Source organism: Pseudochaenichthys georgianus, chromosome 14 (genome assembly GCF_902827115.2).
Source record: "Pseudochaenichthys georgianus chromosome 14, fPseGeo1.2, whole genome shotgun sequence".
Classification (NCBI taxonomy): Eukaryota; Metazoa; Chordata; class Actinopteri; order Perciformes; family Channichthyidae; genus Pseudochaenichthys; species Pseudochaenichthys georgianus.
In genome coordinates this window covers 22,413,630-22,485,718 of record NC_047516.1, presented here as the reverse complement: position 1 = coordinate 22,485,718, position 72,089 = coordinate 22,413,630, and the positions used below count along the sequence as shown (strand labels likewise).

At 41.8% G+C, this 72,089-nt stretch overlaps 1 protein-coding gene across 1 annotated transcript; it reads right to left on the bottom strand.

Moving 5' to 3' along the window:
• Nucleotides 1–37,619: 37,619 nt before the first annotated feature.
• On the bottom strand, nucleotides 37,620–56,284 carry LOC117458955 (carotenoid-cleaving dioxygenase, mitochondrial-like). The gene is made up of 12 exons (XM_034099722.2): nucleotides 56,200–56,284; nucleotides 49,990–50,194; nucleotides 49,703–49,914; nucleotides 48,659–48,774; nucleotides 48,411–48,513; nucleotides 44,198–44,326; nucleotides 43,950–44,110; nucleotides 42,223–42,390; nucleotides 41,290–41,427; nucleotides 40,701–40,883; nucleotides 40,015–40,125; nucleotides 37,620–38,942 (listed from the first exon to the last, which is right to left on the bottom strand). Exons 1-12 carry the CDS (start codon nucleotides 56,225–56,227, stop codon nucleotides 38,826–38,828), a joined length of 1,671 nt encoding a protein of 556 aa, XP_033955613.1. The 5' UTR covers nucleotides 56,228–56,284; the 3' UTR covers nucleotides 37,620–38,825.
• Nucleotides 56,285–72,089: the final 15,805 nt, after the last annotated feature.

Genomic DNA, 72,089 nt, shown 5'->3' with positions numbered 1-72,089 from the left:
AAACGCTGTCTGTCTGGGTGTGTGTGGCCATTCAGTGGTGCCTACAGTACAAGCAAGAACGGCATGTGTGTGTTTTGATTTGTGGTCAGTTTTATATTACAGTCTTTACGCGTTTTGTTTGTGATTCACGGCGTGTATCGGTATTCGACGTGTGCAGAGAATACAATGATATGTTTTATATAGTATAACAGTCTTATTGATTAACTAAAACATAAGCGTCGGGTGCATGCGGATCCGACTTACCAAACCAGACTGGACTTAGTGTCAAAATTGAGACTTAGGGTACAGCACAAAGCCAACGAGAGACGAAGCTGCCATTGTCTGCTCCAGTCTCAGCGAGCCGATGATGTCCCGTACGTCGCACAGGAAACGCCAGACAATCTGTGCCTCTCTCATTCCCTGAGACCCTAACTTGTGACGTTTTCGTCATGTGCACGGGTTGGGTTCTCGGGAGCTGCGAGGGGCGCTCACACATCTCTGTAACCTACATAAAAAAAAATGGCGGAAAGACACGAAGCGCAGAGAGGAAGGGATGGCTTTTCTTTTCTTATCAGGCTAGGCATGGTGACAGGGAATGTTCATATGATCCACCCACACGGAGAAAATAGAGATAGGACGGAGAGGAAGAACATTGGGTTTCTTTCAGGAAATGGAGGGGTTTATAGACCCAGAGGCAGCGTGTGAGGCAGTGGACCGGAACAGAGGGGGAGATTGATAGAGGAATGTAGGTGCGATGGGACATGTGACTGGGATCGAGGGATGTCCAGACAAGGTGGGGTGATATGGCGAAACGCTGTCACATTTACACTATCCTCGTTTTTTTTTTTTTTGGGGCTCGCACAATGATTGGATGAGGAATTTGTGACTCAGGTTACACCCAGAGTGACTAATGTTACACAAAGACCTCACTCAGTCTGCTAAGTTGTAGACACACACTCATGCACACTATATCTGTAAACATGCATTCATTCACATGCAGCAGGAAATGCTGTAGCGCATATAATATCACTCTGCCAAGTGCACATCCCATTATAATGCGGTTTAGCACTTCACTTTATTATATTACATAACAGACACAAGACACAAATTCATCATGACCCTCACTGTGTCCCACGGGGTTCTATTGCCTTATCTTGAGAGCAGCACAAAGTACTGGAGAGAGCGTGACACTGAAAGCTCGGTACACTTGTGTTTGACCTCATGAACATGATCATCTTTTTCTCTTTCTACCTGCGTCTATGTTACACGGATAGAGGACACTTCAAATGGAAACGCAAAGCATGGTTGAGTGAGATTTGTAGGGTGCTTGTGCAGCAGGGTGCAACCCCCATGGGTGCCAAGTCCTATGGATAAAAGCAGGATTAGCATGATGCAGAATTACAGTAACAAGCTGTACTGTTTAAATGGATGCTGTTAAAGGGGTATACGCGAGGCAGCAGTGCTGTATGTGGAGCTACTTCAGGTCGCCTCAGTGCTCCCACTTCTCCTAACTCTACAGTCCAGTGTGTTGAAATGCGTCTGGAGGCAAATGACAGTTTCTATAATTGTTCAGTAATCCGTGATCTCAGTAACAGCTTCATTTCCAGCTCTGCCCTCCCTCCATCCACCGCCTACTGCATGCAATCATTTACATGTCTCCTTCTTCCTCTTCCTCTCCTTCCTCTTCTTCTGCTCAGTCTATCCGGGAGCTTCAGCAGCATTTGAGCAGCGCTACCGCTTGATGTTTTGTCCTCATTCTTTCATTAGCTTGGAAGTGATTTGAAGCAGTGATCATGTGGTTGGAAGGACAGGTAGCTTTGAGGTCTGATTCTATTTTAGGCTTTGATTTGAAGGCATTTTTAGATGAACGCTTAAAGAAACAGCTGCCATGTTTGGTACAATGCTAAAGGATGGTGAGAATTATTAAACAGGCATTTTTACTACGTGGTCAAACGTTCATCTAGTGAGCATTGACTTCCAGGTTCCAGTTAACCACGTGAGAAGGTAGCTGAAAGCCAGGTTAGCCTTTTTATGAGTAAACAAGCGTATCATATCCTGTCTGCAATGACAGTGCATTCAAATCTGACTGATCTCTGTAGGATGTTCTTAATTCTGCCATTTCCATATTTCCATCCAGCTCCATGTGAACATATGCAGATATAAATGTGGCTCTTAGGGTTTTAGTGATTTTGTTTATGTTATTATGGCAGGAGTTCATTATGTCATCATACTGTGTCTACATACACACATGTTTTACCTCCAATCATTACGTGGTAACATGTAAATAGTGTGTTGTGATGGCTTCCCAGGTCGCGGGGGGTTTCCTGCTTGGAGGTCAACTTCAGTAGGTCACGGTGTTAGTCTTTGCATTTAAAAACATTTAGGGAATGAGCAAATCCAGACGGATAGTAAGAAAGAGGAACGGAGGAAGAACAACGTGAATATGTGTAGACATGACATCTGTTTGGGTTTGAAATGTCATCCTGTGTCTCCGGGGAAATGTGTGCAGTTCAAGCATTTACACTGTACGTGTGTGTGTGTGTGTGTGTGTGTGTGTGTGTGTGTGTGTGTGTGTGTGTGTGTGTGTGTGTGTGTGTGTGTGTGTGTGTGTGTGTGTGTGTGTGTGTGTGTGTGTGTGTGTGTGTGTGTGTGTGTGTGTGTGTGTGTGTGTGTGTGTTGTGTGTGTGTGTGTGTGTGTGTGTGTGTGTGTGTGTGTGTGTGTGTGTGTGTGTGTGTGTGTGTGTGTGTGTGTGTGTGTGTGTGTGTGTGTGTGTGTGTGTGTGGTAGCCACATTATTAAGACCTCCCACCACAGCCTTGCCCCCCGGCCTCTGCTTGATTTTTTTTTCCAACTTGTAAAATGGCCGACCGTTTAGAGAACTGTGGATCGTTCATTGTCTCTCACTGACAACATGCTGGGTGTGAATGTGTTTTATTCATGTCGTGTTCGTATATACTGTATTGCTCTGTAGCTGCAAGTACTGTATCGTGTTCACAACTGGACCTGCAGTGGTGGAAATTGACAAATCAAAGCAAGCATTACATCAAAAGGATTTTGACTGACAGATGCTATACTTTTCATGTTTTTAGAGATGAAGCAAAAACAGTTCAGTATATTTTATTTTGATTTACAATACTCAGTGCATGTGCAGTTCTTTATAGATGCCTATCAGTTGGCATTTCACCAAGTAAATGTGAGTTTAACTAGGTCAATATTGTCATTTAATTAAAAACAGGTTAGGTTAGATGCTAGCTCTTGCAAACCTTCAAGCATTTACATAATATGTCTCGGAGTGCAAACACTTTTGAATGCATTTAAAGGGAGGAAACCTCAACCGTAAGCATGCAGCTTTTTTCTGTATATTTCACGTCTAAATGCATGAATACACACATCTGTTCTGTGAGAGTACAGCATATGTCAAGAGAAGGGTTTTGTCCATGTGCATCTGTCGTTCCCAGCTCTTCCCTGCTCTGTCCCCCCCCCCCCCCCCCCACGCTCTCAGAGTCCTGAGATGCCCTCTGATCGCTGCTGAGAGGCTGCACTCGTGTTTAAACCCAGCTCTCGATGTTTACTCTGTATGTTTCTCCAGCAGCAGGTGTGTCTACCTCCTGTGCCCCCCCCCCTCCTCCCTCCTTCCTGTTCCCTTATCACTGCAGTACGGCAGCTCTGTTTGGGAGGCAGCCATTCCATTGTTCTCGCGCCCCCTTCACCCAAAGGTGCTCTTATGGGTGTTGGCGCCGCTCAGCCCGCCTCAGTCTATGAGCGGGACTGGTTCCAAATCGCTGTGATATTTGGCACCTAGACGCCCTGAGCACGTTACGGCTTTCCTGTCTCCCTTTCCTCTCCCTGGACAGAGCTCGCTGCTCTCTCTCTGCTGCAGATCGCCGCCATCTTGTTTCTGCTTGTGCTGCACTCTTCCCAAACCGTCGAACCCAGCCTCGAGTGTTTGCCAGCGTCTCTCTACTGCCACGTTTTGTGCTCTGTGCTAATCCTACCTTTTCATTTTAACAATAGTCCCATGCTTAAATGTTATCGCTGCAGAGACAACAGACGACAGACCGGGAACTTTTAGGTGTGCTTTGTCGCAGTGAGGAGGCTGCAGATGTGTGCCGTGTGCAAAAGCCTTACCTGCACTGTCTCTTATCCTAACTAGAATAACTTACCAAAAGTAGCACAATAACACTGACCAGCCACAACTTCGCCAAATACATTAATTATTATAAAATATGCATCAAAATCTATTCTCCCTGATTCTGCAGGCTGTCCATGCAGCTCAATGGGAACATGAGTGCATACTGTATGCTATCTTTGTGTGTGTCTCAGTACGGGGGGGAGGGGGGGAGGGAGGGCGAAATTGAGCCGGGGTAAGAAATCCTCATTTTAATTCTGTTTGGCACAAACTGTGCTGTTTTGCCAGATTTGCACAGAGCAGATCAGAGAAAAAAGGCTGCTTCACACATGCTCACATTCCTTGCAAACACTATTTACACAGAGCATGTCTGAACATAATTAGATTTAATAGATAAATCATTTTCCAACAGTGCCATAAATGATGTACAAATGTCTGCGTTCTTTGTCAGAGATCTACAAAGTCGATGAACCATGCATACAGTACTTTCCAGAGTATATATGGGTGAAGCACAAACAAAGCATACACATTTCAGCGTACAGTATGGAAATGGTATTCCTACATGGAGAAAAGCGAGTGGATGTGAGTAGGCGAAGGCCAGAGTGGAACGGCAGAGAGTTCAGGAGCTCTTCGATCCTCTCAGACACTCTGCCAAGGAGAGACTATATTAATGAAATCATAAAGCGTTTGAAGACAACAAACCGTCCCTTGAGAATACATCCATACATCTGATGTTGCCAATTGTTTCGAACTTGTGTCTCTGGATATCTGTAGCTTTACAGTGGAAGCGTGTATAAAAGTTAAAACGCTGTCTTGCTTCCGAGTTCAAATGTTCAAAGAGTTTATCTGACGTTTACTTTTTCAGGTCAGTGAAGGCAGCACTCTGTCCCTCGAGCTGTGAGTTAATAACATGTGGAATGAATGTATGTGGTTCGAGAAAAAGACGGAAAAACTGCCACAACTTCATTTATTCTTGTATAAACTACATGCCTTGTGTAAATGTTTTATCTGAGATTCTGTAGAAGCAGTCCTTTAAAGGTGGGGTAGGTACGTTTCAGAAACCGGCTCGAGATACACTTTTTGTTATATTCCATGGAATGCTCTTAACATCCCGATAGCAATGAATATCTGAAGTGCTTTGACACAAAATCCATAAAAAAACGTCATCTGTGGAACCCGTAGTACTGTAAGAAGTACAACCAATCAGCAGCCTTCCATCCGTCAGCCTTCCATCTCGTGCACGCACAAATGTATCTCGTGCCCTCATTGGGCGTGCCCTCATTGGGCGTGCCGTCATTGGGCGTGCATTGCAGCAGTACGTCAATGACTCGCCAGCAACAGGCGGCCACTTTCACCATGGCAGAGTTAGGTTCAACATCGTCTACTGGTCGCAAAAGAAAAAATGTAACGGAGCAAATTAAGAACAAAAAGAAAGTGGAAACTAGGAGAAGTCAAACCAGAGTCAATATCGGAGTTGCTTTTCAACGATGGCGACTACTGTTGGAACACACCGAGTTGAAATCTGACGCCGTGGTCGCTCTTTTTCTCTTGGACAGGTTTGGACAGGTTCTGTTTTGTATGGTTTACAATTCCCCTGAACTATATTGCCAACCTAAGTCATGTGCGCGTTCATGTGTGTTGGAGGAGGTGCTCTGTAAGGAAGTCTGAAGGAAGGGGCGGATTCTTTTCGGCTGTGTACTTTCAAATTCTAGTGCACTCGAGCCGGGTTCCTGAAACTTACCTACCCCACCTTTAATGACTCTCAAGCTGCCAACAAATGAAATGTGGACAGAAATATCATTGTTCTGCTTCCTGATGATATACAATTATATTTTACAGACAACTGTGATTTTGTACGACATTTGTGTCAACATACTATTAAGTCAGTACTCATAACAATAAATCAAAGAATGGTAAGACTGATGCTGTTTGACAAATTGAAGAGTAAACCAACAGGAGTGCCTTTCAGAGTACAAAGCAGTCAAACACACAACACGACAAATGCTGTAATTTAGGGCTTAAAAAACAGGCTTTTGATTACGTTAAACTGTGTAATAAAGTGTATCTGTTTTTGTCACATCTATGTTGTTTAGGATCATGGACGAAGATAATGGGAACATTCATGTCCTTTGGTGATTCTTTAAGTCTTCATATACACCAAATTCAAGTCAAATGTCCTTTGGTTCATGACTACGGCCCAATGATAACGTCCACACTCATCGACTCTGAGGCTGAATCCCACAAAGTCTATGAGTTCTTAGGGTTGCCCTACTGTCAGATCATCAATGGGTTCAGTGCCATGTTGAGACCTTAATGCAGTCCATATTTTTAAAAACCTCTCCTGGGGGAATTACCTATAATGCATTGCTTAGTTTGGCCATCATGAATCCAAGTGTTCAGGCTTTCCTTCAATATAGAAGTAAAAAAGTATTCCATGGTGTTTTCTGAATGAAAAGTAATGTTTGTTGTCCACAGCTGACGTTCAACCGTCCAGACTTCTTTCTACGTATTGATATGACTGCACACAGTCCCTTAATCCTCCTTACCAACGGTCTGTTATCCTTACACCTTTTTTGTCTTATGTCCTATATATAATATGTTACATTGTTAGAGGAGCTCGGGACCTAAGATTTTAATTACAATAACTACACTGTAGATACTGTGCATATGATACAAACAAAACTTGTATCTTGAACACCTGTTAGTGAAAAATTATCAGAATCGAGTATTCAACTAAACGGTGTAATACATATACTGAAGGTGTCAGTAGACATCAGGTATTCAGGAAGATGGTTTTACAGGTAGGAAGTACAGAAACTAAAACCTGCTTCATCTTTGTTGGTTTCTACCCTGAGAACACTGTGTTCACCTAGATTACCTGTGTGAATAAATCACAGACACAGCAAGCTATCGATTTTCAAATTGATTGGTAGCTATCTTACTGTAACCGTTGAGGAGCTTCACTGCTCCCACATTATATTCACGAATATGAGTGTAGTGAATTATCTTCACAGTGGACAAAGGTTGCATGACACGGTGCAGTTTGCATGTGGAACGTAGAAAGATTTCATGCACTCTGTGATGAAGGCCAGATGTTTGAGTTGTGTATAGAGAACCACAGTGACGAGTCCTAAAACCCGGAAGTAAACTCCTTCCGGTTCCTTCCACAAAAACGCAATGCAATTTCTCCATAGGATTTGGGAAAATAGCTCGAAATAAGGTCTGTGGTTGACACACATTTAAGAGACGGATCACGTTTTATTCAGCCGGATAGACCTTTTTTCGAGCTATTTTCCAAAATCCTATGGGGAGAAATTGCATTGCGTTTTTGTCGAAGGAACCAGTTTACTTCCGGGTTTTAGGACGCGTCACTGCGGTTCTCTATAGGAAGTCCACTGTCTACACTTGATTCTGCGTATGACAATGATGCGGGGAAGCAAACACAGACATCACAACACGTACCTTTACGGAGCTTCTGGGGAGATCGTCTCACCGTAGCTGTCAATCTGATCAAAAGACGTGTTCAATGCATGATTCAATGGCATTAAAACGAGAAAAAACGCGGCTGAATCGGTTAATCCATAGGTTTTTAACGTCTCTGTATAAAAAAAGTATTTAATTTATAATCCATAATTCCATTTTTATGTAAAAATCGCAAAGCAAAAGTTAGCTGCTAATGGTAGCCACCAGAGTGGCTGCTGCACATTACCAAATAAGGAGTGAGAGTGACACGTAGCCAAAACCGGAAGCTGCATACACTCTGGTGGCTACCATTAGCAGCTAACTTTTGTGCTCCGATTTTTACATACAAATTGAATTATGGATTATAAACAATTGCTTCAAAGCCACAGATACATTATTAACCTATGGATCAACCGATTTAGCCGCGTTTTTTCTCGTTTTAATGCCATTGAACACGTCTTTTGATCAGATTGACAGCTACGGTGAGACGATCTCCCGTAAAAGCTCCATAAAGGTACGCGTTGTGATGTCTGTTTTTTCTTCTCCTGTCGCGAGATCGGATCGCTTAGATACTATACTTAAATAATATCTGGAGTCTCAGCTTTAATCGGATATATTGTATGTGCAGTTTCGATAAGTAATAAGGGTATCTTTATTTTGAATTCTGTGCTAAAGTGCGTTAAAGGGGAAAGGAAACACCAATTACAGTTATAATATTCCGGTAGTTTATTCATTTTACAATGGATATTGATCGTAATATTTATTGTATATGATATTACTCGCCAAAAGAAAATTAATTATCCGCCGGCCGGGTGGGGAATTCCGGGACCAGGCCGCCGCCATTAGGGGAGTCCCAAATGGTGACGTCACTGGCTGTGTTTTCGCTCCACCTGAAGTCAACACAACGTAGCAGATATGGCAGCGATGGAGGAATTTTGCAATGAGATCGACGTTTTGAACGATGAATTTGACTATTCGTTGGGAGATGACATTGATGTGGAAGCATCTACAGTTACCAGGCATCCCATGGCCTATGCTTATGAACCGATTTGGTCGAATAGAGTGGCATACGATCCGGAATAAAAAAATAAAAAAAACACAATGCTAACAGTGAGCCCCGAGCGAAAATGCTAACCTATTACTCCACCGAAAATCACTCCTAGCTCCCTTATTACTTATCCTAGCCGCACATCCAACACATCGTTTATGATCGCAAGGAGACACAGAATCTAACGGTGCCCACCTCAACACTGAAAGATACAAACTCGCGAGGTTATCCACAAAAACGTACATCAAAACACGTGGCGCTAGGTACTAACATACGCCAGGCTAACGGCTTACCTTCCTCATTGTCTGGTCTAAACTGGTCTTCAATGGCATTACAACGATAAAAACGATGATGTAGTTAATCCATAGGTTAATATCCAATGGGGCTGTGTCCCCTTTGAAATGTTCTGATAATCTATAAGCAATACAACTGCAATTCCGTTATCTGCTGTCCGCTCTGTGCTCCGTGCGCTCTGGGTCCTGCAATACCATCAATCAATAGCAATACTAGCCTTTTTAGGGCTGTTTTCGACAGATGAGCGTGTGTATGCCAGTTTAATTAGTTCAGCTATAGAACACCCCAATTCTCTATTGTGCGTCATAATAATAGCTACCATTTAGTTTGGACGCGATTGCGTTAATTAATAAGGTCACACTGTGTCAGTAAATACATGTGTGAGCTAGTAATCTGGTAGTGCTGCAATATGTACCTCTCTCGGCAGCTGAAGCAACTCGTTTGGTGGCTCGAACTTCACGTTTGTTGACACTGTCATTGTCTTGCGCGGCCGACGTGCTGGGACGGTCGGTGTTCCCGACTGCATACGTTGAGAAATCGAATATTGTGGGAACAGATCCTGGCTTCAAATCCAATGTTTTGTATTGAACCAGGCATCCAGACTGGACTTTGAGCAGCTTATCATCCTTTAGTGGCAGCCTATGGAAATGTACTTCTTCCTTCTTTGTATAAAATCCATTTGTGCAGCCTGGGGCAATACAATAAACTCCTGACGACGACCGTTTTCTTGTAATGTAAACTACTGGTGCATTGCACGCCATGTTGTTTGTTATTGAGCTTTGGCCCAGGAAGCCGTACCCAATCAGTGACGTCACTGGAAAAGTCCCGGAGCAATGGAAAAGTCCCGGAGCAATGGAAGCGCCCATGGTCATTAGGCACGTATTTCAAAAAGTAAATTCGCGTATCTCGATCGTTTACATTGGAAATAGACTAGATAAATACATTTCCTAATGGTAATATTGTCGCATGGAAAGCAGTTTGAAAAGTGTTTCCATTTCCCTTTAAAACCGCACGTCCCTAGAGGGGTCTGCCTGCAGACCTCCACTCTCAGGACAGGAAGTGCACGCTAAGAATTCCAAAAAAAAATCACCACTATCAGTACAGTGCAACTTTCCAAACAAGAAATGCACGCAAATACAAAATAAAATCGGATCGTGACACTTATTATATACATATGTATATCTATATATAGATATATACGGACACCTTGTATTGTTGTTACTAGTACAGCCGAAGCGCCACTTTCCGAACAGGAAATGCACGCAAATACAAAATAAAATCGTACTGACACTTACACCCGCTAGACAACAGTGGAAGGTTCGAGAAACAACCGTGTTTGCCGGGTGCACCGCGGCGGAGGTGGGGAGGTTCCAGCTGGGAACCCTCCCAGCCAGGGCACTAGGCCGGGCCCGGCGTAGAGGCCCTCCGACAGTGGGTCGCGTTTGCCATTCGATCAGTGAGAGGAGAGGAGAAAGATGCATCGAACATGGTCAAAATCCGTTAATATATGGATGAGTGGGGGGGGGCACACCCGAGACCGGGCAATGTCCCCGGTAGAAACCAGGTGAAATAGCCAAAAAATAAATAAATAATAAAACCGGGGAAAAGTGAAAAAAAGTGTCTGAAAATAGGCACTGAGTCGGGCAGAGTCCCGTGTCAACTCCCGTTACATTCCTCCATGGTGTCATTTGAGCAGGGGGGTCAAAAGGGCTTGACCAAGGCCGACCCAAAGTGCACGGTGGGCGGACGCATCACCTCCGTGATGAGTCTCCATTGTGATTTGAAAACTTCCATCAAACGAGTCCTTCGGTGGGCGGGAAAAAAAACGCGTCAGAATCGTCACTTCCTGTGCTGACAGTGGAGGTGTCCTGAGAGTGGAGGTCTGCACCGGAACTGTCCTGAGAGTGGAGGTCTGCAGGCAGGCTCCCATGCACGTCCCTGCGGTGTGAATATCGCGCATATCGCGGTTATTGCCATGACACGGTATATCGTTCAGCCCTACTATCTACTGTATAGTCAAATGAAAGAAGGCCCTCTGACATATTATGACTTGTTTGTAACCCATACATGTGCTTTAGAGAACATCACCCTTTAAAAACAATCACAAAGGCTGAATAACAAGGATAAAAGAACAATCCATTGGCCAGAACTCATTTTCTGTGACAGAAAAATCTATCAATTGCTGTATTCTTTAAAGAGAACATGTTATGCTAATGTTCAGGTTTTATATGTGTATGTAGTGTCTCTGCTGTGACATGTCTCCATGCTTTAATGTAAAAAAAAAGCTCTTTATTTTTCTGCCTGTGCTGCAGCACCTCTTTTCACCCTCTGTCTGAAACCAGAGCCCAGTATGCTCTGATTGGTTAGCTGGCCGGCACTGTTGTGACTGGTAAACCGAGATGTCCCGCCCCTTAGCCTATCACCTACAATGTGTTGGAGCGATAGCCAATAGAAGCGCGAGTGTACGTAGTGATGTCACTATGTTACAGAAAAAAACAAAGGAGACCAATGGATCAGTTCAGGCAGGGGAGGGAGTGTGTGGGATTTGGGATGTTAGCCTTTGCAGACCATTTGCATGCACTAAACCCTATATAACACACTACAGGAAAGTGGAAACCCGTAATAGGGCCGCTTTTATTTTCCAAAAATTGTCCCCACCTCTTTTCAAAACCAATTGAAGCTGATGAATGCAGCAGTACATTCATACTCCTCTCTTACTGTAGCCCTTTCCCCTCGTTCTTTTTTCTACTCGTCTTACACACAGTTACCCACACCCCCAGCCTGTCTCTCTTTCTCTCTCTCTCTCTCTCTCTCTCTCTCTCTCTCTCTCTCTCTCTCTCTCTCTCTCTCTCTCTCTCTCTCTCTCTTTCTCTCACACACATACACACACACACTGTCTTTTGTTTGGATTCAGACGGCATTGAAGGCAGATCCTGTGGCCTTTCTGAGGAGAATGTTAATATGGCCGCTCTGGTCTCTCTGGGGATGAGAGAATGGGCTCTGGCTCTAACGCTCTGTCACACTAACCCTCTCTCTCTGCTCACACACTGTTAGCAACTGAAACGTATTCAACCTCCTTCACAACCAACTCAATCATGGAGAGTTGTTTTAAAGGTCACCTATCATGCTATTTTTAGGCAATAGCATAGGTCTCAGATATATAAAAAACATGTCTATGAAGTGTTTTGCTCAAAATACCAAACAGATCACCCATTCTAGCCATGCCTCATATCCCTCTATTTCACTTCCTGTTTCAAAAGTGCTGATTTTATGTATAAAGCTTAACAAATAAATCAAATTGATAACATTTAAAAAAGGAGGGGGCGGAGCTCATGCGGGACCCGGCAGCTACTGTCTAAACTAAATACTGCCGTGATGAAACGCCATATCATGGATTATCAAGGATTCTCTCTGAAACAGTCTGGAGCTCAAAGGCTTTCTCTCTTGCCGGTTATACCACAAGGTGAGTTCCTTTTTACTTCCTGCTTCTTCACACACATGCTCTCCAGTACAGGTTAGCTCTGAGTGTTAGCGATGCTAATGTAAACACCGACCATATTACGTCCAAAACAGTCGGGCATTGTTTCTGATAGCAACGTTTCTGATTGGGCCGTGGGCGTAAAGCCAGCCCACATTTCCGACATTACGTCATATCGGACGCAAATCTGAATCAGCTCCGTTGTAGCCCCGTTTTTAGAGATTTGGGTACGGAGGAAAAGAGAGAGGGTTTTATTTTCTGACGCTGCGTGAGTTCCCTGACGCACCGGGGACACATGTTTCTGTATAAAAGACATCACAAAGTGCATTTTCCATCATAGCCCCCCTTTAAATCGTATTTTTTTGTGCAACATGCAAACTTATTTCATGTTCTTTCATTAGCTCTATTTATTAAAGTTACTTGCAGTGTTACAACTGTAAGTACATTTACTCAAGTACTGCACTTAAGTACTATTTTATCATATATGCATTTTACTTGAGTATTTACATTTGATTGTGTTTGGTACTTCTCCTCCATAACAATTAAAGGTCCTGATTTCAAAATGTATTAATTAGTATTAATTCTGCACAATGGCCCATATGAGAATTATATAAAGTACAAAAAGTAATATTAGCTAAATGTCCAAAAGTAAAAGGACTCGTTATGCAGAATGGATCGCCTCACATTATTTCATTATTATGATCATTATTTTATCCTGGTTTTATACATTTCAGTGTTGTAGTTTTTCAATGTGGATTAAATTCAGACACTTGAAATACAGCGGAGTTAAGTGGTATACTATTGCATTATACTGTACCATATCAGCATCCTGTCTTTTATAAGTAAAAAATGACTATGTAACGTGTTAATATACATGTAGTATAGTAAAAAGTACAATATTTGCTTCCAACATGTAGCAGAGTAGAAGTATAAGGTAGTTTTAAATGGAAATACTTAAGTACAAATATGTCAAAAACGTAGTAAAGTACAATACTTGAGTAAATATACTTAATGACTTTCCTCCTCTGTCAAATTTCCAAACCGCCACCACATGAAGTCAAAGCACTATGGTAAATGGACTGTACTTACTATACAGTGCTTTATCAGGTCTTTATGACCCCTCAAAGTGCTTTACATACTACGAGTCATTCACCCATTCACACCTCTTTCATACAGAGCAGTACCACTTGCTCTAGGGAAGCTAACATTCACACACACTCACACACTGTTGGCCATCGGGAACTCAGGGTTAACTATCTTGCCCAAGGATACATCGAGATGTTGAGTGCACGGGCTGGGATCGAACCCACAACCTTCTGGTTAACGATGGCATTTCCTCGCTGTTGCCACTCGCCATGTATAATTGCAGTTAACACCTGTAGGTTTAACATGCATCCTTGCATTCATTAACTGTTACACTGAAAGTGTCAATGAGCTTTCCTCGCTCACTCTTTGTTTTTTCCCAGCTGTGCGTAGGAAAATGCAGCGTACTGTCCTCCCCTCTCACCCCCCCCCCCCCCCCCCCCCTCGCTCCCCTTCAACCAGAGTCCTTTCATGATGAATGGCAAGGTACGATAATAGCCTTCAGGTTGCCATAGAAATGAGACAGGGGCCTTGTGTGTGATTTTCTTTTCCTTTTTTTTTCTCTCTCCGAGAATAAATGACAGAGGACTCGGAGGCAAACTCGATTCCCCCCCCGCCTCTCAGACTTCTCCGCACTTTGCCTCCATCTTTTCCTCCTCTCACAGCTTCTCTTAATCATCATTTATTTTATGTTTCCACCGCATCTGATGTGATGTTTTAATATCAGAAGTGAATAAGCTGAACAGAAAAGAGATGCGTTTTATAAAGAGTTTCACTTATTATTATTTTGTGTATTCACAAGGCACCAGCATTACGAATGGTCCAGTTTGCAGTGGTGGAAAGTAACGAGGTATGTTTTTGAGTGTTTCATACTTTTACTCAACGTTAGTTACTTTGCCGTTTCACATTATTAATATAAAAAGCCAGTGATAAATAATGTTGTTATTATTGATGAAGATACCTGGCAGTATACAAAAGTTAACTCCAACTAACATGGTTTTAACCTTGGTTTTATATACGTGTAATATACATGTAATATATGTGTAATATACACGTGTTGTCACAATCCTAATGTCATGTCACGTTTTTAGTTTAGTCTGTCTTGTTTTGGGTGTTATTTTGCTGTTCTGTTCCCACCTGTGTCTTGTTATCCTGTCGTTAGTTTCCCTGGTGTGTCTGATTGTGTTCACCTGTTGCCCTTGTGTTTCTGCCTCTCCTGCCCGGCTGTTTCTTGTCTCGTGATTACCCCTCCCTGTATTTAGTCTCTTCCTGTGTTCCCCTGTCGGTTCATTGTTTGTTTGTCCTCCCTTCACGTCATGTTTCTTGGTTGTCTCTCCGGTCTTCCTCCATGTTTCTCACGGTCAGTTTTTGTGTAGTGGAGTGTTTTCTGTTACCGTTTCAAGTTGCCATGTTTTGTAAATCAGCTTTTAAATAAAGCTCGCTTTTGTTTCAAGACTTTTTTCTATTTTTTGTAGTCTGCATTTGGGTCCTACCTTTTTCCACGATTCCTAACAGAATGAACCGACCAACAATGGACCCAGCAGATTTTTATTTTTATTTGGACTTGGTCTCCCTAGAGTACACTCTTCAGTGTCATTATGCTGAATGGACTAGAACCTCGCCTACAAGGGACAAAGAGGCTGTCCTCAAAAAGGCTCAAATGGAGGTGGACAACGTGTGGTTGAGAAGCTCGTTGCCTGAGTTTCTCAGAGTTTTTTCTCGTAGCCCTGAGTGCCAGTCTCCATTCTCTGACCCTTTCTTGGGATCCCGCCTGGCGTTTGGAGGTCCACGGAGCCTCCAAAAGACCTCTGAAAGACGCAAGGTCAGGAAGCCAGCTCGTACTCAGGTACCGGTCCCAGCAGCCATGGTTCCGGCTCCAGTGCCGGCCCCAGCAGCCATGGTTCCGTGCTCCAGTGCCTGCCCCAGCAGCCATGGTCCCTGCTCCAGTACCGGTCCACACAGCCATGGTTCCGAGCTCCAGTGCCGGCCCCAGCAGCCATGGTCCCTGCTCCAGTGCCGGCCCACACAGCCATGGTTCCGTGTTCCGGTTCCTTGCCCAGCAGCCATGGTTCCGGCTCCAGTACCGGTCCACACAGCCATGGTTCCGTGCTCCAGTGCCGGCCCACACAGCCATGGTTCCGTGTTTTCCGGTTCCTTGCCCAGCAGCCATGGTTCCGGTTCCAGTGCCGGCCCCAGCAGCCATGGTCCCTGCTCCCGAACCGGACCTTACAGCCATGTTTCCGGCTCCAGAACCGGCCCACACAGCCATGAACCAGGCTTCAGTTCCGGTTCCCACAGCCATGGTTCCGGCTCCAGAACCGGCCCATGCAGCCATGGTCTCTGCTCCAGAACCGGCCCATACAGCCATGGTACCGGCTCCAGTTCCAGCCATGGTTCCGGCTCAAGTACCGGGCCCAGCAGCCATGGTCCCGACTCCGGCTCCTCGTCACCTGTTGACTCTCCGGCCGACGCCAGCTCCCCGAGTCCTGTCGGCGTACCGGCCGACGCCGGCTCCCCGAGTCCTGTCGGCGTACCGACCGACGCTAGCTCCCCGTGTCCCCGAGTCCTGTCGGCGTACCGGCCGACGCCAGCTCCCCGAGTCCTGTCGGCGTACCAACCGACGCTAGCTCCCCGTGTCCTGTCGGCATACCGACAGTCTCAAGTCACCTCTCCAGTTCCCTCTCGTTTCCTCTCAAGTCATCTCTCAAGTCTCCTCTCGAGTCCCCTTTCAAGTCACTTCTCAAGTCCCCTCTCGAGTCTCTTCTCGAGTCCCCTCTCAAGTCCCCTTTCAAGTCTCCTCTCGAGTCCCCTTTCAAGTCTCCTCTCGAGTTCCCTCTCGAGTCCCCTCTCGAGTCCCCTCTCGAGTCCCCTCTCTAGTCACCTCTCGAGTCTCCTCTCCAGTCTCCTCTCGAGTCCCCTTTCAAGTCTCCTCTCGAGTTCCCTCTCAAGTCTCCTCTCGAGTCCCCTCTCAAGTTCCTTCTCAGGTCCCCTCTCGAGTTCCCTCTCGAGTCCTCTTTCAAGTCATCTCTCGAGTTCCCTCTCAGGTCTCCTCTGGAGTTCCCTCTCGAGTCTCCTCTGGAGTTCCCTCTCAAGTCCCCTGTCAAGTCACCTCTCGAGTCCCCTCTCAAGTCCCTACCCAATGTCCTGGTCCGTTGGAGGTTCCGCTGGGGGTCCTGCCAACTCCATGTCCTGTCCTGTTGGGGTCCCGCCGACTACTCTTCTGCCGGGGGTCCTGCCAACCCTATGTCCTGTGCCGTTGGCGGTCCAGCCGACACCTATTTCGTCGGGGGTCCTGCCAACTCCATGTCCTGTGCCGTGCCGTTGGAGGTTCCGCCAACTGCTCTTCTGCCGGGGGTCCTGCCAACCCCATGTTCTGTGCCGTTGGAGGTCCCGCCGACTGCTCTTCTGCCGGGGGTCCTGCCAACCCTATGTCCTGTGCCGTTGGCGGTCCAGCCGACAACTATTTCGTCGGGGGTCCTGCCAACTCCATGTCCTGTGCCGTGCCGTTGGAGGTTCCGCCAACTGCTCTTCTGCCGGGGGTCCTGCCAACCCCATGTTCTGTGCCGTTGGAGGTCCCGCCGACTGCTCTTCTGCCGGGGATCCTGCCAACTCCATATCCTGTTTCGTTGGGGGTTCCACCGGATTTCCTGCCAACACCATGTCCTGTCATGTTGGAGATCCCGTCGACACCAACTCTTGCTCCGTCCGGGGTCCCACTGACGCCGGCCCATGTTCCGTCCAGAGATGAGATGAACTTTTATTAATCCCTCAAGATCCGTCTACGCCTGACCCGCCAGGGGTTCCACCAGCTCCTGCCCGTCCTTGTGCCCGGCCCCCTGAGTTCCCCGGCCGTGGTCTTCGCCCTCGAGCCCGGCCCCCTGAGTGCCGCCCTATGTCCTGTGGGACCCCCCTGACTTTCCCGGCCGCTGCCTTTGCCCTCATGCCCGGCCCCCTGAGTTCGCCCGCTGTGACCTTCGCCCCTTTTTGAACTCTGCCTTGTCCCCGGGCCGTCCGCCCGAGTCCCCCTCCTCGAACTCTGCCTTGCCCCCAGGCCGTCCGCCCGAGATTCCCACCATTAACTTTGCCTTGCCCCCGGGCCGTCCGCCCGAGACCCCCTCCTTGATCTCTGCTTTGCCCCCGGGCTGTCCCGTCCGATTCCCTCCTCCGGTATTATTTATTATCTAGCCATATGAAATATAGAATAAAAAAATGGCAAATACTTTAATTCCAGACTTCTACTTGTCACTCAGTATTTCTACACTCTCAAAATGTTATCTGATCCTTTACCCGCTACAACATTGAAATGGATAGAGGCGTCACTAATTATAAACCAATATATTATTAAAGAAATAGCCCCTTTGGATAACAGGTACTTTGAGATTTCGTACTGAAGTATATTTTGCTGCTCATACTTTGTACTCTTAGTTCATACAGGATGTTCATTTGTAACAGAGTATTCCTACACTGCCATATTATAACTTGTAATTAAGACCGGAGTACTTCTTCCAGCGCTGACATTTTATCTTCTGTTGATCCGCACACACTGAGATCACAAGCTCCCGGGCAACTTTTCAAAACTGGTCTGATGCTGAGGAACGATCCAAGACTCGAGCGCAGCAGATGGAGATTTTTTTCGCCGCACAAGGCAGCCGCCCAACTCAGGTCTCCGCCCTGCAGCTGCTGGTGTGGCCGTTGAAACTGAGCTCTTGTGATCTCAGTTCCTCGCTAGCAGCTGCTCTGGAGCCAAACAAAGTATTGATCCAGTCTGTCATTTTCACACTCATGTGTCAGGAGGCTGGGGATGAGCTCCGATGTGTTTGTGTCATGTTTGTGGTGTCGAGGATCGGCTCAGGGACGAAGTGATGGTGATACATTCGTTACACATGAGGGGGATCTGTAGTATACCAGGGTTGGGAGGGTTGCTTCCCAACCCTGGTATACAGACCTAATCAGTTACCCAATCTGAAATATAAAAGTATAGCCTGATTACTTTCTGTTGCTTTTGGATTACGCAAATAAATAAGAGGAAAATTAATTATAAGATGATTTTTACTTTTGTGTATTCTCCAAGACAACAAAAAGAACCTTAGAAAAGAAGAAACCAAGATATTTAGTATCAAACATTTGATTTGAGGAAAAACCTGCCTTTCATGAAGCATATTCAGGCAGTAGCCTACACACCAACAATGAAACACATGCACACATACTACAGTTTAAAGAAGCAATCCATACATTTAACATCACACACTATTTTCTGAACATATAGGTTCACCTACTGAAGTATCAAATTAACCAAAGGCCAAAGGAAGTGAAAACCATAAAGCAGATTCAGGCATGGCATTCAGGCTGTTATCATGTACCTGTGGAATACAGTTACCTTTTTGTATATCCTGATTACATAACCCAGTTACATGTAATCTGTTACTTCCTGTGCCTGCACATGACTACATCTCCACAACTCTAATGTTCTGTAATCTATGCAGCTGAAGCTGTGCCTGAAGTCAGTTTGCACCATTTACTCGCCAAATGCAGGTGAAATATGCATGTAGCGTGTACACTTGCATCACTTACCGACCACTAAAAAAAGAATGAAACATTCATAACCTTTTGGCTGAAGTTATTTTTGCACCCTCGACACGATATTTTGTCTAAATTATGCAAATATGGTGATTCATGGTGATGTATTCCCACACACTAAGGAGATGGATTCAAAGCTCATTAGATATTTTTCTAACTTCTACTACACTACACTATTAAACAAATGATATGTATACAAGGCTGCAAATCATGATTTACCAATAAGTATTCTTGTGCATGTAAATGGTCCGCAAAGGCTACGTTTGGACGTTTGTTTACTGCTGAGACAAAGTGATATCACTATACATAACAGCCGCTCTGTTATTGGCTAGCGCTCCTACACATCGTACGTCATAGGCTGAGGGGCGAGATATTTCCAGATGGGTCACAAATCACAACAGAGCCGGCCAGCTAACCAATCAGAGCAGACTGGGCTCTGGTTTCAGACAGAGGGTGAAAAGAGGTGCTGCAGCACAGGGAGTATGAGACAAATAAAGAGCTTTTTGAACATTAAAGCATGGAGACATGTCCCAGGAGAGACACAGGATACAAATATGATGCTGAAAATGAGCATAATCTGATTATTCATCACTAAAGAAATAACTATTTTTGATTGTATAGTTATATGTAAGATGCTGTGGCTTGCTCTCTCTCTGAGGAGTGATCACAAGTTGCAGCATTTCTGTGGCCCAGATGATTGTCGTGTCACATCTGCCGAGCTCTATATCACTGTCCAGTCCAGAGAAAAACATGCGGTAACACTTTATTTTGATAGTCCATAGTTAACACTCTATAAGTAATCAGTTGACATTTAGTAGCATGTCAACAGCGTATTAACCAATATTCAAACTTACTATCTGTAGATTGTGTCAACATCTTCAAAATGTGAGTAGTTTATTGTCAATTTTGAAGATGTTGACACAATCTACAGATAGTAAGGTTGAATATCGGTTAATAACCTGTTGCAAAAAACATGTTGACAGTCAACAGACACTTTTTGTAAAATCTATAGATCAACACTTGAGATGTACATTATATTCTACTGGCAGTTAGTTAAATGCATGTTACTTGTCTGTTGAAACAGTGTTGTTGAATGTCAACTGATGACTTATAGAGTGTTAACTATGGACTATCAAAATAAAGTGTTACCAAACATGCTTCTGTCTTTCTTCTGTATTTATTACATTTCATCGCATTTGTTTTTCAATTCACCAAAGGATTAGCACACTTCCCCCAACCATGTAGTCTTTGCACTGATAGCTTTAAACCTCCACTGCTGTCTGACAGGCCTATCCTTCATTTTGTATTTTAATTGATTTGCCCAATAACAGTCTGCTTAGTCTGTATGTTGTTGTATTACATAATCAAACCGGTTCTATTTAAAGCAAACAGAATAAGTGAGTTATTCATTCAGGTGCTCAATAGTTAGCTTCTCCGAGGTGAAATGAATCATTTTCAACCCCTATTGAGTTTCCTGCTGTGATTCAATATCAGCGTCGTTGAAGGCAGTTGGTTTCTTTGAGTCAGAGGAAGTTCATTTCTGAGGAATAATTACTCATGATTTGGTAGGAAAACGTCTCCCTGGACACCCATAAAAACATTATGATAAAGCTTTTAGGAAACTTTCCAGTGACAGTTTCAACTTAATTATTCCTGAAAGTCAGCAAGTGCTCCAGGTCCCAGATGTGTGCATCACTTTTTAGTGTCCCCTTTTTCTGTGTTTTCAGCGTTGTTTTGTATTTGTAGCGCTTTTAGTAAACGCTGCGCACGCTTTGTTGCTGAATGTTTTCTAATTGCTACCAATGTGTTGTCAAGTTGGTGAAACTGTTTCTTCCTTTGCATATGCTTTGGCGTATCACCATCACTTCGTCCCTGAGCCGATCCTCGACACCACAAACTTTATTTTCTTTTTTATATCTGCATCGTTTCATCGTGCTTTTCTCCAAATGTACAGGTTTTGGGCCGTTGTAGCGCATTTGCACCTGTCGGCCAGCGTAGAGTGAAGTCCAAAAAGCTTGTTTTATGCGTGAGGGCAACAGTATGCCATGGAGGGTCAGGACCATAGGTCAGGAGGATGGACGGCTAGCAAGTCCCACATCTGCATCCTGTTTGTGAGTTGTTGTACCACCCAACTGTACATCCTAACCAAGCGGCAAACTCTGGGGAACAGCCGGGACGCCAATACGGAAGTGCCACACACTGCAGTTCATACATGGGCCTCTAGGGACTGGCCGCAGAAAGGAGCAATTTCCATAGACCCCCATGTTAAAATGCCCAACTTTACAGCATATAGTTAGATTCCACCTTCATGATTATGAATCTGTGAGTGAATTGTTTTCTAACACGACCCTTTTATTTATATTAGGTCTTAAAGTTGTTGCATAAATTAGGGCGTGGTCACGGACACGTACAACATGCCTCACTGTCAGCTAACAGCAACTTGTCCACTCTGCTAGGCTACAACCATAGAGGCTACAACGTTAGTTAGTCATAGTACTGTACTTGACCCTTTAGCTTTAGCCGTGTTCATGGTGATTGTGCCTTTTAAGGAATATTGTTACAAATACCAGACAATTAAAATGTCGCTTGAATGTACTAACAGAACATCCAAGAAGTCTAAAATGATAATATTATACATGTTAACCCCGTTCGCAGGTGTTTGTGTGCTTGGTAGCTTAGCTTGTTACTTATTAGCCAGCTAAGGACGTAACCCTTTATGCATACATATACATTTTAGTTTATGATTCAGCCTTGGGTAAGACTTGTATAGTCTATGGCTATGACGCCCATAATGCTAAACGGGAGCAAATGTTAATAGGGGACCCAATTATCCCAGTGGTGGCCGCCGGAGCTAACCGAGCCGCAGGGGGCTAGCTCCAGCTGGCGTCCCGGAGCTAGCCCACTGCGGCTCCGTTAGGTCCGGGCGGTGGAGTCCGTCGTTATAACTGGAGATCAAGGAATGCAGCGAAACGCAGATTTGGTTCGCCTGCTGTAGTGTTAGCTAAAGAAATGATGTTGAACAAGGCTTATTAAGCTGAACATCGCCACAATTGTTCTGCTATGTATCGGCACTTCTTTTCTTAACGTGTGAATGACAAGCATTAAGAATAACAAAATATAGCTAATTCTCTTGCAGATTGTCTCCTTTGATTATGAATGTAACGTTTATATAGGGGAACCACTGTTAGCAGTAACTTGGTATGCATGTATGTCATGTTAGCTTAGCTTCCAGTTCGGAGGCAGCAGGTCCGGCCTCGGCTCCGCCTCTTTGCCCTTATTTGGAGCAGGCGGGATTAGACTCTGACGTTGCTGTCAAGCCGTTAGTGGCCGACTCCGCCTACTAAGGGCTTCTCGGCAACTCTGCAGAATCCTATGGGTGACGTCAAGGACACTACGTCCATTTATATATACAGTCTATGATCCTAACACACAGGCTTGAAGTCATTTTACTCTAACTTTCATATCCAATCTATAATTGTGTCATGTATGTGCTGATAATACTGTTAATGAATCAGATGAGCACAGGCTTAGAAAAGTTGTGATTATGTGAGCCTGTGTTGACGAAGACCTAAAGCTGCTTAAGTTTAAAGGGGATTAAACCGCCTGGAGTGACCGCTCTGCTTGAAGCTCTGCATCTCGATGATTAGATCACATTTCAGGTGATATGTTCATTTGATGGAAATCCATTCATTTTATTTACTGTTCAATTTCTGCATCATACGGTTTGTTTGAGCGAAATACTTTATCCAGGTATTCCTTGCTCTCGACCCACAGACACTTTGTGTTAACACAAATACACTCTACAGTTATTCAAACATTCCTCCTTAATCCTCTTCTTGTGAGCTGGTGTTCACCTGCGGCCTCTTCTCAGCATTTCTTTCTCAGAGTTGCAAAGTAAAATCAATCTTCTTCTCTTAAAGATTACATGTTTGATAAAGGTCATCCCATTGTTGAAAATCCGTTAAATAAAAGGTGCGTTCGGTTGCACGACATATTTTAGAGAGACCTTGATCAAATCAAATCAAGTTTTATTTATATAGTACATTTATAAACGATTTTTGGTCGAGACAAAGTGCTCTACATATAATACAAATAGCCTACAGTAGAGACACTTTACAGCAAATACAAAAGCACAGATTGTTCAGAATATCAGTATGAGAAAAACGACACCCTCTGTCCTTAGACCCTCTGTCCTTAGACCCTCACATCGTACAAGGAAACACTTCCAGAGAAAACCCACAGTTTAAAGGGAACATGGGAGAAACCTCAGGGAGAGCAACAGAGGAGGGATCCCTCTCCCAGGACGGACAGACGTGCAATAGATGCCGTGTGTAAATTGAAGAGATAATACATGTTACAGCGTATAGACCGAATGTTAGGAAATGCATGTGTCTGTAATGAGAAGATGAATCCACGAGGATGTCAACAATCCTGTGGAAGCCATCAGGGAAGCAGCATGACGAGACCCAAGGCAGGACCGCAGAGACAGGTTCAGCCACGACCCGAAGTCCACGACTCAATCCAGAACTCGGGATAGAGGATCCGAGACACAGGACTACAGACTTTGCTATTCTTTGAACTTCACACTTAACATGCTGTGAAGGTTTTTAGATTAAACGAAAGTCAACATTAAATATATTGTATTACCAATTAATGAGTCCCTTAAAGGTCACCTATTATGCAAAATCCATCTTTTCTACATCAACATGTGTCCCCTCTTCTTCAGGTCTCTTCTACATCAACATGTGTCCCCTCTTCTTCATGTCTCTTCTACATCAACATGTGTCCCCTCTTCTCCATGTCTCTTCTACATCAACATGTGTCCCCTCTTCTTCATGTCTCTTCTACATCAACATGTGTCCCCTCTTCTTCATGTCTCTTCTACATCAACATGTGTCCCCTCTTCTTCACGTCTCTTCTACATCAACATGTGTCCCCTCTTCTTCATGTCTCTTCTACATCAACATGTGTCTCCTCTTCCTCATGTCTCTTCTACATCAACATGTGTCCCCTCTTCTTCATGTCTCTTCTACATCAACATGTGTCCCCTCTTCTTCATGTCTCTTCTACATCAACATGTGTCCCCTCTTCTCCATGTCTCTTCTACATCAACATGTGTCCCCTCTTCTTTATGTCTCTTCTATATCAACATGTGTCCCCTCTTCTTCATGTCTCTTCTACATCAACATGTGTCCCCTCTTCTCCATGTCTCTTCTACATCAACATGTGTCCCCTCTTCTTTATGTCTCTTCTATATCAACATGTGTCCCCTCTGTGTGAAGAGACTCAGAAAGTTTCAGGAACAAAGATTCTCTCTCTTTTTGTCCTGATCCATTTCTATAAAAACCTGTCTGAAAATGAGCTGATCAGATTTTGGCCACTTTATGATGTCATAACGATTTTTTGGCTTGAGTAACCGTTAGCCCCCCCCCCCACCTTATCACCTGAATATCCTCCTAGAGCACCATTGTGTTCTTTGTAACCAAATGTCTCTCAGAGGGGCGTGGGGGAGGGGCTCCTTATTTTCATCTAAAGTAACAGACAGAGAATCAGCACTTTGGAAACAGGGCTGAAACAGAGGGGATTATGGGTAATGCTACAATGATCTGTTTGGTGTTTCAGCCAATCAGAGACATGTTTTGTATATATCTGAGAGCTATAATATATTGATGAAAAAGAGTATAATAGGGAACCTTTTAAAGCGTTTTTTGGATTTGTATTGATGAAACATCTGTCCTTTGACCTTTCCGTCTGTCACTGTCTGCATGTCTGTAGCCCGCTGGCTAAGCTAACATTAAGACGGCCCCCCCGAGGAGAGTCCATCTTTGTGTCATGGCCGTGTTGTTCGCAGGTCTCTGTGGTCGATGCAACCCAAGGCCCTTTTGGCCAACGTCCACGTGGCACAAAAAGGCAGCGGCATTCCTGATGTCTGTGGCTAATCTGCGGTGTCAGCTTGTGTTAACACCGCACCGCCACATTTGAGGGCACACAGGGCCGGGGAATATTAAAAACTCCCATCAGCAGCATTCCTCCGGGTCTGATGGGAGCAAAGGGTCACCTAAGGTTGAGCGGTGGATGTGTGCTCGCCCCGCTTGTACTGTAACGGTCAGATCCGCTGGAGAGGAGGTGGGGCCAAAGCAGGACGGAGGCAACACACTTCAAAGAGAGCGCTCTTTCCTTGTCTGTCCTCATTGAAAGCGGCCTAAATGAGCTTTGGGGGGGGGGGCTTTTGTTCCTGCTTTTAGACAATTCAGAGACTGGACGGAAGATGACGGGGGGTCATCTTGGAAGTTAATTATCTGCTTTCAACCTGCCAGACACTTTCTGCATGCCACCCCAATGGGCCTATAGTGACCGTGACATATTGTTCTGCTACATTTGAGAAGTCTGGCAAGTGTAAGGTCCCTATCTTTGCCTCAAATCGCACACGTTCATGAGACTTTGTACTTGCATGTATTTCTGGTTGTCTCGGGCTGCAGACATGTAACATGTGCTCTGCTCTCCCAGAGGACAGGAATGTATCGGGGTCAGGGGTCGGACAGACATGTGCACGTGCACGTCTGTAGCCTGGCAACAGGTGCTGTGCGAGAGCCACAGTCGAGTTATTTAAGATTGCAGCAAAACTACAATCAGGCGACATTTTCCACATTGAATCTATTGTTTTTGTCATCTAGCTTCTCTTAATAACTGGACTTAAACTCCTACTGTACATTTTACATTTATACTCAATTTAATATTGAATAATCAATTTCTTGCACAATAATATCATGCATTATTTGGTACTGGAAAGTTGTATTTCCACATGTACATTTTCCACATCCACGTATATATATATTTTAACTTTTTAATGCTATTTTATTTCTATTTAAGAAATATTTTGGACTGTTTATTTCTTGTGTCTTAATTTCTCTTATGTACATTGCCTTGTTTGTTTTGCTGCTGCAACGCAAACATTTCCCAAATTGGGATCAATAAAGTATCTATTATCTATCTATCTATCTATCTATCTATCCATCTATCTATCTATCTATTATCTATCTATCTATTATCTATCTATCTATCTATCTATCTATCTATCTATCTATCTATCTATCTATCTATCTATATATCTATCTATCTATCTATCTTGGTGTCATAAGAATACTGTATCTTCAAATATTCAGCCCACCAGTTTTTCTTTGTGTTGATGTTGAACAACTGGAGCTGTGTGTAACATCTGCGCAGAAAGAGAAGCTGAAAGGTTGGTAGCGTCTCAGGGAAATGATAGCTCTTTGCCAAGGTATTCCTTCTCCCTCCTTAGAGGCCCCGCCATTCAGCACTGTGAGGTCAACAAGTACAAACCATTACCCACAATGCCCCTCAACGGAGAGAGAGGGGGGAGCCTTACATATGCAGGGCTGTTCCTTTAAGATGATAAGACAGGAGCTGCCTGAATGCACTGCAGCCAAGATGGAGAGAATGAGGGAGAGAAGGAGGGAATCAAGGATGGAAGGAGGGAGAGAAGGATAAAGAGAAGGAGAGAAGGAGGGAGAGAAGAAGGGAGAGGAGGAGGGAAGGAGGGAAAGAAGGATGAAGAGAAGGAGAGAAGGAGGGAGAGGAGGAGGGAAGAAGGGAGTGAAGGAGGGAGAGAAGGAGGGAGAGGAGGAGGGAAGGAGGGAGGGAGAGGAGGAGGGAAGAAGGGAGTGAAGGAGGGAGTCAAGGATGGAAGGAGGGAGAGAATGATAAAGAGAAGGAGGGAGAGGAGGAGGGAAGAAAGGAGAGAAGGAGGGAGAGAATGATAAAGAGAAGGAGGGAGAGGAGGAGGGAAGAAAGGAGAGAAGGAGGGAGAGAAAGGGGGGAGACGTGCAGCGGTGGTGATTTCGAGGATAAACTTGTGTTCCCCGGTTTCGGCAGCAAAGCTGTTAAGTTGGAATTGTTCATATTGTAAAATTATGGGTGTCATGTTTGCTGATTGCTCCGCTCAGAGAAAAGGAGTCTTGTTGCTAGGAGAGGAGAGATTCGGCCTGCTCTTATTGGCCGCTAGGATGCGTAAGACGGTCCAATGAGAGCCCTCTGCATAACAGCAGTGCAATAGTGGAGCTACCCCCACATGCAGACCTGATTAATATGTCAGACATGTTTTATGGGTTAACGTGAATCAGGCTGCATGTACTGAGAGGACTGCAGCGGGGATTTAGTGCGTGGATATGTGTGTGTGTGTGTGTGTGTGTGTGTGTGTGTGTGTGTGTGTGTGTGTGTGTGTGTCTACAGTATGTCTGCCAGGGGAACACTGACATATCACACACTGTACTTTGAGGTCATGCTCTTGATTCTGAAACACACACACACACACACACACACACACACACACACACACACACACACACACACACACACACACACACACACACACACACACACACACACACACACACACATATATTTTTTGACATTCTTTATTTGTTTTTGCTCAGAGACAATTGAGAAGATCCACACAACTCTCAAGAATGCATTTAATTACTAAGCTAGAGTTGATAATAAAAGTCCATCTTATCTTATCTTATATATACATGTAAATGGTTTGCAAAGGCTTGATTCCCAAAGTTCCATCTAGAGGGAGTTTCACTTTCACACACTTCCCCCCTGCTGCTTAAAGGAATGGTATGCTCATGACACTCATTTTTTAAAAATTATCATCCGATAAAACAGACCAGTCTCTGCCAGTCTCTCTCTTTTTTTTTTTAATCCGATGACATTATCAGTGATTTTAAACTGATTATATACCGAAATAACATCAACACTGTGGGCGCCGCCATTTCCCGGACGTGACGTAATCCATGCGTTTGGTTTTCGAAGACACGTTGATCTCCATGTTATTTACTGTAGTTTCTCTCTTCAAATATGCCTCACTGTATCGCGAAATATTGCCATAATTCGGATAGGAACAATCCACGGAATGCTCGGTTCCATCTGTTGCCAAAAGGTAAGCATAAGAAGTACATTCGGAGGCAGTGGCTAGCGAAATGTGGCCGGCCCGAACCGAAAGATTCACAGGCTCATGTATGCAGCGAACATTTCACATTTCCGGACGACTACTCTGAGAGTATGATCAAACATAACATGGGATTTAAAGAACAACCATTACTCAATGGAGATGCAGTACCATCGGTCTTTCTGATGTCATCACCGACCAGGACACCAGTTCGGCCAGTAGAGAAATCGCCCTCTGCAAGTGTGAAGCGACGGAGGAGCAGAAGTATTGCTCGGAGTAAGAATAAGGTATGTTATAGCGCATTTCCATTGCAGCGGCTAGCCCCGTTTTAACGTCCAGGCCAGGACAGTTTTTGGTGGCCTTTCCATATAGCGTAGTACCGGCTAGTGTGTATTTCCCCCCAGTTTTTCCGGCCCCATAAAATCGTGATTCTATGGCCAGGGACAACGAAGCTGAGTATGCTAAACTAGAGAGGGAATCGCTAGCAAGGGTGGTACTACATGCATACATATAGTATCTTATATCATCTTCCCATTATACACACATGCATTTCCAAACATTTGGACTACCTATGTTGCAAATGTATTATCTTTTCAATTTACACACGGCATCTATTGCACGTCTGTCCATCCTGGGAGAGGGATCCCTCCTCTGTTGCTCTCCCTGAGGTTTCTCCCATGTTCCCTTTAAACTGTGGGTTTTCTTCGGAAGTTTTTCCTTGTACGATGTGAGGGTCTAAGGACAGTGGGTGTCGTATTGTCATACTGATATGTATGGATGAATTCCCCCATCCAATCTCTTCACATTGGTCAAAACTTGTTCCTCTGCTGACGAGTCCGAACTGAAATACTCCACCATATTTCCGTGTGTTGACAACACATGGATGACGTCACGACCATCACGTGACTACTGAAAATGGCAAACATGGCGGCGGCCAGACGGAATATACAGGTCTTGATAAAAAAGAGCTATAAAATCATTATTTACCGGGGAATATCGCTGATTTCTTCAGGGTATGGTTTAAACATAACGTTTCACTAAATACTGAAGTTTTGATTAATTATCTAATGAGTGGACCATTCCTTTAAAAAGCCTCCTTTGGACTACTTATGTACTTCTGTGATATAGTAACATCACTAATGGCGCATTTCCACTACAGTGCGGTTTAAGCGTGCCGTGCCCGGCCCGTTTTTGGTTGCGTTTCCACTAGGCGTAGTTCCGGCTAACGGGTACTATTTCACAGTTTTTCTGGCTCTCCAAAATCGAGGTTCTTTCCGGCCAACAACCGGGCTGAGTATTCTAAACTCAACCCGGTATCACGGCAAGACGTGAACATGTGACAATTTACCATGCTGGGAGACGTGAAGATGTGACGATTTCGTCCCTTCAAACGTGACAGTTACACGGTATTGTTAACCCATGTTAACCAGTGGAGAAATAACCGGAAATGCCAAGTAAATGCTACCCCGACGTAATGATTTACTTTTTAATAGTCACACTCGATTACGCCAATTTTTTTGTTGCCCCAGCTGGTCGACACCTCTTTTAGCAGAAACAAAGGCTATGTTAATGTATTAAATCGATGTTAATCCAAGCGTGTGGATGTGGAATTAACGGACGTGACGTTGTGCGATTGCGTTGCCAGGCAACAGCTTCGGTGCATGTTAATTTACAAACTCTTCAACTACAACCGTAGTTATATTTAAAAACATGTTAGAAGGCCTCACGAAATACTTTAATGCAAATTAAAATGTAAATGTGAAGGAATGTCTGTATAACAAAATACATCCGTTGTAAACTAAACCGGAAACAGACGTAGGCAAGGTCCTCAGCTCGATGATTGGATGGTTTAGCCACAATGCATGCTGGGATTTGGTGTTTATGTGATGTGAAATCTGAAAACGTTTTTTAAAAATAAAATAATACTTTATTCCGAGTGTGCTTGCTTTTCTCTTTGAAAGTCATCACATAACGGCATTGTAATACACGGTTCGGCTGCATTAAATATGATATATCTGCCGTAGTTCTCTATTTATAGAGCCCTGCTGAGAAGACTTCTAGACAAACAGGAGAACTGCCGCCAAAACTGAAAACGTGACGTGGATCATAAATATATAAGCAATTAAACAACATCTTACATTTCTTTTCACACAATACGTCTCCTTGCAGTACCAACACTAATTCGGCTGACTTTTATATTTGATCCAATTAGTAGATAGCTGTATTTACACCATAACGGTGCAAAGCTGATAGAAAGGGACACCTGGTGGTTAAATCACGTTATTGAATTGTATTATTTTACTATATTACTAGTGAGAGAATCGCTGGCAACTACAACAAAATGAACATATTTGACCGTGATTTAATTGTAATACACGTTTCAAAATGATGCCGAAGTAACAACATACTGATACCGGTTAGTAAAAACCATGAATTAATGCTTTGACAAGTCTGCAGACAGATGGCAGGCGAAAAACCTTTTAAAATGCGTGTTTTCTGAATGGAGATCGGCTAAGCTAACGTTGTATATGCTCCGACCGTCCACACTCACAACAACGGCCTACAGACATAAATAAACCAGCGACTGTATTCACCATGACACAGACAGTCTGTGGTTTGTACTTCTTTAACTTTTGTCTAGTTTCTGAACAGATATGAGGAGCTGTGAGCTCTGAGTGCTAACAGCTAACGGCTGATGTTGGTTTTGTGTTTCGATGACGTCACGGCTCCAACTACACTGCGTTACTAGATACTACCCCAGTTCCTAAACTCTAATGGAAACGCAGCATAAAGTAGTCCTGGCCTACCAAGGCCTAACGAGGCCTAGCCATACCGTACTAAGCCGAGCGAGGCCCTGCAGTTGAAAAGCGCCATATGTGACACTTGCGCTTCTATTGACTCACATTCTACGTGATAGGTTAAGGGGTGGGGCATCTCTAAGCTGTTGACCAATCACAACCGAGCTGACCAGCTAACCAATCAGAGCGCACTGGGCTGTGGTTTTAGACAGAGGGTGAAAAGAGGAGCAGGCCGTCTGGAGATGAAATGAGCATATTTCAGACCAACTGTACTGTGGATATTCTCTTGAATACTGATTTGGTTGCTCTGACAACTTTTACAAATATTTACAATGGGTTAAATAAATATTTCTGATGTGAAATGTGTGTGACAAAACAACAGGAAGTTGTCATCCAATCCTTTACTAACATGTGATATATTGTGATTATCAATGAGCTTCATGACAAAACAATTAATTATTGCAGATTTCACTGACGAGCTCTGCCATTTCATCAGGTGAATTAAATTCAGTGTTCAGTAACAAACTGTATTCATCATTGAGGTCAGCTTCTATTAATAATATACCGAACGTGTCTTCAAAACGTCTGCAGCAGCACAGATGTTTTCAGTGGTGTCTGACTTCAAACATATCTTGAATTTACACAAATTGCAGCCGCAGCTTTCAGAGCTATTCATATCACAAGCTAAAAATAAATGTTGTGCTTCTTATGCCACAGCTGATCACAATCTACCATCCTGCTAGAAAATCACAACTCCTGACGCTACTTTCTGCTATAAACAGGAACAAGTGTACTGACAGCGCAGCGTCATACTTCATTAATGAAAAGTAAAGTAATATTAGACAAATATGAACTTTAAACATCCATGATTTAAACATATAATACAGGATACAAGCCACATAGTTGCACCTGCAAGGGGAATATAGAACAACTGGTTAAAAAATTACTACAGAGTGTTTGAAAGCGTACAACAGTTTTATGATATCACTGCCCCATCTAAGACAAGAGTGGATCTGACTTTAATTACATTTGAGTTGAGTGTTTCGTCAACTTAATGTGTTGCTTAAAATAATACTTCTGCATACAGTATGTGACACTGTGAGTGTTGCACGGCCAGATACGGCTCAGCTGACTCAGATAAGGAAATATATGATATATTATGATATTATATGATCGATGATCTGATTGATGATGTGATATGAATGATAAGTGCGACACATCGGCGTCTTCCCTGCATACGGCAGTTTAAACTGTATTTCCTTTATCCTGTAATATGACTTGATAGATTTAAACTCCGCACACTGAGCTCTGATTGGTCAGCAGGCGGTGCTTTCACTGAGTTGATCTCTTTTCTATAGACGCCGGAGGCAGGCAGCGTCAGGTAAAAAAAGGGAGCCTCACCTGAGCCTCATGCGCCGCCTATGCCTCCACCCCTCGAAAGTTATCGCTGACTCAGCCATGTTTATGCAGCACTGCACGTGGAGATGTGGACGTCATTTTTAGTAAGTAACGAAGTAACAAAATGAAAGACAGCCCACACACCTATCAATCATCAAACCGTGGGGTCTTATTTCGTTGTATCGATGTAGATGTCCTACAGCAAAAGTATTCTCCGTCGGGACTTCCTGCAACAACACCACGCCGTTATCTTGATTCTGATTGGCCAGAAGACATTATCAAAGATGTTCTATTGAGAAGACGATCACTACGTGACAAAAGTTTTCAAAACCGTTTCTAGTCTTCGGTATTTCCAGACAAGTGGCTACTGAAATCAATCTTATTAACTGCTGTCTGTGCAATTTACTCGCGCGAGTTGGCGGACTTTATTTTGCTTACTTTAACATAATTTTTCATGGTGGGGGCTAAGCCATTTCTTGGTATGGCTGTAGCCTACCCCAGCCATACCCTGGCGCTGCCACTGGAGGGATGTATGGGGCGGGCCATTCTGCACATGCCTTAAATGCGTTAAATATTTTAACGCAATTAATTCAAAAAAATAATTACTGCCATTAACGCGATAATTTTGACAGCATTAATACATACCTTACACCACTTCTATATATATATCTATATTCTATAGATATATATATATATACAGTATACATACACTTAAATACACACATTTAGAAATAGAAATAATAAAAATGATTGTTCACAGGTTTGAGCCTAGTGGGCAAGATTGCTAAACGGTGAATTGAAAAATAATATAAATTATTTCAACAGTACAAATATGTACAGTATAATCAGAGGTAGTAGAATTACTCAGATCTTGTACTTGAGTAAAAGTAGAAGTACCAGAGTGTAGGAATACTCTGTTACAGTAAAAGTCCTGCATTCAAAATGTTACTCAAGTAAAAGTAGAAAAGTATTAGCATCAACATATACATAAAGTACCAAAAGTAAAAGTAGTGATTGTGCAAACTGGTCCATTTCAGAATAATATATATGATATGTTTTATAATGATTGATCATTAAAGTGTTCTCAAAGCTGGTAAAGGTGCAGCTAGTTTGAATGACTTTGTAATGTATACTGCAGGGTAGCTTGTGAATTTACTCCAGGTGGAACTAAAGTCTGATTCAACACTTGATTATATTTCTAACTAAAGGTATTACATACATGTAGAGGAGTAAAAGTACACGATTTAACTCTGAATTGTAGTGGAGTTAAAGTACAAAGTAGATCAAATGGAAATACTCAAGTAAAGTATTATTAAACATGCTATTTATGTACAGTACTTGAGTACATGTAGGCTACTACTTTACAGTATAATGAGTACTTGTTGTGGAGAAAATTAGTGTTTGGTCATACACTTTTCATAAAATCGATTTTACATTTTACATAAATCCACTTTGGTTATAACATAATGTACTATCTGCAGTTGTAGCCATTAATGCATGTTCTGCACCAGGCCCGGACTGGCCATCGGGAGGACCGGGAGGTTTCCCGATGGCCTGGCCTGTTAAGTGGCCTGCTGGCCTGAGGATTTTTTTTTTTTATACGTATGTATTGTGAACGCAACGCTGCGCAAATGTGGGTCTGACTCTGCCTCACAGAGGGTGACTGGCTGTCTCCATGATGTGGCCTGCCGACATGGCCACTTTCATACAGATCATACTCGATTGGTCTCTGTGTGTCATTCAAGCTCGGGAGGGTGTGTGTGTTATGTGTGGGGCGAGCGAGTGAGATAAAGCGCGCGCACCGGTTACGTGTTTTGTTGTTGTTGTTAGCATCTGGTGCTAGCTAGCTGCGCTAACGGATATAAGGAGCTGTTTCAACAACAAGGTGGGGGAGAGTCCTCTCCTGTCAGACTGAGAGACTGATAACTACAGCTCAGGTGAGGTAAATGACTCTCTGAGTGTTTAGATAGTTAACTCAGTCTAAGTTCTCTGTGGGTCTCAAACGGTTTGGTCACCATTTATGTAAACACATATTTCCATTTGAGGGGGGAGTGATTAGTAAAATATGCATGAATAATAAAAAAATAAAAACGTTAACTAGGTGAAAAAAGGCAAGATAAACTATTAAAACTTGTTGAGAGCTAAAACTATAGTCTTTGCTGCTGCCTCAAAGAGGAGCAGGGGAGAGGAGGGAGACAGGTGAGGCTGGTTCAGGAGCACAGACACTCACAACTATAAATGAACCAAAAACAAATAAATAAACAAGTTTCAATGTTTTTTCATATTGGATATGGGATGTTATTGGTTATGGCCATGTTATTATGATTTTATGATTATTTAAATGTATACAGTTATGTTTCATATGGGTGTAGTCTCGTTATTTCCCCCTCAAAATGCACCAGATTGATGCATTTAAGTCCAACATTTAAAAAAAAATCTTACCGGAGGAGCATGCCCCCGGACCCCCCTATAGGATTTGAGGTCCACCCCCACTTAAAATATGTTCACATAGGTTCCTAAATAGATTTGCACATTTTTTAAAATAGTAACCCATGTCCATATGTTTATTTTTGGGTAGTAGATTTAGAGCGCTATCACTACGGGCAGCAACGCTGTAAAAATTGACAAATAAATCCAGCAAAATGGCACAAAAAACTGGTAGTGGCCTGGCTGGGTGTATAATTCCCGGCCTGACTTATTGTCCCAGTCCGGCCCTGTTCTGCACTCCAAAAGCCTCCCTAAAAACGTTAAAAAAGGCCAGATAAATGTTTGATTCAAAGTTTTTTTCTTCTAACAGTTCGGGTCCCGTTCCTCTAACCAGCTGTCAGGAACACACAGAGAGGTTTTTTGTGTGCCTTTTGTTCCGTCCTCTATGGAAATACGCATCTGTTCTCCGGCCACACACACTGCCTCAGAAAAGGAATTGGAAAGCTGCAGTTAGTCTTCTGCTTTAATCCATTATTTATTTTTGTAATCAATTTGTTCACTGAGTTTTTTCTACTTGCTTTCCAGTTGATTCCTGAATAGCATAATCTATCTTTTCACAGTGAGCACAACAAAGTCGGGAGGACTCTTTTGAAACTGAAGGAACTATTTTTTCTGTCCAATAAATCACTATAGAATTTAACTTTACACAAATATTCAGATGGGCTGGTTATTGAGAAAAGGGCGTGGCAAAATGTGCTGAACAGCGCCATCTAGAAGGAAAAAGTAACACTTATTTTAGAGACATCACCCCAACAGGCCATTTTGATTTTAATGTAGTATTTTAAAGAGGACATATTATGGTAATTTCAGGTTCATATTTGTATGTAGTGTCTCTACTGTGACATGTTTCCATGCTTTAATGTTCAAAAAGCTCTTTATTTTTCTGTGCTGCAGCACCCTCCGTCTGAAACCAGAGCCCAGTCTGCTCTCATTGGTTAGCTGGCTGTCTCTGTTGTGATTGGTCAACCGCTTAGAGATGTCCCGCCCCTTAGCCTATCACAGACAATGTGTTGGAGCGCTAGCCAATAGAAGCGCAGGTGTTACATAGAGACATACTGTATTAGCATTAAAATATACTTAAAGTACCACAAGTAAAAGTAGTCATTGTGCAGATTGGTCCATTTCAAAATAATATATATGATATGTTTTATAATGATTGATCATTAAAGTGTTCTCAAAGCTGGTAAAGGTGCAGCTAGTTTGAATGACTTTGTATACTGCAGGGTAGCTTTTGAATTTACTCCAGGTGGAACTAAAGTCTGATTTAACACTTCAATCAATCAATCAATCAATCCACATCTGTAAAGTAACTAAAGGTATTCAATAAAAGCAGTGGATTAAAAGTACAGAACTTACCTCTGAATTGTAGTGGAGTAGAACTTACTTGAGTACAGTGTATACTTGAGTAAATGTACTTAGTTACTTTACACACTGATAGGACTGAGTATGCTGACAGCTGAATTGGGGTCTTGTGCTGACCTCTAGTGGAGGATTTGTCTTTTTTTACAGCAGATGAAAAAACTCAACTGTTGAGTATCCATGTGTTATTAATGCACTGCTGTTTTGAGGTCTTTCGGATATCATTACTTAGTGGAGAGGACACTGAGGTTGTAGGCTCACCATCCACCACCACGGGGGTCTTCTCACAATCTGTGAGGACACCCTGGTTTTCCCCAGCTCCTGGGAGAACGACCTCCGTTCTTCTCTGTCCCCTCACTGTGGACGGGACCCAGGACTGTGTCCTCTCCACTTTCAGATGAAGGGTCAGAGGAACTCAAAGAAATGCTGGGCTCCAGAGAGCATTCAGTGTCAGACCACCCTCGAACCTTGTGTCTGCTCGCTGGCAGAAGAAGGCTACAAGATTATTTCTGAAGTCTCCTCTGCACTGAAATGCCTCTTCATTTGAGTTCCTTCTCTTTGCTCCAGGTTCTCACTCACACACACACACACACACACACACACACACACACACACACACACACACACACACACACACACACACACACACACACACACACACACACACACACACACACACACACACACACACACACACACACACACACACACACACCCACCCACCCCTGGTAGTCACACGGCTCCATAATATAACTGGCAAAAATGTAAGAATTCCATGCATCGGCCTCCAGTGGGAAATGGTTTAATCTGTTGGAATAGAGTAGAAATATCAAATATCACTACTTTTCTTCTAAAAGAAATGCTGACATTACAAAATGCATGGTTTTATACTGCAATGGCAGCGAGATCAAAACATGTGGTCTGAATGGAAGTCAATGAGGCATTTTTGAGATAAATGAAATAATTCAAATAATGAAACAGGCATTTAAAGGGTTAAATTCCTGACGATGATTGAATGTTTGGTAGTTTTGAGTACGTTAGAAGTCGTATATGTGATTCATGAAAAAAAAGTAGAAAGAAATATTGATGTATGATGATTTAATAGCAGTTATTATGGGCGTGTACATTTTTGCCACGAAGGGGTCGAAAGGTTGAAAATTCGAGGAGGGCACAAGGGTTAAATTTGCTTTTCTATTTGTTGTATTTTGTATTTTCACGAATCTGCTGGTTAATCATACATTTATTTAAAATGCTTTGAAGAACCTTTACCTTAGGAATTATATCGATACATTGATAATAATTACAAATGACTGGGGGAACAAAAAGAGTAGAAGTGGATTTAAAACACTTTTTGAGTGTATGGTTTAGCGAAGAGAAATGAAAAACTTGTAATTCGGTATCTCACGCACTAAAATAAACAAGAACATCCACTTCCTGTCTTACCCTGTATAATAGATTGATGTAAATATAAATAATAAAGCTTCATATTAAACAGCTGTATGTGTTCAGGATGCACAGACAATCCACATCATTGTAAAAACACTCGGCAGTCCAGAGAGATTTAAAACATTTTATTGTCAGAAAGTGTATAAAAGCAATCAAAGCTGTTAAATAATATATTGTTTCATTACAAAAGAATGTTTCTGAAGAAAAGTATAATTAGGCACTTCGGTGGAGCATCGTGAAACCTCAGTGTCACAGGTTTGAGTACCATATCAGTTATTTATAAAAATACATTTAACATAAAATATTTTTATTAATAATTAAATTAAATTAGTTTAGCTTATAGGAAATGGGCAACTGCTCGTCTTAGTCTGCGTCGCTCAGTTAATCTAAACCAAACGAATAACACTCAAAAAGTGATCAAGATCAAGGCGGCGGTAGACCATAGCTTATTTCTGTGTTCTGGTGAAATTACAGTATTTTAAAAATGAGTCTGAGGGCTAGGAAAAGAGCACTAAGGTAAAGTGGTACAAATATAGCGTACACTTAAACTGATATTGACTGGCTTTAATACGTATTGCTACATTACTTTGCATCCATGCTGATACTCTTGTCTCTTTCTTTAACATGGCAGCGTGCTGATCTCTCATTTACTTACTACGGATAATTAGTTAACTTAAACCACCCGAATTCAGAAGTACTATCCCTTTAAAGAAGACATTATGCAAATGTTCAGCTTCTTATTTGTATCTCCACTGTGACGTGTCTCCATGCTTTAATGTTCAAAAAGCTCTTCATTTTTCTCTTACTGCCTGTGCTGCAGCAGTCTGAAACCAGAGCCCAGTCTGCTCTGATTGGTTAGCTGGCCGGCTCTGTTGTGATTGGTCAACGGCTTAAAGATGTCCTGCCCCTTAGCCTATCATGTACAATGTGTTGGAGCGCAAGCCAATAGAAGTGTGAGTGTTACGTAGTGATGTCACTATGTTGCAGAAGTAATCAAAGGAGTCCGATAGAGGCTTGTCTTTGGGTTTTGAACCGTTTACATGCACAAACCTATATAAAGCACCTTAGGAAATGGAAAACCCCCAAAAGCATAACAACTTAACAAGGCCTCTTTACTGTAAATGTATTCCTGTTGGATGTTACTAAAAACCAAAGATCAGCTCAGTAACAAAACACTGCATCTATCTTTATTTCTTGCATTCGGTACCATCGGGCATATAGTGGTTATGAGGATTAACACTGTTTTTGGCATTATTATTCTTATTGTATAACATTTATTTAGAGACATTGTGAATCAAAACACATTAAAAAAAGGTTTATGGAGTGGCATTGAACGCACCATGGAAACCATAAGCCATGTTAACGGGCACGTTGGCTCTGGCCAGTTCTTCAAATGTCTTTGCATCCAAAACCAGGAGGAACGTTCCTTTATCCTGCAGAGAAAAGTGTGTTATTAGTTTCAAACCAAGAGGCTCAAGGGCAACACGGACTGTTCAGTAACATGCTGCTCTGTATCGAAGAAAAAAACATGAAATGTGCAATATTAGAAACCATTTCAACAGCTGATTGACAGACTATTACAAACTGCTGCTGATTAGAGCAAAGTGTACATTTCCCTCTGCAGTTCATGTCTGTTGCTCCGTCTTTCATGGAGAAGCTCTTTGTGACAACTGCTCTTGAATGTTGCTTTAAAAATAAACGTGTTTGCTACTTGATGGTCGGAGGTTAATAATACGAGCGAGCACTACTTGAGCTCAGGACTTTGCCCAACATGCTTTCAGGAAACAGCACAACACCTTCAGACGGCTCATGCTTTTTAAATAATAGGATTTAAAGTTGTATTTTAATTGAAAGCTTGTTATAAGTAGAACTAACTAACTTGCTGTATATCTTTGCATACCTAAAACCTACAGACATTTCTGCTTTAGCGTTAAACTATTCAAATGCATCCCGTGTCAATTGGTCTATGAATATTTCATCCGACTCATGTATATTGTATGATGGACTCTAAACAACTTTTGCTCTAAATAAAAAAAGATATACAGTATTAAATGACACATGTAATAAAACTGGTGTAACTCGAGAACTGCCACCCTTTTGACAAAATATTTAGCTGTTCGTCATCTGCTTTGTTTTTACGTCTTTTTTTTTACTGTATTCTGTGTGATATCAATATGATGGGAATTTATAGCGATTCAATATGTATGTGGGTTTCCTGGCTATGTTCTCAGACAGAAGGGTGTCGGTACAGGTGATCTGGCCTTCCAGCTGGAAATATGATTGATTCTGTTCATCTCTTTATTAAATAACACAACTTTGGTTTAAGCGTGTATATTTGTTATTTTTTTACCAGAAGGTGATTAAGGGTGGAGTTTCCACCACAATCCATTTTCTGTGAAATGTCTACGTGAAGCACTTTGAACTGCACTTATTGTATGAAAGGTGCTATACACAAATATAGATTATTATTATTATCTGGGCTACAATTCCTGTACCGAGTCCTACCTGTGAGGGGGTGAGGACCACAGACAGGATGACACCCTCGTCCTCCTCCACAGCGTCAGGTGACGGCACAAACACCGGCTCGGACGGGAAGAAACCCTTCTGGTACCAGACCTGAGGTCAGACAGGAAACGAGCATAAGTAAAGGATCCTGATCCCCATGAATGTTCTTTTTCCGCCTCGCTGCTCATTATCCCGGCTAGTACAAGGGTATGCTCTACTGTAGAGAAACCAACAACTTGACTCGCAATACTGACATTGGATTATTGTTGAAGTCCACATTTTGCCTTTGTCTTGTCTTTGTCAAAAACTGACACCCCTAGAAAAAGTGTGTTCTACCTGCAGATCAAATCCATAACAAATATGTTATGATCAACTAAAGTTAGGTACAATTTCAGATGAATAAAAGAGTGAATGTTAGCCTCTGTAAGTCAAGGAATACTAAGAATATTATTTAGTTATGATTTGCATTTGGAATAAAATGTATAACTTTCATTAAGGCATTGAATAAACCGTTTTTCCATGAAGAAGTTATTACAATAACTCATTTAAAAAACACACACACACACACACACACACACACACACACACACACACACACACACACACACACACACACACACACACACACACACACACACACACACACACACACACACACACACACACACACACACACACACACACACCTTGAACGTCTTGTCCTTGAGGTCCATCTTGAGCAGAGAGTCTCCCACCAGGTGTCTGAATCCGCAGCCGTAGAAATATCGGTATTGTCGCGTGTTATATTTCCCGTAGTTGATCTGAGGGAACTCCAGGCCACCGTACTCGTAGAGGTCGTCTCCATGGAGATCCTCGTGTTGGCAAAACACCTGTTGACAAAGAGCGGATCAACTCTATTGTCCCACTGTTTGTAGGATCAACTATCTGCATATCCCCCTTTTACACTTCCTCTTGCCCTCCTGAAATGTAAACCCTTAACATACGTCTCTGTTAAACACATACAAGACAACAAATTAGAGTTTAAGATTATATGTTTAAAATTATTATATGATCGTTTGACACGACAATGTTCATATGGATTTGTTATTACCAGTGGTGAAATAAAACAAAGCACATTTACTCAAGTATTGTACTTATAGCCTACTATTTGCAACAAGTATGCTGTGTGTCAGACTTGTAAGTATTTCTACATTAGAGTATTGTTTCTTCTACTCCAGTAAATGAGCCGAGTACTTTAAAAGCGGTCAGGAAAACAAACCGTTCTTAACAACCCACCTTATCTTTGTTGATCTGGACACAGGTTGCTGTACTGGAGGGCCGTGTGTTCAGGTTCTGGTCTCTCGGGGTCTCACCCGTCAGCTGCAGCGGCAGAACGAAACGCCTCGGGAAGGCCCTGCATATTGAGTTGTAGACCTGACAATGACACCACACAGGAATGCAGTGTTTATGCATTTTGGGGAATTTAGGGACGGTAAAAAAACACAACGGCGACTCTCAGGGTGGGCTTTACCTTTGTTTACTGCACACAATGGAATGGAATTTGATTTAGCCTGTCAACGTTAACGCTTGCGATCATCTGGAACTTTACCGCGTTCAAAAATAAAAACGTTTGACCCAAAGCCGCTCCGTAATTGGCACAAGAGACATACATTGCACTGACTGGAGACCACTGGATGTCAGGAAGAACAATCACTAGCTCGCGGTTAAGACAAGTGTTCTGCACTCGATCGCTTCGGGTGTGGCGAAGTCACAGGGGGCATTTTGGAGAAGCACAAACACGTTTCTTGAAGTTGCAGATTGAGTGCGAGATGGCTCATCACTGAGAGGACAGATAGTGTGTCGCGCACCTTATGAAGAGGGTCATCACAGCAGCATTTTATAAGTGTCGGAACATTGGCGAACTTCATGCCAATAAATCAGAAATCATGTAATAAAGTAAAACTCTGATTTATCTTACCAGTTTGTCATGCATTTCTTAATTACAACACCACGTGTTTATTTGTTTTAATACTTGTATTTTAAAAGTGTGATTAATCATGATGAATCACAGATCATTTGTTTGTTCTTTTTTATCGATTGAAAACATTAGTAGTGTAAATGGAGCATCTGTTTTCAAGTTTCTGGAAGTGGCACAAGAATGACACGGACTCTCAGTGTGATAGCAGCAGAGAGAATACTGCAATATGAACATGTTATTGATAAACTGACCTCATCCAACGCTTCTCCTGACTTGCGTAAGTTCTGGATGAGATAATTGTCGATGGCTCCACCGTCGTCTGCGCAGCACAGGTCGACCATCAGGAACCCGTCCTCCTCGAAGGCGTTGATCTGATGGAAGGTGGCGACGGCTTTGGTGTGGTACTTCACCGGGCTAACCTGCGAAACAGAAGTCACTGTTAGACGATCCAGGTTTTAAAAAGGTCCCCTATTATAATGTTTTTCATCAATATATTACAGCTCTCAGATATATACAAACATGTCTCTGAAGTGTTTTGGCTCCAAATACCAAACAGATCATGGCAGCATTACCCATAATCCCCTCTGTTTCAGCCCTGTTTCCAAAGTGCTGATTCTCTGTCTGTTACTTTAGATGAAAATAAGGAGCCCCTCCCCACGCCCCTCTGAGAGACATTTGGTTAGAAAGAACACAATGGTGCTCTAGGAGGAGATTCAGGTGATAAGGTGGGGGGGGGGGGTTACCTTGGTTGCTGATTGGCTAATGGTTACACAAGCCAAAATATCGTTATGACATCATAAAGTGGACAAAATCTGATCAGCTCATTTTCAGACAGGTTTTTAGAGAAATGGATCAGGACAAAAAGTGAGAGAATCTTTGTTCCTGAAACTTTCAGAGTCTCTTTCCACAGAGGGGACACATGTTGATGTAGAAGAGACATGAAGAAGAGGGGACACATGTTGATGTAGAAGAGACATGAGGAAGAGGGGACACATGTTGATGTAGAAGAGACATGAAGAAGAGGGGACACATGTTGATGTAGAAGAGACATGAAGAAGAGGGGACACATGTTGATGTAGAAGAGACATGAGGAAGAGGGGACACATGTTGATGTAGAAGAGACATGAAGAAGAGGGGACACATGTTGATGTAGAAGAGACATGAAGAAGAGGGGACACATGTTGATGTAGAAGAGACATGAAGAAGAGGGGACACATGTTGATGTAGAAGAGACATGAGGAAGAGGGGACACGTGTTGATGTAGAAGAGACATGAAGAAGAGGGGACACGTGTTGATGTAGAAGAGACATGAAGAAGAGGGGACACGTGTTGATGTAGAAGAGACATGAAGAAGAGGGGACACATGTTGATGTAGAAGAGACATGGAGAAGAGGGGACACATGTTGATGTAGAAGAGACATGAAGAAGAGTGGACACATGTTGATGTAGAAGAGACATGAAGAAGAGTGGACACATGTTGATGTAGAAGAGACGTGAAGAAGAGGGGACACATGTTGATGTAGAAGAGACATGAAGAAGAGGGGGGACATGTTGATGTAGAAGAGACATGAAGAAGAGGGGACACATGTTGATGTAGAAGAGACATGGAGAAGAGGGGACACATGTTGATGAAGAAGAGACATGAAGAAGAGGGGACACATGTTGATGTAGAAGAGACATGAAGAAGAGGGGACACATGTTGATGTAGAAGAGACATGAAGAAGAGGGGACACATGTTGATGTAGAAGAGACATGAAGAAGAGGGGACGCATGTTGATGTAGAAGAGACATGAAGAAGAGGGGACACATGTTGATGTAGAAGAGACATGGAGAAGAGGGGACACATGTTGATGTAGAAGAGACATGAAGAAGAGGGGACACATGTTGATGTAGAAGAGACATGAAGAAGAGGATTTATTATAATAGGTGACCTTTAAAGAAGTGAGGGGATTTCCCTGCATCTATAATCACAACTCACCTCGCCTGTACGCTTGTCCACGAGATGGAAGACAGTTTCCTGTTTGGGATCCCAGTAGATGCCATCGCTCAAAGCCTTCCCCCTCAGTTTAGCTGTGACTATCTTCATCAGGTCCATCTTTATTGGCTGCTCGATGAACACCACGTAGTTCTCCGACATGGCTGAAGGCAGGAGAAGGGTGTCATTGGCAGCTTAAATTGAAATAAAAACACCCCAGATGAATACTATATCCAGGAGTGCCGTCTCACCAAAGCTGTGGTAGTAGGAGGGATGGGACTTGTTGGCAGGCACAATGGAGCAGAGGACTTTGGCTCCTTGGAGAGTGTCTTTGTAGTCAGACTTCTCAGGAGGAACTCTGATGATGTTGTACAACGCTCCTGATAAATAGGATAAACGGGATAATCAGGGGTGGAAAGCGACAAAGTACATTTACTCAAGTACACTACTTAAGTACACTTTTGAGGTACTTTACCTGAGTATTTCCATTCTACTTCGTCCCCTAATTTATTTGTTGTTTTGTCTGTCTGACTGTTTTGTTTTGTTTGTTTGTTTGATTCCTGTTTTTTCTGTAAAGCGACCTTGGGTCCCCTGAAAGGCGCTATATAAATGTATGGCAAGGCAAGTTTATTTATATAGCGCCTTTCAGCACCAGGCAATTCAAGGTGCTTTACAAAAATGAAAGACATTCAGACAAAGGCATTTAAAAATAGTAAAAGATAAGAAAAGAAACATTAAAAGAAAAACAAAAAATGAAAGACATTAAGAAAATGGCATTTAAAATCAGTCATTAAAAAGAAAAGCTAATAAAATAAACATTAAAAGATAAAAGTTACAGTTATTATTACTTTATTTCAATTTGTAAGCAAATAGTTTACATCTTGTTTCCATGTATTTACGTGGCAAGTTATAGTTATCAATATGAGAAATGTCTCCGTGTATTGATATAAATCGGCGCTGCTTTTAACAACAACAGCAGCGCGCACTTGCGACGGCAAGCCGACCAGCCCAGCGAGGAGGACCTGGCTTCTAATTCTCCTACTCCTGATGTCGGGTAACGTGAAACCGAATCCAGGCCCAGAACTGTCTCAGCTGCAAACACCAGAGGAGTTTAGAACGAAAGACGGATTACGTCTTTTTCACCTTAATGTTCGCAGCATGATTAATAAAATGGACTCCATCAGAATATGGGCCGATTCGACTGACTCTGATATCATTGTCCTTTCTGAGACGTGGCTCAAAAAGTCGATTACAAATGATATGATAAATATAAAAGATTACAATGTCTTTAGAACAGACCGTGTGGGAAAAGGGGGCGGGGTTGCGATTTATGTTAAAAACCATTTAGACTGCACCTGCATCGAATCCCTAACAAAACCAAAATGCTTTGAACTCTCTGTAATTAAACTATTGCTCCCAAGTGGTTCAGACATTATAGTGATCGGATGCTACCGCCCGCCCGCTGCCTCAAGCGAAGCCACGAATATACTCTCCAATCTTCTCCATAACTGGACTAAATCCGAGATGGTTTTACTCGGAGACCTAAACTGGGACTGGCAAACGGATTTACAAAACTCTTTCAAGGACACTTGTGACTCTCTCTGTTTGGTGCAACTAGTTAACTCGCCAACTCGGTTAAACCAAAAAGATTTAGAGAAGTCCACTTTGATTGATGTTATTCTTACAAACGCACCTCAGCGTTTCTCCGCAGTAGGCACGTTTTGTAATGATATAAGCGACCACTGCGCAATTGCTTGTGTGAGAACCTGTAAGATCCCTAAAGGAAAGCCACGTTTCATTCACAAGAGGCGATTCAAACATTTCGATGAGCAGGCGTTTCTACATGATGTTTTTAATAGTGATTTACACATTGTTTCACTTATGACCGATGTTGAGTTAGCATGGAATTATTTTAAATCCACCTTCTTGGCTATATGTGACAAGCATGCTCCTTTTAGGACATCTAGGATAAGCGGTAAAGACAACCCCTGGTTTAATGATTCTATATCCTCTCTCATTCGACAGAGAGACACTGCCTGGGCTAAAGCAAAGAAATCGAATATTCCATTAGATTGGAATCTGTATAGGACATTAAGAAACAAATGCACTAAGCTGATTAAAAACTCTAAATGTGCCTACTATCTTAATGCAATACATGACAATTTGAATAACCCTGCAAAGTTTTGGAAACTTGTTAAATCCTCCTCAGGTTCTATCACTCCAAACAGCCTTCCTGATCTCTTAAGGGTAAATCAGAGTGAAATCAAGGGCAAAATGGATATTGCAGACAGCTTTAATAATCATTTTATTTCTGCTGGCTCAATCTTTGATTCTAGCAACTCAGGGATGATCGCTGCAGAAAGAGAGCCAGGTCCTCCGCCACTTGACCCTGATCAACTGTTCACCTTTGCCCCCATCTTGACCTCTCAGGTTCACAAAGCTTTAATGAGCCTAGATGTAAAGAAATCTTCAGGCCCAGACAAGATAGAGCCGTTCTTCTTCAAAGTTGCTGCAGGTCTGATTGCAGAACCCATAACCTCTATTCTGAATCTCAGTCTTTATGCTGGTGAATTACCTAGCTCATGGAAGTCGGCCATGGTTCTCCCCTTGTTAAAGGGCGGAGACCCCTCTGACCTAAATAATTATCGCCCTATTTCCAGACTGTCTGTAATGGCCAAAGTCTTTGAATCTCTTGTAAACGAACAACTGAAAAAGTTTCTAACTGACCATAATATTCTTAGCGAGTCTCAGTCCGGCTTCAGATCAGGCCATAGTACTACTTCAGCGGCTATGCTAGTCTCAAATGACATCATTGAAGCACTAGACAAGAAAAAACACTTTGCAGCATTGTTTGTTGATCTGTCTAAAGCTTTTGATTCTGTGGATCATGCATTGCTACTGCAGAGGCTTGGCTGCATAGGTCTTGGCAAAATGGCTTTGAGCTGGTTTAAAAACTATCTATCTGAAAGAACTCAGTGTGTCTCAGTAGAAGATTATACCTCAGCTGCTCTTACTATAAACAAAGGTGTTCCACAAGGCTCTATTTTGGCCCCTGTCTTATTCTCCATCTTTATAAATGAACTAGGAAATGGGATAAACCCAGCACGGTTTCATTTATACGCCGATGATACAGTTGTTTATACAGTGGCTTCCTCTTTAACTCAGGCTATAGAGCTTCTACAGGATGCTTTTAATACACTGCAACACTCCTTGCTAAGGCTAAGACTGGTCCTTAATGCAAAAAAGACCAAGTACATGACCTTCTCTCGCTCTCGAGCTAATACAGCTGTCCCTCCGATTCTTACACTGGAAGGGACATGCCTTGACAAAGTAGCATCCTACAAATATCTGGGCATATGGATTGATGAAAAGATGGCCTTTGATGTTCATATTGGGAACCTACTGAGAAAACTTAGACCTAAACTGGGCTTTTTCTTTCGTTTAAGGAAATGTTTCCCGTCTGAAGCCAGGAAGAGAATTGTGCAGAGTTCCTTTCTGTCTGTATTAGACTATGGCGATGTGATCTATATGCATGCTTCTTCCTCCCTGCTTAAAAAGCTGGACTCTGCGTACCATACTGCTATACGTTTTGTAACGGGTGCAGGCTCTCGCACCCACCACTGCACTTTGTATCAGTCCTTAGGATGGTCCTCTCTGTACCAAAGAAGACAATCACACATGTTGATTTTTATCCTTAAGTCATTGCTAGGTAAGCTGCCCTTATATATCTCCAGACTTCTGTCATTTTATACTTGCTTTTTTAATACTAGACGAGCAGCAAATGGGATGCTTTTAAATGTTCCTTTGATGCAGTCAGAGCTTGGTAAAGCTGCATTCTCCCACTATGCTCCCTTTTTATGGAATACGCTGCAAGTAAAACTTTGTCTAGAGGCACTTCCTACTGTAAATGCTTTTAAAGGTATGCTACGATTAGCCCTTCATGAAACATGTAACTGTTTTACCTGATGCTATTGCTGATGTGATTATGCTTCTTGCCACTGCACAAATGGCCTTCTGTATTTATATTTGAATTGTATGTTTTTTTTGTTTAATGCCTTTGTTTTATGTTGAAACTTGTTGTGTGCCGTGTTGGTCAGGACTCCCTGGAAGAAGAGATCTTGTATCTCAATGCGACATTCCTGGATAAATAAAGGATAAATAAATAAATAAAATAAAAAACCATTTGTAAGCATCTGTGCAGTATAATAAAGCATTATTATTCAACAGAATGCTCATTTTGACAAAAACATGCATTTTCACTGAATCCTTACTATTCAAAACACTTTTGCATAACACAAAACACCATTTTATCTAAATATAACTTTGCTGTTCTTAAACGCAACCCCAGTTACTTCAATTCAACCAGAATTCTCTAGTTTTGTTCAAATTGGAGTTTAGGAAGAGTGATATATACATACATTTTGTGGGTCTTTTATTTCTTTAAGTTGAGTCAACTGGACCTACCTTTGCTTCCATAGGAGTTACCCATGTTGTAGGCGGTACCGTCCGGGTCATAGTGGGGGTGAGCAGTGGCTCCATTCACAGCAATGAACTTGCTCCAGTCTACCTACAAAACATAACGGAGCAAAATGGCAAGATGAGGATTAGGGCTGATATAACTGGACTATAAAGACAGATTATGTATATTTATATATGTATACATGTAAAATAATGACACTTATCGTTTTCTATATATGGCTCCATGGTATTACCTTGTCCAATGTTTCTAAGTTTTCCGGGTTCACTCTATGCATGAAGTTTGTCTCCGTGCTGACATAGTAGTCACCTTTGTATTTCACAAAGCTCACACTTGCATTGTCCGTGGAGTCTGTAACAGAGAGAAACACACAGTATTGGCCTTTTCAAGGAACAAGAGTCTTCCTTCCTCAGCAGGAATCTTTTCAGCAGCAGTTCAGCAGGAATGTGAAATGTTCAGTGTGGGTTAAACCCTCTAAGGTTCCCGACTGCAACAGATGTTATGTAATCCTTGTGTAAACAGAGCACTAGAGCTCCTCCCATGGCCCCATACTTTCAGCAAAACTTCTTCCACTAGATTTACATTGGCCGTTTCTCAATCTCGAGGATACTGGCTTCCAAGCCAATATTTCAAGGATGCTACGTCATCGAGTGCCGCCGAAGTACTGTTCCAATCTCCAGCATACTTGGAATTCCACCGAGGCCGCGTCCTTGGTTCGGGGGAAATTTCTAGGCTGCACATGGGTAGACTTCGCATCCTTAAAATCCCCACAATGCTTTGCGCACGGACCAATTTCAAAAACCCTTGCGGAGAATGGCTGAACCGACGCAGCACACATTTAAATGTAAGTATGTAGTGGCGTAGAACATGTGTTGGTACATTTGTTAAATTTGTTACGACCATAAATGTGTTCCGTGAAAGTAAAGCAAGTTCATAATTAGATAGACATTGTGAGGTATTTAGTTTATGTTGAAACCGTGTGGCACACTTGTTGGTCTGTTCCATTCTTCTTTGTTTTCCGAAGCCGTGGCTTGGAAGTATACTTGTTTCGTTTCTGAAGGAAGTGACTTGGAAGTACGCGACTACCAAGCCAGCATCCTCGCGATTGAGGAACGGCCATTGTCTCTTGAGCTTCTTCGGAGACCACCAAGCTGCAGAAAGTGAAGCCCCACTCTCAGACAATCACCCAACAAAACCAACTACAGTCAATCTTCATGAGCCCTCGTCTTTTGTCACAAGTTTTCCATTTTCTCCGTCTCTTCTTATTCAGTGTACTCACCCATCATCTCAAAGCGGGACAGGAAGCGCTGGAAGATGTTTTTACAGGGGTCCGGCAAAGCGAGGGTACCAAATTCTGACATCATGATGCGGTCCCTTTCACTATTCTTCCTGTAGGCCTTGCTGTTCAGGAAGCGACTCATGTAGGTCACCTGGCCTTCTGCGATGGTGAACTTATGCAGCAACGCCATCCCATCAAACCAGTGATTGTAGCTGTGAAGAAATGAACGCTTTAGTCAAACACGTTTAAATGCGTTATTTGTTTGTGTTGTTGTGCAGGTGACTCACTGTGTGTTTCCAAATTCAAACTTCCCCGGGCCGTTTCGGAGGAGGTTTCCTTTGACCCATGAAGGAATGGATCCTTGTACCTCAGTGGAGATGGGCTCTGGGGTTTCTTCTACAGAGCACACCAAAGGCTCAATGGTCTCCAGCCCCTTCATCGCGGTGGTCATGCATTTCTCGGCCTTGCCATTGTCAACAGGCTTGGCATCATCTGTTGGAAACACATAAACACTCAGTCATACCCTTATGGCTCTTACCTTGACTACTACAAGAACAATCGACATCGAAACTGATCTACAAACTCGATCCGTTAGAGCTAAAGTGACTGCTAGAGTTCAGTTTGTCAGTGGGAGGAATAACTGGGTCAGAGAGATTTTGTTTTCTTTGGCTTCACTGGAGTGTTAGCAAACATCCTAAACAATTAGGAATGTTCCATATGTCAGATCCAGTGTCAGATCTCTAATGTTTGTTGAGCTTTCAGTCACGCAGTACAGGTCTAAGGATGCTCCTCCTGTATTGTTTATTTTATCATTCTTATATTCCTAATCCTATACATGTACAATATCGTAACAAATGAAACAAAGAAAACACATGAAAAAAAAATGAGCAAGACAAGGCAAGTGTATGCATAGCACGTCAACACTGGGTCATTCAAAAAGTGCTTTACAAAAAAACAAAAAAGCAAGAGCAGTAATATATAGTGCAGCGGAATCACACTTTAAAATGACATTTAAAAACCATCAAGGAGACTAAAATAAAAATAATCTTTCACAAATGGAATAAATGTTTCACAAATCTGAAACTGGGTTATAAAGAATCTTTAGACCCTCTGGGATAATCCAGTCCAGATTTGATGAGTGTAGGTATAGTGGTTTCAGATCAGGCAGGGTTTCCCACACAGACTATACTTGGGCGGGCCGCCCAGGTATATTAACGGCCGCCCAAGTATATTTCGCGACCCATTTAGGTTTTTTTTTTTTTTATTCGTACGTGACCACAACGCCATCTGCGATTGATTAACTTGTGGACAATGATCCCTCGCTCCCTTGCACTGATCTCGCCTCTTTCTGGCCTGTTAAGTGGCCTGCCTCACACAGGGTGACTGGCTGTCCACATGATGTGGCCTGCCGACATGGCCACTGTCATACAGATCATAAATCAAAGCCCTTGATTGGTCTCTGTGTGTCATTCAAGCTCGGGATAAGCTCAGCTCAGGTGAGGTAAAGGACTCTGAGTGTTTAGATAGTTAACTTAGTCTAAGTTCTCAGTGGGTCTCAAACGGTGTGGTCACCATTTATGTAAACACATATTTCCATTTGAGAAGGTAGTGATTGGTCTAATGGATAGTGAGGTGGGCTGAAGATCGGAAGGCTGTGAGTTCAAATCCCGCCAGGAACACCACCACTAGTGTGCCCTTGAGTAAGGCACTTAGCCCTTAGTTACTCCAGGGAGAATGTCCCTGTAATCGGTCATTATAAGTCGCTTTGGATAAAAGCGTCAGCTAAATTAAATGTAATGTGATTAGTAAAATATGCATGAATAAATAAATAAAAAGTTAACTGGGTGAAAAAAGGAAAGATACACTTTTAAAACTTGTTAAACTAGAAAACTAGTCTTTGCTGCTGCCTCAAAGAGGAGCAGGGGGGAGAGGAGGGAAACAGGAGAGGCTGAGTCAGGAGCACAGACACACTCACAACTATAAATGAACCAAAAATAAATTAATAAACAAGTTTCAGTGTTTTCTTCATATTGGAAATGGTATGTTATTGGTTATGGCCATGATTTTATGATTATTGAAATGTATACAGTTATGTTTAATATAGGTGTTTCCATAGATCTAGTCTCTTTATTTTCCCCTCAAAATGCACCAGATTGATGCATTTAACTCCAAAATAAAAAATAAAATCTTACCGGGGGGGCATGCCCCTGGACCCCCATAGAGGATTTGAGGTCGACCCCCACTAAAAATCACATGGATAGGTTCCTAAATACATTTATAAATACATTTATTTTTTTAAATAGTAATCCATTTCCATATGTTCATGTGTGGGTAGTAGATTTAAACTATAGGGCTATCATTATGGGCCCTGCCTGTACCTGTTCGCTCTGCCATCGCGTGATGGGTCTGCTAACAAGCGACCAACAGAAAGGTTAATGTTGTTGCACGTCACCTGCAGTCAGTGATGGACATCAGAAAAAGGTTAAAACAACCAGCCCTTATCGCCAGCAGTAACACTGCATCTACTGCAGGTAATAACAGTTCAGATCATGGGGAGATTACGTTACCCGCGGCCACTGTCATGGACACTAACGTCCTCCCGCCCGACTCGCCGGCTTTGCCCGCCTCGCCCTCTTCGTTGCCCCAAACACTGCCACCCCTCGGCGGCCCGCAAGTGCCAGAGGACCTCGGCAAAACAGAGCCTGCCCAGGTATATTAAAAAAAGTACCCAACTCGCCTGTACAGTGGGGTAAGGTGCTCATTTTGCAGCTCATGGTTTCACAACAGAGATTGGCTGGAATATTCCTCAAAAAAATATGCTATCTTCTGCTGTGCATGTAGACATTTCGGTCTTGAAAGGGGAGTGATTTGTAAAATATCCATAAAGAAATAGTAAATCTGCTTACAGTTCTGTTTCATATGGGTGTTGAGATGTATCCATAGATCTCTTCATTTTGCTCTCAAAGTGCACCAGATTGATGCTTTTAACTTCAATATTTAGCATGCCCCCGGACCCCCCTAGAGGAGGTGAGGACCCCCTAGAGCAGGGGTGGGGAACCTTTTTCGTCTCAAGGGCCATTTCAATTTTTCCAACATCCTCCGAGGGCCGTACAAATGATTGACCTCTGCTTAAAAATACTAAAATCACAGCCCATTCATTTCGCCTTTTTTTCATTCTGTGCAAAGAAAAAGCAACCTCTGAATCCAGATATCTCACCATGACTCATGCATGCACGTGCACGTGTGGCATGACCACCCAAACAGAAAGATATGGACACAAGATGTGTGCAAATGTATTTAGTTTCCTATCCATGTGAAAATGTTTTTTGTGTGTGGGGGGGGACCTAACCTCCTCGAGGGGGGTCCGGGCCCGGGGCATGCTCCCCCAAGAAGATTTTATTTTTAAATGTTGAAGTTGAAAGCATCAATCTGGTGCACTTTGAGAGCAACATTAGTAGATCTATGGAAACATCTCTCAACACCCATATGAAACAGAACTGGAAGCAGATTTTCTTTATGGATATTTTACAAATCACTCCCCTTTCAAACTGTATTCTTGTTTATGAACAACAATTTTTTTTACTGTCATATAGTATTTTATACCTGTTTACTTTATTCTCTTATTTTTGTATAACTATAATGATCATATAAAGATGTGCCTTTACCTCACTGGTTGTAGAAAAAGCTTCTTATATTCGTTAGCATAGCTAGCTAACCAGATGCTAATAACAACAAAGTTATTGACTGTCTAATCAGAATGACAGATGAACAGATCGCCACTGGGCTTTCAACTAAGACACAGCCACGCAGAAACTGCGGCATGTGTATGGCTCCTTATGGGTACTGCAATGTGTGGAAGTGGCGGAGCCGCCGGAGTGACGTTCTGGTGCTCTCCGTCAGAACTGCAGTGAACTGCACCCCTGTCAGACGAGACATGTACCACGTGATGACACGTTAGGCTCGTGTTGTGTTCAAGGACCCTGCCCGTGGCCAGGAAAAACAGGTACTCGCTTGTTTAATTTTTTTGCGGTCTAGATTTCTTTAATTTTTTTCTTTTTTGCGTATGTTTATAAATTACCTCGAGGGCCGTACCAAATGGTCTCGCGGGCCGTATACGGCCCGGGGGCCGGAGGTTCCCCACCCCTGCCCTAGAGGGTGTTAGGTCCACTCCCCACTTATAAAAATAGCACTTTACACCCTCTCTAATCTCAGTTGCACCCTTAGTCATTTTGTTCTGGAACCGGGCCTGGTCCGCACACACACAAGATCGCAATTATGGCAGAAGCAAAACATATATAATTTTCACTCCGAGTGGGAGGATGATTATTATAATATATTATTATGTGGCTTTATCGAAGAAGCGTAATTTAGGAGCGGCATTTCAAAACAATGCACAAACGCTACGATACGGAATTCCCTCCTAATTCTGCCCTACGCTCCAAAAGGGGAGGGGCCTGAGAGGACCGCTAAATGCACAGCAGTCCATTTTCACCAGGCCCAACAACAAGAGCAAGGCTGCTACCAGAGCATCTTATCGTGTCAGTCACGTTCTTGCGAAACACATGAAGTCTTTCAAAGACGGCGAAGTTGTGAATGAAGCATTCCTGGAGGCTGCCGACTCGCTTTTTGGGGACAGTAAAAATAACAGAAGCATTTCAACAGGTTTTTGATATGATAAAAACTCAAGTTAGATACCGTTATTAATCAGCTCTAAGTTTTAGTTTGTTTGAACTTATTCATTATAATTATTGTACAAAATGGTATAAGAATGCAAACTTAAATTGATTATAGTCTATTATCAATTCAGGTTAAGAAACTAGTGTTGCTTGCATCCAATTTTAAAGGCATTTATTTGTATACTCTACTAAAATGCAACAAAAAAAGGGTTTGATTCTATTCATTTTCCTGTGTAGCTTCAGATCTGAGTTGTCTTATTAGTAAGCCTCATTTATACTTTTGTAGCAACACTATTTTTATATAATGGCAAATAAAGGGTTCAGAGTCTTTTCTTTTTTTCCTGTGTCATATGTGGCAGCACTGTTCAATGTTTCTTGAAAACATTACCCACTGTGACGTGTGAATAAACTCCAACTCTGTATCAACAACACTGTTGTGTCACTTCAGTTACATACTTGTATGTGTGTAGATTAGAAAGAGGTAAGATAAAGGATCTGCAGTATTTTATTAATCGTACAAAGGTCAGTTTTATACAAGTAGAAGTGTGTATGTACCTGGCAGTAAGCTGTCAGTAATGGCTACGCCTCTCTATTTGGACTGGTAGATCTCGACAGACTGGCAACTTTAAAAGTAGCTCTCGGTTCAAAAAAGGTTGGGCACCCCTGGTCTAGTGGTTTCAGATCAGGACCTGGTCTAATTTGGTCTACATGTGGGAAAAGCACTGAAATCTCCCTTTTTGTATTTTCCACAAATAGAATGAAGGTTTCACAAATCTGAAACTGTGTTATAAAGAATCTTTAGACTCTCTAGGATAATCCAGTCCAAATAAATCTGCTATGCAGCGATTTAAGAGGTTCAAACACGGAGGATTGTTCACTCAGCGCTGTAAATTAAATGTCCCTTAACTTTCCCCTTAACTGCCGAATCGGATGCTCTGAATCGGAAGCCAACTTCAGCGTCGTACAAACTTCAGCAGAAATACAATAAAGTCAACCCACTGCACTCAACTCAAGAATGGCGGTGTAAAAATAAAAGCCAACCTGTCATTGACCCCCATGAAGAGAATAGTTATTGTGTAATAATAACCTCCTATAGAGGAAGCACCGCAGGCAGTCTGATGTTTACCCGGTTAACATTTCCTGTATTCATTGCGTATTTACAAAATTGCATTGCCTTACGAGCAGTGTGGATCCAAATGAAACTCCTCTCGTATCATGTTTCATTTCTACAGACAGAGTATTTTGAAGAACAGTTTGTACAGCCTGATCGCCCATCATCCTGCTTTAGATCAAACCGTGATAACGAGGCAGTAACAGCACATGATGTGTTATTATGCATACGCAGCAGAACATAGAAATAAGGTTAGGGGGATAAAGGTATTGTATTTTTTTATTTAGCCTTTATTTATACAGGTGTAAAATCTCATTGAGACACAAGGTCTCATTTTCAAGAGAGACCTGTTCAGTGGTAACACTACCACACAAAGTTACAGACAGAGAGGACACTAAACTGAGGCAACACTCAAATACAACATCGTAAAAAAGTAGTCATTGAAATCCATAGACAGTAGTCAGATATAGCAGGTACAAACACCCACAGATGATTTCTCCAGCTTTTTTTTAAAAATAAGTTTAAAATCCGTGATGGGTATCAAACTGGTCAGCTTAAGTTCCTGCTGAAGTGTGTTCAGGTCGAGGAGGAAGAGTATAATAGTGTATAATGTGGGGCGCCGCGTAACATGCATCAGCGCTGAATCCATCCAAATGTGAATACACAGTTTTCTCTGTATAGTAAACGGGTATTAAACGGAGCAGGCTTACCTGAACTGCCGATATTAACAGGAGGCATATCCTCGTGTATTGTGGATGGATACAACTGCTGCCTTGTGACCGCGTCCTGCTGCACCAACCACATGAATATAAGTGCATGCAGCAACACTATTACGTAACACCAGCTGAGGGGATGCTGCTTTGAGCATGCGCAACACAATTTCACGTGGAATTCGATTTTCGAGGGGCGTGCGGGGATGGTTTATTAGATGTATTGGGAAAGAGCATAACAGACGATATATTTTAAGCATGCAAGAGAGGTGTGCATGTGTTGAGTGTCATGATGTTCGTTTTGTCTGTTTAGTTATGGGTTTATTTTTGAAATGCTGTTTTCCCCGTGTCTGGTCTTCCTGTGTTTGCCCTCCTGTGTCTGATTGTCTGATTGTGTTCACCTGTTGCCCTTGTGTTTCTGCCTCCCCTGCCGAGCTGTGTCTTGTCCTGTGATGATTACCCTGCTGCGTATTTAGTCTTGTCATTGTAGGAGCAAACACAGTAGTGGTGGCTTAAAGCCCAGCTCTGCTCCGCGCCGTCCGTTAGATGAGCCTGGTCAGATTAATAAGAAAAGGAGTTCAAAACACCGGCATAAAAGTTATAACAATAATCTGATTTTAATGGTAAAAAAACACAATACGAAAATACAGAGTGCCCTGTAACAGAGCACTCCGGGCTCCCCGCTCTACCGCCGTGCGATACAGATATCGGGACCAGCCAGTCAGAAACAGGGGGCATTTGGCATGAATAAACAACAGTAGGCTATATATGGACATATTTGTGGTGGAGAGTCACTGCTTATCTTCCACCGGACTTCACTCCTTTAATTTCCCAAGGAAGATTTCACACAAACTATTCTTTCTCAAACAATCAAACATTGTACACAGATATATTGGTATCAAACATTGTACACAGATATATTGGTATCAAACATTGTACACAGATATATTGGTATCAAACATTGTACACAGATATATTGGTATCAAACATTGTACACGGATATATTGGTGCTTGAGATTATATTGGCGTGCGTGCGTGTGTTGATATCTAGGTCAGGGAGTGTATTTCTGAAGGTAGATATGGTGCAAAATGTGAGAGCGTGTAAAACCTGATGTGAGCACTTGCAGAACAAAAATCTGAGCTTGTGTGCTTACATTTACACTTGTATAAAATATCCACGTAACTGTGAACCAAATATACACTTGTATAAAATATCCACGTAACTGTGAATCAAATTTACACTTGTAAAAAATATCCACGTAACTGTGAACCACATTTGAAGTCACAGAAGAAAAAAAAAAGTTTTGTAGCTTGTAGAAAAAAAATGAACTTACAAAAAAAATAATATATTTTTTAAATATATTTTCCATTACAACTGCAACTTTATTTATTACAACCTCTCAAATCAGTCATTACAACTTGACGAATCTGCTCTGCGGCAGTATAAATCGACGAATCTGCGGTCTTGACTTTTGCTACACTTCTTGCGATAAATGTGTCGCAAAAGTAATTTTCACCTGTAGATGTGGGGGGAGGGAGGAGGGTTGGAGTGAAGGGGCGGAGCTATCAGAACGATGAGGCTTGGGTCAGTCACACAGTCACAGCCACAGTCAGGTCGAACCGCATGACTGCGGGGCTAATGGTTCGCTAACGGCCCGTCTACACTACAGCGTCGAGAGCGTCGAAAGCTCCAAGCAGCTCCAAGCTGCCCATTCACTTTCAATGGGGTGACGTCACGTAGCCGCGCTTTTTCGCCGAACTGAATTGTGGGTAGCCGAGCGAGGCGTCTCAGGCGACCCAGGCGACCAGAAGTTGAACATTGTTCAACTTCTGGTCGCCTGGACGCCGGAGTAGCCAGCGCCAGCCAATCAAATCCCGTTTCCCAAAATCTGACAGCTGAAGCGCTAGCCAATCAAACCGCGTCTAAGCTGGGAGAGATATCCCGCCGTTCATTTCTATATTTTCAAAAAAAGTCGGAGGAGAAACTAACTATCGCCGTGGCGAATCACCCGGTTTTGTATGACCAGACCCTCTTCACCTCCCGGGATACAAACCGGAGGAACCAGGCATGGAGGGAGGTGGCAGAGACAGTGGGGGAAACTGGTAGGTTTTCGCCTGTTTGGGGAGTTTATATATATATTGCTCGCATAAAATCCCCGGGGGTTTTTGCTTTGTATGTCGGGGGCGGGAGATTCATGTGATTGGTTGTTGGCCGTGTTGCTTGAATAAAATCCCCAAGCTCCAGACACGCCCAGCTCCAAGCTATTTTTGGAGCTGTAGTGTGGACGCTCCGTAACGGTTCGTGTCGCTACCGCTGACATGGCGCGTCAATCAACGGTAAGTTTCCCCCATTACTTGCCCAGTATTACTTTGAATATTATTATTGTGATTGAGGATTAAATACGCTTTGAAGACCACCGTTTTATATCGTGCAGTTTAGCGGAGAAATAACGTCAGTCAGCCAGCTAAGGCTAGCTTTGTTGAGTTTATGCTAGCTAAACAAGTAGTGGTTGTAGTCTATACAGCAGTAATTCATATATTATAGTCTACTGCTTTGGCACTAACGGTAGATAACCGTTTATGAAAATAAAACCAATTGAACTGTACTGAAATATTGACACGTTTTATAATTGTCTTGGGCTCCTGCTGTGTTTTTAAAGCCTTTGTAAATTATCCATGCTATTTTCTATTTAGCTAACGTCGAAGTAGTGTATGTGAAATCAACCTCACAATAAGATGTGTGTATATTACAATTATTAATGTCATATTTCAAGATGATTACTTAGATATTACAATATGGTTGGTTGAGCTGGAGTTCATTATTGAGCTTACAAGTTAACGTCACAGTCATCTGAAGAACGAACCCAAACCTTGTTGTTTTTATTAATTGTATTACAAATTGATATCAAATAAACAGTAAGCATTGGTAACACAATTTCCAAAGTTACAGTAAAATAAAAAGGACCCTGACTCGGACAATACACAATCCAACATGTTCAACAGAAGAGAATCAGTTATATTGTTTGTACACATGGTACTTTACATATATATATATCTGTTTGTTTAAAGTGTCCAGGTGATGCAGACAGGCTGGACCAGAGAGTGAGAGACAGAACTGGACTCCTCACAGCAGTGAACTTCAGCACAGGTACTAAGACTCTTTTTTCATACTGTACAAAGAATCAAGAAAGATATTGGTTTAAATGAATGAAGTATTGACTTGAATACACTGATATACATTCCATTAAACAATACTAAATACTAGATCACCTACACATCAGTTAAGTTGAGGGTTTTTTCCATGCAAAAAGTCACATTTAGATGTTAACAAGCAATATGACTTTGTCAGCTTTCTAATTTAATGTATTGAAGGCAAAGATATTTAACACATAGTGAGAACTGCTAATATTTATCTCTCAATAGTGTCTGTAAAAAACGTGGTAAAAGTTATTCTTTCAGTGAGACAACAGAGCAAGCTTCTACAGTTGCACTACGTTTTGATAACAGTTAAATATTATTTTGATAATAACATATATTTCAATGTTGATGAATTTCATACTGTTCATTCATAATCTGATTACAATTAAAAAATAATGATATCAACAGCCCCATAACACACAAACACACCTCTTTCATAAATAACACTTGTTCTGCAATAATGTTTTATGTTTCCTGTAATTTTTGTTAGGAAAGGACATGCCCGAAAGACACGACATCTTCTCTGAGGGTCAAGAAGAACATCCAAGAGGAACATTAAAAGCTGATGTTATGAGATTTTAAGACCAGTACAGGACATTCACTAAGAAACTACTTTTATTGTGAAAACAAAGATCTGCACACCGAATATTTTTGTAGTCTATCAGGACCATCATTTGTTTGACACTGCCTGCACCTCAGAGAAGGGGTGGTTATAGTCAGGCTTATAAAGTGTGGCGAAAAACATAGTCAGCTGATCGAATGCACCTATTTCCACATCTACACTCCATCAGCTGATTATTTCTATTTGCCTCACTTTATGAGCTTCACATCACTTGAGCCTTGTACCACAGAGTTTGCAACGTCACAAATAAATGGGGCCATTATTCAGTCAGATGTGAATGTGTAATCTAACATTTTCAGTAAGAATAATGGACAAAAGGAGTGCAAATACAATAGAAACGGTTTTGAAAACTTTTGTCACGTAGTGATCGTCTTCTCAAGAGAACATCTTTGATAATGTCTTCTGGCCAATCAGAATCAAGATAACGGCGTGGTGTTATTGCAGGAAGTCCCGACAATCAACACGTAATGAAATAAGACCCCACGGTTTGATGATTGATAGGTGTGTGTGCTGTCTTTCATTTTGACACACAGAACAATTTAATACATACATACTGTATGTTAAATGGATATATCCGCTTTCTTTCATTTATCTTTCCATTCCCACTGTTAAGGGAAATGTTTACATATGTCCTCAGTTATTGTATGTAACTGTGAGGCACTGTAGTATTCCGTGCTATGTAATGACCAGTCTTGCGTCATGTAAATGAGAGTGTGTTCCCCTGATGCACATGTACACTGTTGTTTGTTCTCTTCTAAGTTAGCTCGGCTGAGCGAAGGAATCACCTGTGAAGCAGAGGAATAAATCATGCTCAAGGGCTAAACAGTTCATCGTCTCCGTCTCCAATATTTCTCTCCGAGTGCAGCGTAAGAAGAAGCTGCCATCCTAAACCTCAACACCCACAACAATATACATAAAGAAATGGCATATGTTGGACATAGTTCGAATGGTGAATAATCATGATTAATTAATTTTTAAGCTGTGATTAATCTGATTACAATTTTTAATCGTTTGACAGCCCTAATATATATATTTATTTATATAAATAACGACATCTTGTATTTTAGTTACACCCGCTAGACAACAGTAGAGGGTTCGAGAAACAACCGTGTTTGGGACACATGGTGGGACCCCTGAGTCAGACGGTGCGTCTTGGTCACGCTTCATATCGGCAGGCCCGGGAAGGAAGAGACACGCAGAGTGGGGGAAGTCCCCCACCGCAACGCAGCACACCCTCCCGGCCATCAGATTCAAACCTCAGATTCAAACCTGCAGTTCGGAGGAACCGACCGCCAGAGCACTGGCACTAGGCCGGGCCGGTGGAGGCCCTCCGATGGTCGGTCCCGTTTGCCATTCTATCAGTAAGAGGAGAGGAGAAAAATGCAAAATATGGATGAGTGGGGGGGTAAACGGGGGGACACCCGAGACCGGGCAGTGTCCCCGGTAGAAGGAACCGCCAAAAATAAATTAATTAATAAAACCGGAGAAAATAGGCACTCGTGAGGCGGGCAGAGTCCCCTGTCAACTCCCGTTACATTCCTCCATGGTGTCATTTGAGCGAAAAATGGCTAAGTCAACTTTTACGAGAACCAGGATGGGGGGGTCAAAAGGGCTTGACCAAGGCCGACCCAAAGTACATGGTGAGCGGACTCATCACCTCCGTGATGAGTCTCCATTGTAATTTGAAAACTTCCATCAGACGAGTCCTTCGGGGGGCGGGGAAAAAACGTGTTCGTCAGAATTGTCACTTCCTGTCCTGGGAGTGGAGGCCTGCAGGCAGACCCATAGATATATATAAACACTAGATGACTCACCCGCGCTGCTGGCCAATGGAGACCGACGTTGCCACTTGGCCGCCATCTTGCTACAGGGAGTTCTCTCATTCATAACATTATGGTTTACTATTTAAATAACCATAGCTTGCTCAATTTTCAACCAATTTTCAAACGGTTTGGTTTTTTATAAACATCAAAGATGTAGTTATGATACTGCATACTTATAATCATGGACTTTCATATGAAAATAACATTAATCAGATAAAGCAATAGCTATACACACACACACACAAGGTATTTATATTAAATATTTGCCGGTGTATATATTTCCATTTATTTTATTATATTGTTAATATTTAAAATAAATTATAAAATTAAAATACATTTATATTTTATATATAAAAATCGGTCTCATGTTACCACTCTGTAAGCCAAGAGTTGTTAATTTAGCAATGCCTTAGCTTTAAGAACAGGGACACAACTAATGACAATAGCATATGTTGGTATATTATTTAGATATTCACACCTTTATCAGAAGAACCAAACAAACATAAAATGTGCTCACAGACAGGCCAGTTCTGTCTAATTTATCACAATTATTTTTGACATGAGATCTTCATATAGACTGCAGACAGACAGACTGCGGTGATAAGAGCATCCGTAGGCTGCACACAAGTCCGGCATAGTCAGGTACTTCTGTAAACACAAAGCCAGCAAATTCCTGTATCATAATGCAATATGTTTTTAACAAGCCAAACCACTTGGAAGAAATCATGTGTAACTTAAAGAGCTTACGAAATGCTTTTAGCACCTGTTAGTGGGCTTAGTATATGATAGAGGTTGCATTTGTATTGTGGAATGTGCCATATGATTTTTTTTATTATTGATCTATTTTTAATAAATAACGATTATAACAGCATACAAAAGTTGTCAGTTAGTAACAATCGTTCGTTGCGCCGGAAACATCAACTTTGGCCATTTCCGGCGGTGACGTCATGAGTGGAACACAGCTGAGCTCAGTCCCGTTTGAATGCATTGAAGGGCCAAATATTACGACAAAGGATGCACAGCAATAAGACGCCAAGAATAATTGGCAAGCGATATGTTGTATGGGGATGTGGGGCCGTCTCAACTTCTGGTTATGGGATGTTTTTGTGGCCAAAAAATGATCAAATGTTGAGTATATGGACAAAACAAGTGCGTCGTACGAGGCGGACGTTTGCTAGACCAGGTAACCCGGGGTCGATGAAACCGACGATGTGTGGGGCAGCACATCAAGAGATCGTGTTTCGAACAATCAACAATGCCCGCTAAGGAGAGAGAGTAAACGCTTTCTCGAAGGTTCGTTTTGCTTTCTTACAACGTTACGTTAACTCAACCTTACGTTTGCCATGAGGCTATGTTACTTCCCTTAAGAGCTAGCTGTCTTAGCTAACAACAGTTAGCAGCTAACGTTTTCTGCAGTTTGTGTTTCCACTGAAAAACGTGATGTAGTTATTTAAGGGTAAGTTAACTAAACGTTATCTTACAAGTAGAGAAAGTTAAGTTGTGTTTAAAATCGTCAATGTAATGCACGTTAAAGGTTTTGTGTTGAGCATGAAGTTAGCTTTACTGTAGCTCACCAAAGGTTAGCATGTTAAGCTGCACTTTCTGTGGCAGCTCGCTTAATACAAAGACGGATTTTGTACTTCATTGTAAACATTTCTTACAAATGTGTGTTAATCTACCTGAAATTGTAGGGACAGTTTTTTTCTACTCAACTATACAGACCATTGTTGAGGAGATGCAAAACATACTGTAAATGAGTTGGGTCTGACATATACTTTGAGTAATGTTACTTTGCTGCTAAAAAATGAAACATTATCAGATGAGGACATCACCAAAGTGTGTGAGTCTGTCAGGGGGTTTGATCTGTTCTTTGCATGTCGTACAGGGCCTGTACACACTGCTCTGGTATGAATTAAAAATATAATTGTAAAATGTATGTCTCTCGCTCTTGTCATCATTCAGGCTTTGCATTTGAACTCCTATGACTGGTTGCGGACTTGAAGGGAACGACTCCATGGCCTTCCTGACATCCAGGAAAAATGTGAGATTCTAATCCATTTCAATGCCAACAGCCAGTCATTGTTTTTAATTTTTTTAATATGATTTTTTGGGGAATTTCTGTTTTATTGGATAGTAGAGATCTACTGGAACCTAACACCAGAGAGAGAGGGATAGAGGGAGGAGATGATATGCAGCAAAAGGCCGAGCCGGATGGTTGATGCTCCGTGTGGAGCGTGTTCTATCAGGTAAAGCACTTTGGTACCCAGTTATTTATGGTATTGAGTTTGAATTTAGCCTTTGGAAGGTCATTTCCGACATTGTAAAGACTGAAAAAACATTTATTTGTCTCAACATTCCTGTAATAATTTGTTTTTTTATTGTTGATATTGTTTTGTTCTTTATTTTTGTTGTGAGAATCACTTTGCAATTGTGTAAGTGCTATATACATAATTATACTAATATTATTGTTGTTACCATCATTACCATTATTAAAAAAAATGTCTGTTTTCTTTATTTATCGCTGCAGAAAGGATCATGCCAGCCCACATCAAACACCTGATCAAGAACTTGTGAATCTTCAGGCAGAAAAGATGAAAACACCTGTTCAAAGTTCCAGTTTCCTGTACATGGAACCATGCCTGTTCTCTGTTCCACATGTCTTCAGTCAGTCCTGAGGCCTGTACTACGAAGCAGGATGTTCTCTTCGCGGCTAACTTCAGGGAAAACTCCGGCTTTCCGGTCCTACGAAGCTGGTTCTCTTTTTAGCGGGCTAGATCTCCATGGTAACTTATGATGTGCGGCTAAACTGCCCCGGAGCAGGTTAGGTTGCAGGCTAAGAGCTCAACTCAGTGAAAGCACCGCCTGCTGACCAATCAGAGCTCAGTGTGCGGAGTTTAAAGCGATCAAGTCATATCACAGGAGAAAGGAAACACAGAAAAGCTGCCGTTGCAGGAAAGACGGCCGGCAAAAATCACCGACTGTGTGAACGTGAACATGAATAGAATATCACCTCCCATCTTCAGAGCCATCTGACTATTATAACATTAGCGTTAAGAAAGCTTACTTAAATATCGGCCACAACATAAGTAACCGGATCAGAGTACATTAAGTACAGTCCGCGGCATATCACTTCATAATGTATCATATCTCTCCTTATCTGAGTCAGCTGAGCCGTATCTGGCCGTGCAACACTCACAGTGTCACAGACTGGATGCAGAAGCATTATTTTAAGCAACACATTAAGTTGACGAAACTCTCGAGTCAAATGTAATTAAAGTCAGATCGTGTTTTAGACGGGGCAGTGATATCATAAACCTGTTAATGTACGCATTCAAACACGTGTTCTGTTCCCAGCTGTATTCACCTTGCAGGTGCAGCTATGTGGCTTTGATCCTGGTCAAGTGTTTAAGTCATGGATGTTTAAAGTTTAACTTCTTCATTTTTGACTAGTATTAAAGTTCACTTTTCATTCAGGAAGTATGACGCTGCGCTGTCAGTACGCTTCTCTATGTTTGTGATTGGTCGAATGCTCCAGATACCACCCCTTTCATGTGAACGCGCACCTAACTAGATAGGACACGGCTGGCTTGAGCGATCCACTTGATAACCCGCGTCGTAGTACCGTTTAGCGAGAGTGCGTATGTTTTGGATTAGGTCAACCGGCTAACTCAAACATATCCAGGTTAGGTTGAACCGGCTTCGTAGTACAGGCCTCTGGACCCTATGACTCGGACACTAGTTCTACCAAGGCTTATTAGAGGTAAGAGTGGTAGGAGAGGAGTGGAGTTATCTTTGTATTTAGGCTGCAAGTCGACAAAGGTGATCAGATGCTAATAATGATCCGATTAATTTGATATTGATTGTCTGCCAATACCGAATCCTGATCCGATTCTTCTATTTCCCAGATAATACAGCTGCACCGTGTACACTAGCTCTATTTGTTTTTGCCATTGTAATTCACCATAAGCAATTGTTGACTGTAACGTCTAGACTCTATGTGCCAACCAACTGTAATTTGTAATGTATTATACTTTAACGGTTCTGGCAACCACAGCAGCCCAAATGTTAACGTAAATATTAAGTTTTCTTTTTACAGTGTACTTATATCTGTACATTTCTTTTCAGTTTGCTTCAAGAAGTGGCTTCAACAGACAGAAGTGCAGGCCAGATTGGGAAAGGCTGCACGCTACACAACGGGAAACATTATAGACATGAACAAGGAAAAACAACAAACACTTTCTTTGTTGCCTTGTTCTTATCATACATAGTGTTACGGTTTTTGTTACCATTTAAATATTGAATTCTATGTATTACTTTTATTTTAAATCAAATGCACCGGTTTTAGATAATATATTTATTTTGATGTGTAGGTTGATTTGCAGGTTGGTTGTTATTTGTATAATTATTGTATTGTTACTGTGTATTTTATTATATTAACTAGCTCTTTATTATATTAAAATGCTGTTATGAACACTACAATGTCTTTATTTTGTAGATACCAGAATACATGACACAATGAATCTTTGTAATATATTTATGTTCTCTTGTTTAAATAATCATACCAGTATTTAATGTATGCTGGTCACCTGGAATCCTGGTAAGCTCCCAGCAGGGTATATTTAATACTATTATTAAACATAAGCTGGTGATAGATGGATAAACCAGCCATCCTGGCCAGCTGAAGTGTCCAAAACCCCTCTAAACCAGCCAACCATTCCAGCCTAATATATACTGGCTGGTCAATTTACAACAGCCTGACCAGCTACATGTATCTAAACTGGTTATTTCAGCAGAGTCATTATTATTTATTTACTATTTTTTGAGAATCTCTATGAATTTTAGTCAAATGTATATACCAGTCTCTGTTCTGTTGCCTGAGCCAAGTTTGCCTGCTACATTACGATGTATTATTATTGATTTACTATTTATTGAGAATCTCTATGAATTAAAGTCAAATGTATACCAGTCTGTATTCTGTTGCCGCATCGGATCTCCGCCAAATGAGTCTTGTCTGTCACTCGATTCTGTCTCCAGAGTCCGACATCAGCCACAGAGGTAGTGTATTATTCAACAGGTGTTCTACTCGTGACGTGCGTGACGTCACTAACCGGCGAAAGCTGTTTTGTTCGGAGCGGTCGTGTAACATCGGAAGTGAGCATGGAAAGTTGTAATAAACCACGATTTATAAATACTGCGGGCATATTGTCATGAATGACATGATTTCCCATTAATAATAGTATATATATTATCGTAATAAGAACAGTATTGTCCTTCATTTCGTAAGCTCTTTAAGTTGTGTTGAAAAGAAAGAGCAGTTCTGCCTCTCCCACTGGTGTAAAGTTGCTGGGTCAACTTTGTAATACTAGGTCTCACTGACAGCCTCTTGTTATTAGCCAGCTAATAAATACAACCACATACACAAAGAAAGGCTGCAATTTCAACATGTCCAAGCATCCTGTATCATAGCCATGCTAATCATGTTTATAATAAACCAAACCGTTTGTAAATCAGTCAAGATTTCAGTGAGTTAAGAGTATTTTTGTGCAGATCACTCACCTTACAACAGCTACCATAACGCGAATCAGAGTAACTGTTAACTGTAGCAAGATGGCGGCCGGTCAGCTACGCTGGAAAATCTCCCATGAGCCATCTAGTGTTTATATATATCTATGGGCAGACCCCTCTCGATTCTGTGGCAAATGAGCTGCAGCTGACCACATCCCCCTGCAAAGGAGGGGGGCGAGGCACAAGCGTCATGTTACCATGCTGTTACCATGCCACGGCAACCTCTCATTCCCCTGATAGGTGGAGAGTTGCCCATATAGGCGGAGCTCCCCGTTTCTGACATCAGAACAATTTCAAATCTGTATCAGTCTGTATCAGCTCCGTTGCAGTCCCGTTTTTAGAGATTTGGGTATGGAGGAAAAGAGAGCGGGTTGTGTTTTCTGACACACCGGGGACACATATTCATGTATAAAAGACGTATATAAGTACATTTTGCATGATAGGTATATAAGCTCGCTTTTTGTTCAAAACCCGCTTCTCCTCATCCTGCATTTGGGTCCTGATTTTCCCCCAACCCTGACATTGAGTCACTGTTGTATACACATTTTGAAACATTTTGAAAATAAGAATTTGTTCTTAATTGATTTTCCTGTCTAAATAAAGGTACTACTACTACTACTACTACTACTACTACTACTACTACTACTACTACTACTACTACTACTACTACTACTACTACTACTACCAGGGGCGGATCTACCGGGGTGGCATGGGGTGGCAACTGCCACCCTAAACAATAGCCTAATGTCCGAGTGCAAGTGAATGCAGCACAAGATGCACGTCATGTAACCCCTCTATGGGCATAGATATGTCTCATAATTATTTGTGTGAACATAAAAATAATTTGTGTGTAAATATGTGATTTGTAAATGTAAAACAACATCCACAAATGCATTTAAAAGATTTGCAAACTCACAAATACATTTGCAAGTGTACAACGGATCTGCAAATACGCTAAATATTTTCACAAATTAAAAAAAGATCTGTGAATATCTCTTTAACATTTACAACTTTCGATCAGGCATTTCTGAATCCATTTTGTATTTGTGGACCAAAAATGCGCTCGCGGATCTCAACTCTCTGTTCACGGATCTCAAATCTCTGTTCGCGGATCGTCTTTTTACACACACGGAATTTTGAGACATATTTTCCGCCGGTCTCGGCTCAAATCTACTCGTGTCACTCGGTTATTTTCGGAAACCACGTGATGGCCTGCTGATGATTACATTTCCGCATGATTTCAAAGTAAGAGCATGATGGTTTGTTTAATGCTCTGTTTTTGTATTATAATGAACAGCGGAACGTTAGATGCATTCTTCATCACCATCACCCTCATCATCATGTTATAGTGATACAGTTAGTTTGTGTTATTGGTTCAATACAGCATATCTCGAGCACTTTCGTTGATGTTGAAGTGCAGGCGATACGCCACTTTCGGGTCCCGGGGGGGAGCAGCTGGCAGCGAAGCAGCCCAGATAAAACTCTTTCTTCATTGTTTGTTGTGTATTCAGTCAAGCGGCGGGTCAAAGTTACAAAGCACTTCACATCTTATTAATCGCCCTAATTTTACTTTACCAGTGCAGTAATAAAGTAATCTGTAGAAAAGCACCGTATTTAGGTCAGCCTTCATAGTAAGGCTACATTACATGTTATAATATTCATCGTGTCCTTTCTACTGATATATTCCTGTCTATTGCTTTCATTTGTATTTAATGTTATTGTGTTTATACTTATTTCCACACATTTCTCAATTTGGGATGAATGAAGTATCTATCTATATATGATATCCATCTATCTATCTATATCTGTCTGTCTGTCTATCTATCTGTCTGTCTGCCTATACCTACCTACGTAGGCCTACCTACCTACCAACTAGTTGTTTTGGTTGGAAAGGTTTTGTCATTGTATTGCTCTTTACCAGCAACTGCAGAGTACAGGACTTTACATTGTAAATATTATATCAATCCATTGGTTTCTAGCATATATCATTTGCAAGTGTTTAAAACAAATGTGGGATACTGATTTCATAAAAAGAAAGACATTCATGATTGTGATATTTTATTATGTAGGATACAGGACTGGAATTATTCTTACTTTTTACTCCACTTCATTTATGCAACAACTTTATTTCATTTTATGATTAGATTGTTTTGCTTGTATCATCCTTTGCAAATACATAGTCACAATGCTGGAAACAGGGCTGTTTCTCTGAGAAACGTAGATAATGACTTATGAGAATATAATGCATTGGTGTATATTAAACTAGCCAACAGTATACAAAGAACTACAAAAGTGTTGTCAATATTAACCATAAACATTTACATTAGTGAAATGACACATCAATCAATGTTTATTTTAATTTTATTTTTCACATACACAGCCTTCATAGTAAGGCTACATTAAATGTTATAATATTCATCGTGTCCTTTCCACTGATATATTCCTGTCTATTGCTTTCATTTGTATTTAATGTTATTGTGTTTATACTTGTTTCCACACATTTCACAATTTGGGATGAATGAAGTATCTATATAACCCCTTGCCCTTATTCCACCGAGCTTAGCACTTTCTACTTTTGTTGTTATTTTGTTTTACTTGCTCGTAAGCGCTTTGAGCACCAGGAAAAGCGCTTTATAAATGTAATGTATTATTATTATTATTATTATTATATATGATATCCATCTATATATCCATATATCTATCTATCTATCTATCTATCTATCTATCTATCTATCTATCCATATATCTATCTATCTATCGATCTATCTATCTGTACCTGCAGAGTACAGGACTTACATATTGTACATATTATATCAATCCTATAATATTTGTTTCTAACATTTAAAGTGCTTAAAACAAATGTGGGATATTCATTTGATAAAAGTAATTGACAAAGAAATTAACGATTGTCATATTTTATTATGTAGGATACAGAACTGGACTGTAGTCAAGCAAACTTACTTAATAACACATTCCACATACTTGTTCTTTGCGTCAGTGTTTCAATGTTATATTTTATATTTTATAACCATATACATTATTAAAACAATTAAAATACATGCCCTACCGTTGATTGTGCACACTTTTGCCTGAAATTAATCTCCCACTGCCAGGCCCACGCACAGTCAATATAAGTAATTATATTAATGCATAGGAATGTAGTGATACTTCTTTATTCTTCTTTTGTATACAATTATAACGGTACATAACAGCGGAAGAAAAGTATACATATTTTTAAAAACGGTTTTGTTTTTTGTGACAGAGATTACAGATCCCCTACATTGACTGGGAGGCCAGTGGTCATCTGCGTGAGGAACACTGGGAATAGTTGTTCCTGTCACCCGGAGTCCTCTGAGTGATCAACAGATGGAACACCTTAATGCTAATATTGACCCAATGTTACCATCAGATTCATTTGGAAAGGACATCTACTTGAACACATTACAGTTGGTTCTCTTTACGACTGGAAATTAAGAGCAATGGATCCATGGACTACCAGCAGACAAAGTATTCAGATACTTGACTGAAGTAAAAGTCTTGCCTTTATAGTCTTACTTAAGTAAAGGTATGTAAGTACTAGCCAAATGGACTTACATTTGAAGTACTCATTATGCTTTAAAAGGTTCTCTGTATGTGTTAAAACTTTTGATTATATAGTTGCATTAATGTGTATGTGAAAAATAAAATAATAGATCAGATAGACAGATAGACAGACAGATATAGATAGATGGATATCATATATAGATAGATACTTCATTCATCCCAAATTGTGAAATGTGTGGAAACAAGTATAAACACAATAACATTAAATACAAATGAAAGCAATAGACAGGAATATATCAGTAGAAAGGACACGATGAATATTATAACATGTAGCCTAATGGAGCCTTACTATGAAGGCTGACCTAAATACGGTGCTTTTCTACAGATTACTTTATTACTGCACTGGTAAAGTAAAATTAGGCCGATTAATAAGATGTCAAGTGCTTTGTAACTTTGACCCGCTTGACTGAATACACAACAAACAATGAAGAAAGAGTTTTATCTGGGCTGCTTCGCTGCCAGCTGCTCCCCCGGGACCCAGAAGTGGCGTATAGCCTGCACTTCAACATCAACGAAGGTGCTCGAGATATGCTATATTGAACCAATAACACAAACTAACTGTATCACTATAACATGATGATGAGGGTGATGGTGATGAAGAATGCATCTAACGTTCCGCTGTTCATTATAATACAAAAACAGAGCATTAAACAAACCATCATGCTCTTACTTTGAAATCATGCGGAAATGTAGTCATCAGCGGGCCATCACGTGGTTTCCGAAAATAACCGAGTGACACGAGTAGATTTTAGCCGAGACCGGCGGAAAATATGTCTCAAAATTCCGTGTGTGTAAAAAGACGATCCGCGAACAGAGATTTGAGATCCGTGAACAGAGAGTTGAGATCCGCGAGCGCATTTTTGGTCCACAAATACAAAATGGATTCACAAATGCCTGATCGAAAGTTGTAAATGTTAAAGAGATATTCACTGATCTTTTTTTTATTTGTGAACATATTTAGCGTATTTGCAGATCCGTTTTACACTTGCAAATGTATTTGTGAGTTTGAAAATCTTTTAAATGCATTTGTGGATGTTGTTTTACATTTACAAATCACATATTTACACACAAATTATTTT

Excerpts from the sequence above, each read along its gene's own strand:
- LOC117458955 (XM_034099722.2), bottom strand. The coding sequence starts at position 56,227 with ATGCCTCCTGTTAATATCGGCAGTTCAG. Across the intron at positions 44,327-48,410 it reads TAACTCCTATGGAAGCAAAG|GAGCGTTGTACAACATCATC; the intron begins GTAGGTCCAGTT and ends CCTATTTATCAG. Across the intron at positions 40,884-41,289 it reads TCCAGATCAACAAAGATAAG|GTGTTTTGCCAACACGAGGA; the intron begins GTGGGTTGTTAA and ends CTTTGTCAACAG.